This window comes from Prosopis cineraria, unplaced genomic scaffold (assembly GCF_029017545.1).
Source record: "Prosopis cineraria cultivar Desert tree isolate PC_DT_omini unplaced genomic scaffold, ASM2901754v1 PC12, whole genome shotgun sequence".
Classification (NCBI taxonomy): Eukaryota; Viridiplantae; Streptophyta; class Magnoliopsida; order Fabales; family Fabaceae; genus Prosopis; species Prosopis cineraria.
The window spans coordinates 2,771,997-2,823,027 of record NW_026555343.1 but is presented as its reverse complement, the minus strand read 5'-3'; the positions used below and the strand labels follow the sequence as shown (position 1 = coordinate 2,823,027).

At 28.9% G+C, this 51,031-nt stretch overlaps 3 protein-coding genes and 1 pseudogene across 3 annotated transcripts; all 4 read right to left on the bottom strand.

The window, feature by feature from the left end:
• Positions 1-3,219: 3,219 nt before the first annotated feature.
• On the bottom strand, positions 3,220-3,582 carry LOC129288282 (uncharacterized). The gene has a single exon (XM_054924787.1). The coding sequence runs from the start codon at positions 3,580-3,582 to the stop codon at positions 3,220-3,222; it is 363 nt and encodes a 120-aa protein (XP_054780762.1).
• Positions 3,583-14,757: 11,175 nt separating this feature from the next.
• LOC129289629 (zinc finger protein 10-like) lies at positions 14,758-16,347 on the bottom strand. The gene is made up of 2 exons (XM_054926430.1): positions 15,294-16,347; positions 14,758-15,094 (listed from the first exon to the last, which is right to left on the bottom strand). The coding sequence occupies exons 1-2, from the start codon at positions 16,140-16,142 to the stop codon at positions 14,930-14,932; spliced, it is 1,014 nt and encodes a 337-aa protein (XP_054782405.1). The 5' UTR covers positions 16,143-16,347; the 3' UTR covers positions 14,758-14,929.
• Positions 16,348-28,439: 12,092 nt separating this feature from the next.
• Positions 28,440-34,666, bottom strand: LOC129288599 (transcription factor LHW-like). The gene is made up of 11 exons (XM_054925247.1): positions 34,405-34,666; positions 33,527-33,950; positions 32,571-32,768; positions 32,012-32,105; positions 31,862-31,903; positions 31,585-31,644; positions 30,093-31,286; positions 29,900-30,001; positions 29,640-29,774; positions 29,140-29,265; positions 28,440-29,041 (listed from the first exon to the last, which is right to left on the bottom strand). The coding sequence occupies exons 2-11, from the start codon at positions 33,622-33,624 to the stop codon at positions 28,961-28,963; spliced, it is 2,130 nt and encodes a 709-aa protein (XP_054781222.1). The 5' UTR covers positions 33,625-33,950; positions 34,405-34,666; the 3' UTR covers positions 28,440-28,960.
• Positions 34,667-49,321: 14,655 nt separating this feature from the next.
• The window catches only part of LOC129288401 (delta-1-pyrroline-5-carboxylate synthase-like), an 8,277-nt pseudogene continuing 6,567 nt past the window's right edge, over positions 49,322-51,031 (bottom strand).

Sequence of the window (51,031 nt, the reverse complement as noted above, 5' to 3'; positions counted from 1 at the left end):
CAAAAATAATCACTATGTAAAGCCCTCTTTTAGTAGTGAGGCGAGTAAAACTAGAACAGAGGGTTGCTCATCTTTTGATTCTTTTAAATAAAATTCAGGTAATTTATTTAAATTTTAAATTGTTTTATTTTAATAATAATCTTGCTTTGATACAAAGGTTTCTAGTGATAAAAAAATTAATCAAATTAGGAACGAGATCCTAACATTGATATAAAAACTCTGTTAATAGGCTATTTGTAAATATAGCTTTATAATCGCTTTTTGAATCTGAATATATGTTCAGGCCCTAGAGTCATTGGGACTCAATCTGTCCCGGATGCTTCAAATTTCAGACAATAATGGCGTTATTATTTGATGAAGAAGATGAGAGCCGGTTGAAGCTTTTAATGATTCTCTACCAACCTCCTAGGACCTTCAGGCTTCAAACCATTCGTTTGTTCATATAGAGCTTGGCCCTAGTGATGATCATAATTAAGTTTGGAAAAAGAAAAGATGCACTTAATATTACTGAAAATTGAAAAAGCGTATTAATTCATTCATATATAATATTTCTAATTTATTTGATTTACAATTTTTCTATTGAACATAATTATTATAATATTTGGGAGCATTCCCCATGTTATTAAAAATAAGAACAATTTTAAGGGAAAATTTTCACAAATAATTGCCCCTCATTTGTAGGCACTAAACTCTTCATTTTCCTGTGTTGATTAACAAAGGAAAAAAAAATGAAAGATGCTAGAAAGAATGAGAGCAAAAGAGAGAACAAAAATGTATGTCACGGTCAGACAGCAATTACTTTTGATCGAGTTTTCTAATCCATGTGCATCAGTCGACTTATTATTCCTCATATTTGATAAGAGAGAATATGTACCTTTCGTTGTATTATATATGGTCCATCAGCTTTCAAGTATAATAATCACTTTCAGGTCTACACGGCGATTAAGCTAACGGATATGTAGTTTAAATCGTAACAAAGTGCAAATTTTTTTTTTTTGTAGAATACATTTATTTATGAAAAAATATAACTTTTAATTTCTGCACTTTGCTTATATTTTGTTATAAATTTTTACATTTTTTTTATATTTTGAGTCCTTATATTTTTATTTTTTAGTGTTTTAAGTCCCTCAAAGGTCTTTATATCTTGTTTATTCTGGGACTTAGAATATCAAAAAATAAAATTATAAGGACTCAGAATATAAAAAAAAGTGCAGGAACCTATAACAAAAAATAAGCAAAGTGTAAGGATTAAAAGTTTTGTTTTGTCTTTATTTATTACTCCCTCCACTAGATCATATAGAGACAGAGAGAAAAAAACGTAATAAATAGACTCTCTCTATCCCAATTTATAATACAATCTTAGCTAAGATTATGCACACTGCTCATTAATATACACATTCATAATCTTATTTTTTTGAAAATAAAAATATAAAATTTTAAAAATACTCCTCATTTAATAATCCCAAAGAGAGAGAATATAATGAAAAAAGGCTAATATTAAACAAGTTTATATATTAAATAAAATTTTATTTTTATCAAATTGTTTTATATTTTAGGATATATCAACCACCTCCAAAATCATTTTATATAGTGGGACTGTCCATCTTGTTCTACTCACCAGCCACTTTCAACGTTTTCACTTTAACAAAGAAAAATCTTAAAATTCATTGATGTTGTGTTTTGAAATTTAAAAAATTTTTAATTTTTTCTCTATTAAATATATAATATGTATTCTTTTTTCCAACTCTTAATGTTGATAAAAGGAGAAATTATAGTAAAAATTTAATTACATAATTTATAAATAGGATAAAAAATTATTTTTTTCTCTACCTTATGAATGGAATGGACGGAATACTCTATCAAAAGAGAAAAAAAAAGAATGATCGGAATATATATTTTCCATATTGAAAATTTATTATTATTATACTTTTAGCGGCATTAAATTAGAAGCGAATTTCATAAAGTATGTCATATTTTTATATCTTTATTATATATATTAATCTGTATGCAATTAATAATCTTGAATGTCAAATTATAATGGAATGGAGGAAAGATTATATTAATTTTACGAAAACTTCGGTTATATCATGATTTCCCTAGTAGTCAATGTACAAAATGTTTTTGTGACATTTTTTTTTTAATTGGATAGAGCATAAGTCATAGATACTTCCTCTGGTCCCATATTTTCATTTATAAATCACATTTTAGAATGTCTATTTGATCTCATTTATAAATCATAGTGTGACTTTTTAAATAATATTTAAAAAATTTTTAAAATTAATCTTCATGAAAGAAAAAAAGTAACGTAATATTACTTTTTAGATTTATTATATAGCGATACATTTGAAATTTACACACTTTTTTCTTTTACCTTTTTACATTAATATTAATGAGATTGATAGAATAACTGATAAAGAAGACAAGAAAAGTAACTACTTTCATACAAAACATCAAGACAATTATCAGAAATTAGCTAGCTAGCATCTTTTACTTCACAGCTCTAAGTATTTTTTTAGTAATTTTAAATCTTACAGTGTCATTTTAATTAATTACTGTTAAAAGTTAATAAAATGACTTATATTATGATCTAATAAGGAATCCTTTTGAAATATGATTTATAATAGAGAGCAGAGAGAATATATTTACAAGTTAACTAACTTCTATATATTCATAAGTACATCTAGTTTATTTGTTAATAATAGCTAGTAACTTAATAGCTTCCCTTATGCTTTTGCTCAAAATAACACAGACACAGACACAGACACACAGACACACAGACACAGACACACCACACACACACACACACACACACACACACACACAGAGAGAGAGGAAGCAACACACCACATACCCAATGTGCAAGAAAGTAAGGATTTTTCCACTCACTGATTCCTTAAGAAATTAAATATCATATATATATATATATATATAACTCCATCCGCAGTAATTCATGGTTCACACATGTATATAGTAGACATTATATGGTAGAAAGAGATGCACAAAAACCACCCCTATCTGCAATATAACCAGAAAAATACAAGCAATAGAAATTCATAAATATGATATCAGTTCATACATATAAAATAACCATTGAACTGAAATCTTCAAATATAGATCATATATGGATGACATTAAAAGAATCGTCTCAGAGTGGGAGTGGTCTGCTTTACGGGCTCACGACCTAAACGAAGCTCAAGGTCTAACTCCATCTTCTTCTCTTCAAAGCCGAACAAAAATAGGAAGCTGACAAATTTCTGAAGAAATACCAATGTTTACCTTTGCCTCTGGGAAAATTGATGGCATTTTGTGAATATTATAATCAGAGTTCTGGTGCTGATCGTGACAAAGATCATTACCGCCGTTCGTAGTGTCAAGAGACAGCCAAATATTCTCTTGACAATATTGTTGCCTCAGCCTCGCTCTGTCTCTTCTATGAATGTTCATGTGACCACCAAGAGCTTGTGCATTTGAAAATCCTTTCTGACAGAATCCACACGTATAGGATCTAACTTGTGTTGCTTCCTCTGAATATCCCCACCTTATTCTCTCAGACTTGTCCTTGTTTTCAAGGCTAAACTCCATATCTCGAGACAGATTTAAAGATCAGAATACGATGAAAAACAAAGCTTAGGTCAACACAGGTTGGCTAGCATCGAGACATTTATAATCACAAGCCAAGTGTACGGACTTACTATATGAAGTCTGCCCTAGAAGTAAATGTTGAATAAAATAATAGATGTAGGTTTTTTCCCTGTGATCGTTCAATGATTCTACTAGACATAATTCCTTTAGATTGCATGGAGAGGATGAGCAAGAATTAATATGATTTTCATGTTTGATCTTTTAGTTTTTATGAAGAGCTAACAAATGATTTCCCAGAGGTTGAAAAGTTAATTCTGGTTTTTAATTACCTATAAGATTAAACTTCAAGAGTTATTAATTCACGATATGGTTCACATCCAGCCATGACAATCTTATAGTACTTCTTTGTACCGCAAAGGATGTATTTTGCCGCAGTTGAGTTATGATCTCGATCAATTGATAGCGGCTATCATTGATAGTTTTTTATAATCAAAATTGATGTTTCCACGAAAGTACACAGTGTATTTTATTACATGACAAATGGTAAATCATATATATATATATATATATATTAATTTAGCTCTTTTGTGGCGGCATTAGACGTCCTCAATTGCAATTGCCATTAGATAATATATATATTTAGTGGTACTTAGAAGTTCTCATCAATTAAATACGTAATTATTAGTATCGAGTGTGCTTATAGTATTTCACTAAAAAATTGAAAATGAACTGGCCATTGAATTGATTAAGATATTAAATCACAGTTAAATTATAATTAAATTAATTATCAACAAAATATTTTATTAAATTGATAAAGACAATTGTTAGATAATTTATTGGATCAATTGGCCAAGTTGACATGGTTTTCAGCAAACATAAATGATATTGTTAGATTGTCCAAATATGAGTGGGTTTAAGTAGATGTAGGCAATCTCACATCGGATAAAGTTGGAATTAATAACTAATATAAAATAAAAAAGAATGACCCATAAACTTGAGTCTTAAAGTTTTGAATTAAGATGTGACATCCTTTCTTTACTTTTGCCTGTCTCTCATCTCCCCCCATTTTCAGGCAATCACCCCTCATTTTTAACAAATAATATCAGAGCTAAGTTTTACTCAAGACTTATAAGTCTTTCATTACTCACATTTAAAGCCTAAAATAGGATTGGCCTTGCTTTAGCAAGGACTAGTATGTGCTACACGGTTTGAAGCTTGAAAAATTGGGCTAGCCCTAAAAAAAAAAAGCAAACTAAGTGTTTGGAGCATTTTTGATATGGGGATCTTGTGGATAGACTTAAATAGATTTGGGAAACCACATCTGATAAAGTTGAGATTAATAACTAAAATAAAATAAAAAAAAGAACCCACAAATTTGAGTTTTGAAATTTTAGATTAAGATGTGGTATCCTTATGTTATTTTTGCTTGCCTCTCAACAGATATAACAAACGTTGAGTAGCAATTTTCTCTGTTCCCGTGATTTAGATTCCGTACAGCTGTGAGAATTGAACCGAAGCCGACGATGATGATATTAATTAGTTACTAGTGTATATAAGCTTCGGTGATAATGATGATACTATTAAAATATATACTTAGGGGAAATATAGAAACAAAAATCCTTGAAATTAATTAGTCATGGCGGGCTAATTAACAAGAGCCAAGAGGAGTCTGAAGCCGTACGCCACTCTCTGAAGCAATTTTTTTTAATCAGTTCATCAAATCCGTACGCCCTGTGCATCTTCTGATATCATGTTGGGGTTTAACAAATTATTTCAATTTGTGTAGTGCTAATGGACTCTAAAATGAATTGTTCCATTTCTTATAATTATTTTATATTATATTGATATTTGCGTCTTTAAGAATCATCACACGATTAAGTAATGTATAAGAATATAATTCAAGTATATGTACTCATAATCGTTAGTTATATACTCAACTCTTGTAAGATAACACTGTTTGGCTTAAAGGTGTGAGAGTGTGTGAGAGTATGTATTGTTAAATGATAATTTTATTTCATTTTTTTTTTGGTAATGAGTAAACTTTCTTTTGAAAATTTCTCTCTCTCTCTCTCTCTCTCTCTCTCTCTATATATATATATATATATACATATATAAAAGGGAGAATGACAAAGAGATTCCAAAAATATTAATTAATTTAAATTAGGTCTCAAGTGTTAAACTTTAAAAATTTATAACTCAATATCTCAATTTTACAATTGTGTTATGATGAATATGTAACTTATTTTTAAAATTTTATTATGATTGAAGAATAAAAAATTATTTTTTGTTGAAATTTAGAATATAAGTTGAAAATTTATCGCAATGAAATTATAAAATTAAGAAATTGAGTTGTAAATTTTTAGAGTTTGACACTTAAGACTTAAGTTAAATTAATTAATCTTTTTGAGACATCTTTGTATTCTCCCTATTACTCCCTCGAGATGTAAGACACTTTCAACATGTATAACACAATAAAAAAAACTTAATTTTTTAAATCTCATGAAAAATTGACTCACTTTTTAGTTTTGTATTTTTTTACAATTAACATTCAAAATTTTCCATGCATAATAAATATTCATTCCACCTTCTAATCAACGCAGAGTAAAAAGGAAAAGATATTTCTTAAAAATTTAAAAATGATGTACATTTTGATAACCAACAATAACTTATAAAAATGGCCTACGTACATCATATGGCTCAAAGGGAGTAGTATGTCTTAAAGAGTTAGGGCATATTTAATTGTTGAAAAGAAATAGAATGGAATGGAAAACATTAATAGAGGACAAAATAAACTAAACTAAGATTGTAGATTAATAGAAGTGGTGAGAATTATAGGTAGGGAATGGGGAATGATGATCATTTTATTCATGTCTATCTTCATTCCCACCTCTTCATCATCCCATAACTTTCCTTTCCTTTTTGTCGTCCTCGCTTCACTATAAACTCATTTTATTTAATTTCTTTTAAAAACCAAACAGGTCCTTAGTTTATCAAGTTGACAAAAGAAAATAATTAATTAAATTCACCAAGGTTTTATTCAGCGTTCATACCAACGTCCAGATTCCGTGGCAGCCTCAAAAGAATTAATTATATGTTCCTTACAATATAATTGTGTAGCTAGCAGTGACCCTTGTACCAAATAAATGTACATAAAGGATTTGGTCATGGGGAAGCAACAAATCTTAGAGGCTCAGAACTCATCCATGTATCAGCATTGCATAATCATTTAGGACACAGGCATTGAAAATTGACTCTTCACTACAAGAGGTTGGGACAAGTGTGAACCCTTAAGAATGGCGTGCAATTTTTTATATTTGCTACTTAGGTCTCTATTAGTTCTTACTTCTTCCATGATCTCACAAGTTGATGACTCGTCGTGGGTTGTTTTTTTTTTTTGGAAAATCATTTCAACTGGTTTGTTGGTTAATATATTGGAAGAAATTAAATTTGCAGGGGGGGTTCAATTGTAAATGAAAAAAAGGATATCTTGGAATAATCTAAGGTATACTAATATGTATCTTCGGCCTCTTAAACTGAATTTGTAAAAAAAAAATTATTTTATTTCATTCTTTTATTACATACCAGAATTCCAGAACAACGATTTAATATCTAATCTTAAGAGTGCATTTGGGAGTTTATGATTGGATAAAAAGGAATGATCATTAATAGAATGGAATGGAAAGGAGTGAAGTAGAGTGGAATAAAACAATTTTTTTTGTTTGAGAGTCTTATAATGGGAAAGGATGGTTTTACTTGACCATTATTTGGGAGTTATTATAAAATGAATGAAAAAATAGTTTAAAGAAAATAATAATGCCCATTAAATAGTTATAATATTTATGCAACAAAAAATAATAATAATAATTAAAATTAAAATTAAAATTAATGGTTAAATAAGATATTCAAGAATTAAGAATAAAAAGTAAAAGTAAGTAACAGAACTGTTTATGCAAACATTCCCGTTGCACAAGAGAAAAACACAATAGAGTCTTAGTGTTAAAAGGTGCAATCGAGAGAGATGGCAAGCGCGGGAGAGATATGGCAGGAGGAATAACAATACATTATGTCTGAATGCTGATCAGTCCAACCTTGCCTATAGCATTTGAACACATGGGTTATGCATCAATAGGGGTCAAACATTGTATTGCCCGAACCTGTGCACGTTTTTTTTTTAATTTTTTGTGACTAATATTTAATTTATGGCATTATTTTTTTTAAATTTATCATGAATTATATTATTTTTATGATATTTTAGACATTTTCTTATTATTACAATTTTTTAAATCTCTTTCAAAATTTAAAATTTATTTTTAACTTATTATTATGTAAAAATAATTGGGAATTGTTGTTCATTTTAACTTTTAAAAAATTACTTTTAATTCTAATATTAGTTTTATGAAGAATATATTTTAAATAATAATAATAATATTTTTTAAAGAAAATTTTTTATGTATCTTTTGAAAAAAAATACTTGTAGAAATATTTTTGGTTAATCGAGTTAATGTAGTGCCCAAATGCGCATAGGCCTGGGCATCAGGCTGGGGTGATGCTTAACCCAATCCTGCTCATATGAAACTCGAGCAAGAGGTAAGAGAGATGGCCGGAAAATAAAAATAACAGATGAATTTTATTAGGATAGGAGGTTAGGGGTAATTTTGTAAATGAAATAATTATACTGTACTATTTCATTCTTGACCCCTCAATTTGGAGAGATAAAAAATATTGAGTTATGGATAGCAAAAAAAGGTTTTAGAAACCCTTCCTTGCTCTTCCATCCTTCTTTAAAAAAAAAAAAACTCACAAATAATGACTTCTATCTTTTAACCATCCCACTCCACTCTTCTCCTCCCTAAACAAATCTCTTAAAAATAGTGTAATATTGTACAGAAAAATAATGAAAAGTCAAGTAATTATCTCATAATAAAATATATTCATGTTCCATCGTCAAGCTAACCGATTGAAAAGTCAAAGCCTTTTTGGGAAAATTAAAATTTGAAGATGGCCCTAAATATTTAAATAGAGGGTCCGAAAAATAATAATAATAAAAGGGAACTAGTTAATTAATCATCATTCATTAACAACCAATACTTGGAACGGTAGTTAATTTTGTGAGGGCTTAAGCCCATTCCCCATTGTTTGGTTCATCTGAACTTGGGCCTCTCCGAATGTGGCCCAATAGTCTTCCCTCCCTCGTATTCTCTCTCTACTCCTCTCGCTCGCCCACGCTGCAAATTGATTGGTTGGTTTAATTTGAGAGTCCAGATAGCCATTTCATTTATATTTATATGATTATTTTTTCACGAAAAATTTGAACAGCATATACTCTATTTTTACTACAGTCTACAGTGTAGTAGATTGGTCAAATAAAAAAAAGGAAAGAAGTCACGAAAAGCATGTACTTTATCAAGCTAAGTTTGTTATCTTTTGTTTCCACCTATAAAATTATTAAATAGAACGGCGTGTCATTTGAAATCAACATTGTAATTATAGTAGTGATTTTGTTTTACTCATATATGTGTGTGTGTGTATTTATGATTTTCTTAAATTTGTTCAACAGAGAAAATATGATACTCAATTTTTTTTTTTTTTTTGGTTTTAGTTCTAGCATTTCAAGTCTTTGACCAACACTATGATCAGTTAACTTGCAAGTACTTCTTTGGAGGGCAGGCAGACCTCTCATTGAGAATCTAATCACTTATGCACACATAAAATTAAAATTTAAGACCTTTAGTAAAGAGGGATCACCCTTTAATCAGTTGATACAAGCATCTGGTAACGTTACACCTAATTTATTGAGTGAGTAAATATCGTAGAAAATGGAAAGAAAAAATAACAATCATGGTAGATGAGAATGAGTATATGTATAGCTTAAAACAGAATCATTTTTAAACTTCTAATTGGAGGGTACGTAAGCTGTGAAGTAACATACTGGCCAGGAAAAAAAGTAGAGGGGTAATATCTCAATATTGCTAGAACAAATATATTACAATGATAAATTATTATTATGAATTACTGAAATAAGCTAGCGGATCCTGTTTCAACAGAAGTTAATGATTTATGACATTGTTATATATATATATATGTTTAATTATAGTAATTTCAATATATAATTTCCTCAATTTTAGTTCTCTCTTTCGTATCACTAATTTTATTCTCAACTTAGAATTTGCCTACATGCTAATGAAACTTTAATACTCAATCAGAAAGAGAAAAAAGTCGACAATGACATTTTATTTGCTTGGCAGGGAGGTAGAAGCCATGATTTGTCATAGGAAATATCAGTCCAATACATAGATTCACGTTGCTTTATTTTAAAATATTAGGAATTAGTGATCAAAATACACGCATTATATATGCATCCCTTGGAAACTTAAACAAACTAATCTAGAGCATAGGGTTAATGGGCTTTTGAGATTTAAGTGGAAAATATTGGTGGAGTTGTCCTCATCGGTATCTAGCAAATGCTCAAATTTGAAAGTATCGTATACTGAACACTGAATAATTGTCTTTAGAAATATATACTTGAATGATATTGCTAACAAAAAAAAAAAAAAGACTTGAGATGGTATTTAATTAAGGTTGAAACTTGTTCACCCAATAGATAGTATAATTTACCAAATGGGTGTAACACATATGGTAGCGGTCTGGCCTCTTAAGCTGCATTATTCCAGGGTTCAATTCCTGGAAGTGTACATGAAAAAGCAATCATTTGGAAAAGGATAGTCTCTTAAATAGCACTCAAATTTTTTAAGGTATTAGTCTTACAACTGTTGAGTATGAGTATACATTAAGTAACCAAAAAAAATATATGGTATAATTTCCTGTAATATGCATATGCCTGCAGCCTGCCCTCGTCATTGCTCAAGTTTGTGTCAATTAATTGTTGTTTTTTACTGATTGAATGAGTGTTAACCTATCAAAATTTAGGATTTTATCATCTTTTTTATGAACAAAATATTATTTCAAAAAATTGGTTGCTCAGATGATCTAAACAGTCTGGTAATCACAGTAATATGAATGAAAATAATTATCACTTTCTTTTACAACGATAACAATAAATAACAATTGAAATGGGCTACAATGATGTCAACTTTAGTACAATACTATATATACTCCCTCACTCTATAGTTTTTATTATAAGATGCCTTTTAGAAGGATTATTTGGTCCTTAACATAAGATATTTGATAAGATATTAATTAAATTTTTTTAAATATTACATATATTTAAACTTATTTAATATGAGAGAGAATGTAATATAAATTTTAAATTTTTTTATTTAAACAAAGATAAAATTGGAATTTTATTTTATTTTTAAACAAAATTAATAACTTAATTATCTCTTTTGATTCCAATGAAGTAGTTCACTATAAAAAAAAAAGTGAATCAGTGACAGAATAAATTTCTATCGCTAATCTGTCACTAAATCAGTGATGAAATGTTCCATTGCTAAAATTCTATCATTAATCCATTAGAAATAATTTAGCAAAAAAATTTACTCACTAACAATTTTGTCACTAATTTTCAGGATATCTTATTTCAATTTAGTGACGGAATGTGTAGTGAAAAATTCCATCACAAAGATTTTTGTTATAATTTCATCACAAATTATTTTAAAATTTATTTTATTATTTAAAATATATATTTATGTTTAATTTATTTAATAATTTATTATTATACTATAAATAGATAATTTAAAATGTTTTACTCTTTTAAATTATTTGTATAATTATAATAATAATTTAAATTGTATACTTAATTATTCTTATTTTAAAATAAAAATAAAAATAAAAATTATTAAATAAAAATTTAAAAAATTATATATTACATAGATACAAATTATAATATAATATATAATGATAATAAAATATTTTTAATTTAATATTAAATTTACTATCAAAAAATTTTTTAAAAATAAATTATAATATAAATAATTATTATAGATAAATTAATGTTACCATATTAATAAATAAATATAATGTTAAATAAGTAAGTAAATTTAAATAATATATTTATTAATATGTGTGTGTGTGGGGTTAAATATTATATATTTAATTTATCAATTAAGATTAAAGATTTTTTCAGCTCAATTGACAATAATATAGATGCAAATGCATTAAGTGTGTAAGGTTGTGAGTTTGAGTTTAGCTAAGACACAATTGAAGATAATAATATTTGACATGACAATGACAAGTGATGTGACAGTGAGGTGGCAATGATGTGCCTGTAAAGTGACACTGATCCATTGGGTGATAAGGTAGCATTAGTTCATTGGGTGATGTGACAATGATATTTTGGTCAACTTAAAAATTAGTGATGGAATAAATCTATTGAAAAATGTGTGACATATTAGTGACGGAATACATTCTGGCCAAAATCAGAATAGCTTATCCTTATTTAATAATATAAAATTGTTGTCACTATTATCTTGCTAGTTAGTGATGAAATGCAATTCATTTACTAATTCCGTCGCTAATTAGCAATAGGATTGCAAATTTCATCTCCAATAAGTTAGCAATGGTATTTTTATCAACAAAAATATTTTATTGTTAACTTGTTTAGTGACATAATTTTCACTTATTAGTGACGGAAGATTTTAGTGCTAATCAACTGCTTTTTGGTAGTGGTTAGAAATGGCTTATAATACTCCCTCTGTTTTTATTTATAAGATAAGCTACCACTTTTAGTTTGTTTTTTATATAAGCAAAATCACATTTTTCAATAGACATTTATTATAAACTTTTTAAATTATTCCTCACAATTTTATCATTCATAATCATAAGAAACAATTAATGAAGGCTTGATTAGCACAATTAATAAAGGACTTTTTAAATTATTTCTCATAATTTTATCATTTATAATTATAAGAAACAACTAATGAAGGCTTAATTAGCACAATTAATAAAGGATATTGTAGTCCAATCTTTTTTATTTTTAAACATAATTAATATAGTTAACTGATTTTTTTAACCATGTGATAGAATTTTGTTCTCCTACAAATAAAAAACGGAGGGAGTATAGACCAAAGAGAGCGCGCGCGCGCGTAGGAGTAAGTCCCAATGAGCAATAATACAATTGAGGAAAAATTAAAGAAATAAGAGATTGAGAATGATAGCATTAAAAGCTATTGTCTCAGTATTGGGGGTTTCAATGCAAATTCGAGATATTTCAGTTGGCCAAAATAAAATCTGAGAGAGAGAGAGAGAGAGAGAGAGAGAGGAATTATCAGAGAAATGGCTTAATTTATATGGAAGTTCAGTGAGCTCGTGAGCGAGGAACTTGTTCCCATGCAAATAATAATACTCTTGGTTGTCAACAATTACAATTATAAATCATATTATAATCATAACTAATATATAAAACCCAGTAGACAACCAACCCCAATACTCTGGAATTTCTCTTCAGCAATCTCTGATTCTCTACATATAATTACAATACTTCGAATTATTATCACGCTAAGAATTCTCACGCAAGTTCACGATGATGATCAGAAATAATATCCCTTTATCCCCTCCTCACTCTACAGTCTATATAATCAATGAGAATATAGTAAATGGTCCTATTCTATTCTACAACCTCTAAAATGAATCCAGAAACGACACTTTCAACCCATGTGCATCTGCAATACTTCACTGATACCTCTCTGTATATAACTGACCAACCCAACTCACAACCCTAAAACATGACAAAGCTCAGCCAATCACCTTTATATGCCTCTTACACAGATTTAGCATCTCCTTTCCTTTTTATATACCTTTCTTTTTCCTTCTTCCTTTCACTTTCACTTGTTGCGAAAAACATTATTAGAAATTACAAAATAGAAATGAGACCCCCTCAAATCATTAAAGCCACCTTCATTCTTTGGCCCATGTAAGGGAATTTAGTTGTATGTTAAGAGCCAAGACTTAAATTCTTGGATGTGAAAGCTCTGCTTCAGTGAGCACAAATCCTATTTAAAGTCAAAGGGTGTCCAACCATATTGCCATCCAAGGAATTTATCGGAAGGAAGTAACCAGAATGATCGCCTCCTGTCCTGCAGCAATTTAAGCAGCAGCAATTGACTACCTAAGGCTAGGGTTTTATAGGAGGGGAATCAGAGCTCACGCTTCAATATTATTCTTTGTAATTAATGATTTTAACTTGAAGGTATATGTATAGTTGTTCACATTAACCAACGTACGTAAACTTTTCCTTTTAGAATATTTAATTGTCTCTAAAGAAACAAACTGAAGTTACTAAAAAGTGGTATCTCTTTTGCCAAGAGAGAATTATCCTTTTAGATTAATTTAGTGTTTTGTTACTAAGCAATTAGTTTGTACTTTGTGTAGTGTATACCTAATGCATTCAAATATATACAGAAGAAAAAACAAAAGCTGCGGAGATAACGCCTGAGTCATGATGGGATAATATTCTCTTTGGTGATTATAAAAATATGAAATTATGATAATGAATTTTTAATTGGGGTTGATTCCGGAGTAGGTGGCAACTTTTGGAGCGATTTAGAAGGGAGAGGAAAAAGGTGTGAGAGAGAAGGGAAGCTTATGGATTTATGTGGGAGGTAAAGATATAAAAGCTAACTGCAACAGATCTGATGATAATAATACAAAGGAAAAGGGAATCAATGTTGGGATGTATCTGACTTTATGTGACTTTGAGAAGCTAAATCTGAGGGTTTTATGGGATAGTTTAGTAGTAATGTTTGATGAGAATGTCAGTGAGGTTCTGAATAGGAAAAAGTGCTCACCATATTCCATGCATTTTAATTAGTCAGTTTAATTCACCCCTTAATTAAACCTCACACATGCTCTAATCTCAATATTAAACCAACAATATTACTCACATGGACTCTCTCTCTCTCTCTCTCTCTCTCTCTCTCTCATGAGTAAAATAATTTATTTACTGATCCTCAAAACAACCTCATCAATATCAGACGAATAATTTCTTTGAAGACGAAATGCGTTTAATGAATAATCTTACTTTTACTATGTCTAAAAGGACAATCAATCATTAAAATGATAGCCAACAAAATATTCGGAAGAACAAATTAAATTGATATCTCACTTCATTCTCAAACTTAAAAACACTTGAAGTTGAGACTTCGAATACAGCATCTAGTTGCCTGCATGTTTTTATTATATATATATATATATATATATGTCCTCTTGAGTTAATTTAGAAAGCCTTGTTTTGATAATGATAAAAACACAAAAGAAAATTATATTAGAAACCCTAAACTGATCAGATGTATGTGGCAATATCATTTAAAAATTTCATACTTTCAGGAGGAGACAAGCTGGATTAATATGCTGTGAATCAAAAGTGAACGTTATTGGATTCATAGTCTCTCACTTACATGATATTTCTAGGAAGAATCGATATTATTGGAACCATCAAGTACAATGTCAAGTATAATCTGTTAGTCGAAACAAGCCGAGAGATCATTAATTGGGCCACTCTATTTATGAAGTTTAGAAGCTTGTCTATATATAACTGCAATATTGATATGATCACAACCTGCAGACATATATCTAAGGTCTTCATCAGGACTGATCCAATCACACTTGAAGAAAATGAAAGCTTCACTTTCAGGAATGAAAAGAAGCAAATCAAACAACCAACAAGAATGCACATAAAAGAGATGAAACAGCAAAAAAAAAAAAAGTATATTATCAGGAGGGAGAGACTTTAATTGTGTATATATATGCTACTATACCTTGTGCTTGCTTTGACCCAGCCTTAGCTCCAGATCTAGCTCTTCTTCTTTGGAGCTAGGGCTAAATTCAACTGAAGAATTTAAATTTGGGAAGAGAGGAAGAATCGACGAAGATTCCGAAGTTCTCCTCTTCTTGCAACCAATAGCTTCTTCCTTTGTCTCAATACCTCTACACACGACCAAATTTAAACTAAAAGCCAAATCAGTCTTTCCATTATCCTCACACCTCCAATCCAATACCTCTGTGATCTTCTCAGCTTCAGCTTCAGCGAAGTTTGAACAGTTCGATTTTGAAGAAGAATAGAGAGGAGAATAATTCGAAGCAGCAGCTTCATGTGCTTGCTGGGGAATAACAGAAGAAGAATTATAAGCCGGGACCATCATGGTTCCCTCAATGATTGACGATGGTGGTAAAGCCTTATCAGTAGAAGGTGAAGCAACAAGAACAGAATTAGGTTGATAAGAATTAGGGTTAGTAGCAGAACTATTATGACACGGGTACAGGAAACCCATAAAGGAAGAAGGATTTGGAATTTGAAGTTCACTGTTTTGGGGGCTTGAAGGTTGCTTGAGTCTCGCTCTATCCCTTCTATGAACATTCATGTGGCCTCCTAGAGCTTGTGCTGATCTGAACTCTCTTCTGCAGAAGCTGCAAGTGTATGATCTGGGTGGCCATATGCATCCACCAAGAGGGCCAGAAGCATCTTCTGCGAAAGCTTGCTCTTCCCATGAAGAATCATCATAAGAAGAATAAGAGGGTTTCGTGGTTGGTGAAGAAGTGACGATGAGATTAGAAGAGCTCACAGAGTACTTCCTCTTGGTCCACATCCAGAATTGACCTTGCTCCATTATTCCTCCAGAGACGAGAAGGATAATAATCAAAGGAAGTAGAATAATATTGATGATGGAATTTTCCTACATCAAAGTCAGGAATTTAAAGCTATATACGAATGCATAGTCTAAGATATAGATATATAGATGGCTTAGGAGGAATTTTTTGTATGGGGAAGGTGAAGTGGTGGGTACTCTAACTTGTCTGTCGCATCAGAGTATAGCTGACTATTTTGGGGCTTTCTGGTTGGCTTGAGAACACACAGTTTCAATTAATACTCTAACATATAGTGGCTGCTTTCTCCATTTTCCCTGCAAATTTTCCTTCGTGAGAGAGAAGCAAAAGTAACTCAAGAAAAGACAAAAAAATTAAGAATATTTTTCTCCTTGGTTCATTTAACTTTGATTGAGGTTAAAACTTGAATCTTTTCCGGCATGGGAACGGAATATTCATTTTTATAGCTCGATGGAACTTATATATATATATATATATATTTCACATATCATGACAAGTATCTAAGCAAGTGCAATTTTAGTAAAGTGGTGTCTGATAAAAATGGTTTAGAAAATTAGTGACGGATGAGACTTAAAATGTGACATGGCCACATCGTACAGACTTACCAGTGAACAAATCCGACTGATTTCTCCAGAGAGAGATCCAGCACAGAGGGGTCGTTTTGGTTTTAATTGTCCAGAAACAGATGGATCGACCAGTCTTTCAAATTATATTACAACAACCAATATTTTTAAATTTTCCCCGGACAGATAAGCATTTTTTTTAAAAAAAAAATTCTGGGATTCAATTTCGCATATTTTAAATGTTCTTCATGAATCTAAGTGGGATATTGGAACTTATTGGTAAATTATTATTACAAGAATTCCCAAACACACCTACACATAGAGACGTAGTTAATTATTTCTATTAAAAAAATATGATTAATTATTACTTCTTCGGAATCACAACACAATACATTGATAATTATTTTGCGATTTTACAAAAAGTGGGGTGAAACCTTAATTTCTTTAAAAAATTTATATCCTTTCAATTATGCCCTTAAATTTATATCCTTTCAATTTCTTTAAATAATAATAATTAAAATTCTACGCATAATTTTTCAAGAAGAATAATAGATGAATTAGAGGTATAAAAACGATCTAATATTTTATATTTTTGATCAAGCAAAGTTTTTATATGTCATATAATGTGGTACCAATGGAGTATGGAACTTGAGGATATATACAATTATGGGCTAAGCATCCATTAATAAGTGCATTTGTATTTGTGAAATGCTTTAATTTTTCTTCATATGATAATTTCAATATCCTTTATTTTGTCATGAGCGGGGTTTTAAAATATACATGATCAGACCTTGTTTTTAATTAACCTCGTCTTGACATTTTTTAGGTCTTGGTAGTACCAATGTTTAATAGATATAAATAAACACACACATTAATATTTCATTCAGCCGTAGTGGATAAATGTATGTATTCAACGGGGAAAAATGACCTTATTCGATCTTCTACGATCTTCTTAATTTAATTAGTCCTCATCACAACCACATTTTCTGGCTTGTTACATAAAAAATTATTAAAGCGAGAACTATAAAAATGAGTTTATAAAATCATTTGCGTGCGTGCGTGTGTAATCTAACGTTTATACTGCGGCTGATCTATTATCCATCACAATAAGCTAAACACGCTTTCTCGGCGAGTTTATAGTTTTCACACTCGTACAAAAAGTAAAAATTGTATCTTAACCCCCAAAAAACTTTTGTTTATAATGTTCAGGCCAGAAAACTTCTGTTTGTAAAGCCAGAAAGAGGTGCGTGTGTAAGTAGAAGTACATGCTTTATTAAAAATATTAATATTAATATTAATTAGTTCATAATTTTTGTAAATTACTTATGGGAATTGGTTTTTCCCGTAAATTAGATAATCAAGGAATTGAACTAACTTATAACCTGATTCACCACTTCAATGAATTCATCATGTAATCCAACTCAGATTCGGACAACTACAATTTGCGCCTGTTTATGCATGGGAGATAATATTACTAGTTATCTCCTGAAAAATTCATATGAAACTATAAAAATATTTATATTATATATGATTACTCAAAGCTATCAATAAGTTTCATTTTGGAAGCTACTTAATTTTTTCTATTTGTTGTATTGTTAGGGAGAAATATTCGATGCATGCATCTCTCTCAATCATTTTGGATTAATTAGCCATATATATAGTCTGTCAAAATAATTGTTTGATAGCAAATAATAATAATAATACATGAGAGTACAGTGGCACATATTGTAAAGAAAAAATAAATTAATTAAAAAAACAAGACTAACAAGGCTGGATATTATATTTTTCCTTTTTTAAAAAAAGTAAGAGTTAGGGTGTGAAAATGTACCCCTGACTTTTGAAAAAAGTACAAGTAAGATAGATAAATTTTGTCACTTTAGATTTTCTATTTTTTATATTTTATATATCTAGAATAAATAAAAATATTTAAATTTAAAAACTAATTAGATAAGTAATATTCTGGTGATCAAGAAAAGATATAAAAAGTATATTTATATAAAAGACAATTTCAACTAATTCAATATAATTCTGACAAAAAAACCAATTCAATATATTTTTTTAAAAATAAAGCATTTATATTTTCGTTTTATATTATATATGTACATACATACTCCCTCCGTTTAAAATATAAAATATTTTTAATCAAATTTTATCACTTAATAAAGTAGTTATTTACTTTTCAACTAACCCTATCTTTTCATATTTACCTCTATTAAATACCCTACAATAAATATAAAGTCATTATCATTAGGGGCACTTTTAAAAAAAAGACAATAATTATATCTCGAAAGACTATAAATATTTTATATTTTTAAATATACAACTCCTCAAAAAATGTTTTACATTTTTAAATAGAGGAAGCATATATATTGCTTGTATCTTGAACTGGGATATTAAAATTGGACTGTCTAATCTAGTTTATCTTATTTTAGTACTTTATAATGATTTTATTAGAATGTAAATAAAACTTTTTAAATAATTTTCTAACTATTATTTTTTTAAAAAAATAAAATTTAACTTGAAAATAAAAAATAAAAAACAAATCTAGCCCATATATAACTAAATTTGGACTGTTCATATTTCAGTTCATTAATGAGCATAATGTATTCGTCTTTGAGACGATGACCACACAATGCCCACAGATAATTAATATCTATATAATTTTTACAACACTTTGCTATAATATTTTTCATTTAATGATATTATAACTGTATGGAGGAACTTCTATTCAAAGATCAATTATATGTTATATGCTTCAATTAAAAAAATAACAAATGATTAAAATTTTACGAAGTGAAGTGAACTGGAATTTTGTGTCCCTCGTTTTTCTTGATTGCCACAAAAAAAAATGTTAGCCAAAAAAATGAGGATCAAATATTTCCCTTCCCTGTCAAATGTATATATAATACAAGTGTTAAAATGCATAAAACAGTTCTAAACTCTGAAGCAGTTGCATATAATTTTTCTTAATTTTTAATTTTATTTTTCAAAGCCCTCTAATGTCATTTAATTAAAAAATATTATTAAACAAAGTATTATATAATAAAACCATGACTAATCAATTTTTTATATTTTTTTGAATAGTTCAAATATTGATAGCCAAACAAAAATGTTATTATCACCATATAAAATTTTAAATATTTACTTTTGTATTAGTTTTATTCATTTTTTTATTATTAATGGTGCAACGTTTTCTTATATTAAAGGATAAATTAATCGCATCTATTGCTGGTAAAAAAAAAGATAAATTAATCTAGCCTAGTAATATTTAAAATTTTAAATATTTTAATCATGTGCATTACATTAATATAATCTAAAAATATATATAAAAATTTATCCTTTAAAACAATTAAAGTATGCATCATTGATAACAAAAAAGCATGAATAAAACTAATGCAAATGTAAATATTTAAAATTTTATATAATGATAACAATATTATTTTGGCTATTAATGCTTCAACTATTCAGAAAATATAAAAATTGATTATAAATAGTAATATTTTTATTTAATAATATTTTTTAGTTAAATGGCATTTTAACCCTTATAAAAAAATTAATTATAGGTGGGAGATATATACAACCACCTCAAAGTTTAGAAAAAATTTATGCATTTTAACTTAATACGAAAAGCTTCTTTACCTAGCAATAAAGTTACCTTCTAACCATTTTTTTTTCAACTTTTCATCGAGATGATGCATACTAATTAACGGCTTTTCATTTTCTGGGAGAATGACAATAAAGGATCAAAAAATTAAATTAAATTTAAATAAACACCAAAAGATTTGAAAATTTAAAATAAGGACCACAAATGTCCTTTTGTAAATTGGTCTAAAATTTTTCTACGATCTCATTGATTTAATTTCTTGATATAAATTGATTTAATTTCTTGATATAAAACCATAAAAATAAGAAATTTGCAAATGAAATTTAATTTGCTAAAAAGGAAAACCTTGTCAAACATATCACCACCAGGCTACTTCCAGTGATTTGGTATTCATGTACCCTTATTTTCAACTTCGACAAGATTTTGCAAATAAGATTCGCTACGTTTATGAATCAAAACAATTTCTAAGTAATGATAAGTTTTTTCTTTATAAATTAGTGTATTTAATTTCCTTGCAAATTTTTGTTTTGCGGGTTACAAATCATGAAATGCGAGTGACAAAATTTTATACCATATACCAATTCAGTAAAGGACCTTGGATTCTTATTTAAAATTTTCAAATATTTTTATCCTTATTTAAATTTAATTCAATCTTTTGATCTTTCATAGTCATTCATTCCCCCTTTCTTTTAATTTGCCCCCATTTTTTCAACTTGAGAAAGAAACTCTTGAAAATTCTAATTGGACTCAAGTTTTTGTATTCCATATGCCGTCCAACAAGAGGCAAGAAGTGAAGTTTCTGAGACTTTGAATTGAAATGATATCTGCATCAACAAGAACAATTGGAAGATGAAGAATATATGGGGCCACATAGTCTTGGGTCGGTCATAATCAAATTGCGTGGTTCATAATTTTAATTTATTTAACTCGCTTAATTTCCCCCTTTCAATTGAACATTTATATTCTTGTACTATATCAAACTTAGCTTTTTGCTTATAAAATTTCATCAAATTGACCGATTATATCCTCATTATTTTAAGGGTAATATTGTGTATATGAATATATAAAGCTGCACTGTGTATAATGAAAAATTATAGATTATTTGTTCACACTAGCAATCCATGAGACCTTTATCTATTTAATTTAAAAAGATTATGTGTTTAATAACATATATGACACAATAATAATACTAAACAACAAGAATATACTCCCTCTGCTATTATTTATAAGTCATTTCTATCAACCTCATTAATACCAATATAGCAAAAGTACAAAGAAAAAAGTAAGTGAAATTTTAAATATAACTCTCAAATAAAAAATAAAAAGCAAACAAATAATATAATATTGTTTTTTCTGTTTTTCACTCTCTTTTACTTTTTAAGGGTAATTTAAAATTTTTAATTTGAAATAAAATAACTTTATCAACTAATAACTTATAAAGTAGATTAAATTATATATTTAAAAAATAATTAATATACATGACCAGAGGAGAATAATATATGAAAGTATAAAACATTGACCAAAAAAATCTAACGAAACTTCGCAATAATTCAAGGTCACGGATGTCAAATCAATGGTAGTTGAGGCAAAATGGTATTAAACCTCCTCCATTCCATACGTAAAAAAGTCATAATTAAAATAAAATTAACTGATTACTAGATAAGTATAAATTAATTAAAGGAGTGAAAGAAAACATCCTTCTCAATCACTTCTTGTAGGTGAACATCCCTCGTGAGGTGGTAAACATTACCAAATGCTAGGTCCTGTTGACCGACACATGGTCCCGACGAAGAGAAACCAACAAGAAGTACCTATTGAATTAAAAATATATAATAATTAATAACGATAACAGTAATTACTAGTACAATAATAATATGGAATATTTGCACTGAATATCTAAATTAACTATTTTTATTTTTACTATTACCTTGCTTACTCTGTTTTGAAAGTGTCAAGTAGTGTCCAACAATTAAATATTTACAAATCACAGGGCTTTTGTCATCTGCAAACACATTAAATTTCTTTGTTTAATGTGTGATTATTTTTTTGCGTAAAAATTATGACTAGTACTATGTACTCTCGGAAGTTCAGAATAATTGAATCATTTGCTACTTGCTTTAGTTTTTTTTTTTTTTGGGTGAATGCTACTTGCTTTAGTTAATGATTGAGGTGTATATCTATTGTTATAATTTTTTTTTTAAAGGAGAATATTAGACAAATGATCAAAGACACATATACCTGCTTCTTACTGCAGAATATAATTATACTCTACGACAGAGCTCTTTTATTGTATTGTATTATATTATTCTGATAATTTCACTTAATTCGATTGTCCTCTTCTTAGAAGTCCGAGATGTTGCTTCAAATGTCTTCATTCTCTCTACTTGTATTTTCTTTTCATTAAGTTCCTTTTAATTTAAGACTCTTCTTTCTTGTTCCACACAAAATCTCTCTCTCTCTCTCTCTCTCTCTCTCCCTCACAGACTCTCTCTCTCACAGAGTAAGAAAGATTAAAATAAAGAATAATATTACCGAGAGATTGAGAGAGGAATAATTGGGTGTTTGGGTATGATATGACACTTGATGATGACCAATAAATAGTAAGATTTGGCCCCCTTTTCTGCACGTAATTTCACTTATAGAATATATATATATGTGTGTGTGTGTGTGTATATGTTTTAATTATTCAAAGATTTCTTTTAAAAAATTTGGTGTTGTAACAGTTTATCATCAAAACAACCATCATTTGTGTGATAAGATTCTCATATGTTGAAATCTTTTCATTGATTCATATACTGTATAGTCTTAACGTATACAAGAAAATAAAAGATATCTTCGTGGAAATGCTGTCGGCAAGGTCATCATCTTAATTACTGCTTAGTAATAATGACAAATAAAAAATAATATTGAAAACAGTGTAAGACAAAGAAAGCATGCAGCAACTAGTAATTTATTTTAATTTAATGCAACCCATTTGTTCACTTGCAAGACATGCGCCTCTGATAGTGCTGTAAATGTAATCAGTAAGTTAACAGAAAATTAAATGATCTCATGCATTAAGATGATGACATAATTTATTAGTATGAATTTAATCGTAGCAATCTTCTCTGCGATATTCTATCTGAATTCTGAAGACATCTTATTATTATAGTTATTTTAATTATACTAGGTAATCATTAGGTGAGTATCCCATCCTCTGCTAAATAAAACTTTAAGGAAATAGTATATAAATTCATGAATTATAAGTAAATGATTGTGAACCGTGTAACTTGTTATATAAATTTATGTTTGATATTGCATTGCAAGAAGACAGTAATTTTGGCTTAGTCATTTTGAATTTCTTCTCTCCCTTGTTTTACATGTTTTTCTGGCAAAAAAAAAATTATGTGAGGAAATTTTTTTTTAATGGTGGCAGATTTATTTTTTATTATTTCTTTCGGATGATGCATGATATGATTAAAAAAAATATAAGATTAAAAACAAATGCTTGCACTTGCACATGACAACTTGTTATATTTTAAATATACATCACATCATTTATGCTCTATTCAATAAAATTCAATAAAAACATACTATGTCAGATGACTATAAATATAAATTGATTCTGTCATTATAATAGAGAGAGAGAGAGAATATAAGAAATTAAATATACACTCTATTTAAAAAATAAAATCATTAAAAATAACGATACATAAAATTTTATTTGATTGAACTGGTATAATTTTATTGAATCAATTAAACATGAATGGCATGGTGCATTGAAAGAATTTCTCTTAAGAGTTTACTAAAATGCCTTCTATCCAATTTTTTTAGTTTTTAAGGAAATTTTAATTAAAAAAATTGTATTGAACTATAGTATAAGTAAATCTTTTGTTCATAAAAAATATTTGTATATGTAATCAAGAAATAATGGTTAGCAATGAGCAGACACAAGTTTCCTAGCTACTTTCTTATGTAACAATATGACTGGGTTTCAAACCATTTGACCAATCATTCACGACTGAGAATTTGTTTAGATCGCATCGCATGGCACTATCAATTTGTTTATATTTTAAAAAACGATGGAGAAGAAGAATATTGACAATAATGAACATATAATAAAATACATGGAATATACATTTTTATACTAATATAGACATTAGAGAGAGGACCGTTTTGTTGTTTGGAAGCATGTTAGTGTGATATAGATGGATTGAATTAAATTTTGCAGTAACTCATCAATTTCTACCAAGCACGGAATTCACAAGGAAATGATCCAACATAATTCTTCCCTTTTCTTTCTCACGTCCTATTTGCCAAACTTAGTTCATACGCAATGCAATTCTTTCGTAATAAAATCTATTCCCTTCAACTTCAGAGACTTTGTATGCTAATTAGTTTTAATTAATCTTTTATTTAGACGAATAAGAATTTAATTAATCCCTGGCTTAAAGATAAGATCTGTCCGAATCTAATTAAATATGTTTATAACATATTTTTGTACTTTATGTTAGTTTAGGGACTTGCTAGCTAGTAGCTAGTAGCTAGACCCAGAGAATTCATGCCATTAAATATAGATTCATTATATTAATTAAGAAATTGATCCATTGACATAGGTATAGCTGGTAATCCTCCTTGATAGATAGCGATGATTTATTTGCCTATGATGTTGACAAGATATATTATTCAAGATATAATTGTATATATCTTGGATAAGGAAAACACAATCATTGTTTCCTACAGGACGCGTTTGGTTATTAGAAAAAAATAAAATTGAACAGATTAAAAAAATAAAAATAAAAATAAAAATAAAATGACAAAAATGAATAGTAAACTACATTTATAAAGGAATGGGGTAATTTAATTCATGGAGTTGAAAATTATAATTCATAAAATTTTTTAAAGGTGTGATATTTTCATATTTATAGTGTACGTTAATGAGTTTATTATGTTTAGCATGAAGAGAAAGGATAATTTAATTCATTTTTGTGTTAATTTTTTTAATCTATTTTTTTATAATAACCAAACGTGATCATAGTTTTATCAAGTTTTGCTTTTAGTTTTTGTAATTCTTTTTCAATAATTTCAGTCCTTATATAAGAATTGAAAATACTAAAACTATAGGACCTAAATAATAAATGTCACTCAATCTTGTTAAAATTATAAAGATTAAAGACACTAAAAAATTATAGAGATTAAAAACAAAACCCGATAAAAATTACAGTGAATGATAATTGTGTTTTTCCCTTTGGATATAATAGATAGCTTTTAATTAACGATTTAGATAACTAGTCTTTCAAAAATAGATGAATCTTAATGACCATTGAGATGAATTCTGCCATATATATAATTGTTCAAGAATTATACACTTCATGAATGAAATATTTGAAACCTAATAATTTTTTTCTAAATAGGCAAGTTACCCATTTAACTTATTTATTATGTAAATTATTCTTTTAATTTTTTAAAAATGGTTCAATTTGATTCCTACTATTAATAAGAGTTAAATTTAATTATTAGTTGACTAGAAAATAATAAAAAAAGTACCTTAAAAGTTACAGTAAAGGACAAGAAAAATTACCACAAAAAAGATCAAAAATTTTTGGTCATTTTTTAATTATTTTTAAAGTCCTTTTCCATCATTTTTTAATAGTTAATAATCAAAATTAACTTTTATTAATGACAGTGTTTATATTCACCTTATTCAAAAGTTAAAAGAATAATTTATACAATAAGCAAATTTAAAATCTATGATGCTATTAGATCTAAAATTTGAGAGTAATTTGTTTATTTACTTTAAATTTTTCCATGCTTATTGCAAGTGAATATGTCCTTCAATTCATTTTTCATTTTTTTTTATCTCCCACCGAAAATCATATATGCTATTGTTGAATGTTGTGTGTTCTATATATATATATATATATATATATGTTTGTTTACGAAAAAAGAATTGCTAGTTAATCGAGTAGCAATAAAACATTCCACAACAGTATATATTAAATGAGATGTACACTTTAAATTGATCATAATAAAGGATTAACTCTTGTATTTGTTATATCCATCATGATAATATGTAAACATAAAATTCTCGGAGAGTCTCAAAACGGTCTAATTTTTAACTTGGTCAATGGGCTTGATACCGTAAATTACTCCAACCAAGTTCCGTTTGGTGTTTTTGTGGGAAGTCATTCTGAACAATCGGTTATTCTAGAATTCCATCAAGCCACTTAACTAATTAATGAATAATTAGTTTATCTTTCAAGGAAGATTATAAATAAAGCACTTAATTAAACACGCTTCAACGCAATAGGATCGGACCAACAAGAGTTAAGAGGCATCATTGCCTTCACTGATCAGTTAGGCTTCAACAATTCTCTCTTGTTTTATATTCCCTTCCATCTTACTTGAAAGAACTCTTCCCATGATCCTTGATACAATTTTTTAAAAATACTCATAAATTTTTCACTGTAAACCTTTTCATTTTTTAAACTTGCAATTAAGAGTAATTTTAAATAATATCCTTAATTGGGCTAATGAAATTTTTAATTCCTTAAATTTGCTTCAATTATTGATTTAGTTCTTCAAGTTTAATTTTTATTAATTCAGTTCTTTACCTTTTTTTTTAATTATCATATTAGACCCTTAATTTTAAAACACAAATTGACTCTTAAATTAATCTCATATGTAAAGTATGTTAATAACTTAATATGTATATGTAGCTAAATGAGAGTAAATTGGCTCTTAAATCAATTTAATTCTAATTAGTATAATCCTTTTATATTGGGTTTTCTTGTTTTATTTTTTAAAATTTCAGAACTTATTTTTGTTTACTTAAATAATTATACTTTTTTATATTAATCTACATGGTTGCCATCAATATTCTATTATCTATGTTAGCAGATTTTAACAATGCTACCTCCTCTTTTAATAATAAGGTCTGGATTGATAACCGAGGTAAACTTAAAGAATCTAATTAATAAAAATTAAACTTAAAGGATTAAGTAAATAATTGAAACAAATTTAAGAGACTAAGGTTTTTATTATCGCTTCTTAATTTATGTATAGTTAGAAATACAAATTGGATTTGTTGGGCTGATTATTGGCTCGTTTTTAAAAGCAAGTCAACACAAGCTAGCCCACTTTTTTATTTTTATTTTTCAAATTATCATTAAAATTATATTATTTTGCTATTTCTTTTTTAGATGAGGTGCTAAAGAAATAATGAGGTGGCTAGCGATGATGAACTGCAGCAAAACTCAAAAACTCAACACTAGGCAGGAAAAAAAAAAGGAAAAATAGGGATGCTGCGCCCAAATTTAACTACAGGTGGGAAGGAATGACTGTAAGCGTTGGTTTTGCCAAAATATGCTTTAAGATGGGATTTTGATAATATAATAGCAGCTTTATATAGTAGCCACTCTCTCCATTTAAAATTATAAAATATTTTTAATTGAATCTCACATCCCAATAAAGTAGTTACTTACTTTCAAACTAATTTTATCTGTGTATATTTTTCTCAATTAAATACTTTATAATAAATATAAAATCATTTATCAATAGGGATATTTTTGGAATAAAGATAATAATTACACTTCAAAAGACTAAAAATAAAATATCTTATATTTTTTAATATTTTATTATTTAAAAAATATCTTACATTTTTAAATGAAAAAAGTATCTATTTTTAATTTTGCGCAGCCAAATAAATAATAACTCATATTTTTAAACGAATACAAATTTATTGAGCTGGCCCTAGCACTCCACGCTTTTTGAAGCAAGCTAGCCCACCTCATCCCTTTTTGGTTCACTATGTCTGTATATAGCTTGTATGAAACAGGTTGGCTTGCATTCTCAACTTCAATTGAAAAATAATTATATGTCCAGGATATAGCTTTATTTAACTCCTTGAAACAGGCATGGCAAGAAAGGGTAAAGATCATGTGAACGGGATATGTTCCTTTTAGAATAATAATTAAGATCATATTACAAGTTTTAAGGCCACTTTGACCTAATAAATCAACTTTTTTGAGGTAACTTGATGGCGCAAGTCACATGAGATGGAATTACAAGTACGTTAGGCACTTTTAAGTCGATAATCAACTCATTTATTTTTGACATGGTTTGATGGCTCAAGTCATGCAGCTTTGTGAAAATACAATAAAGATTACGGTCACTGTTATTGATATCCAACGATAATAAACAAACTGCAACATTATTTGAGTTAATAATACACTTTCAAAACACGAGGAAAGTCGATCCGCGATATCAATAATAAACCTGTTTTGCAAATTTAACGCTTGATGGAAAAAAGGCCACAGCATTTTCCTCCACCACAAAATCCAAAGTTCCTCTTCATTTCATAAAAGCACACCTATCTCAAATCAGAATCTCCAGACAGAATAGTAGTGATTAAGCAAAGAATTCTCCTTCCTTCCCTATGTCATCAACACTGTAAATGTGCAAAATTGCCATTTCCTCACAGCTTCAAAAGACACAAGCACTTTAAGCCAATGAACCACCTTCTTGCACTTCGGTTTCTCTCCATCTTCAGCAACTAGATTATCATTAGGTAGAGGCTCTAAATTAACCATCGTCGTCTTCATATCTAGAAAAACCTGCTACAAGACACAGGCTGTATATCGTCCCTGATTTGATGGATGGAAGTGTCGAGATTCTAATTGGACTTGTTCTTCCTTAGCTGCAAAATATGCAATAGAGGGCACATAATATCCATTCTGTAAAAACCTCTGGGAACCTGTGGATGCCACAGAAAATATATCTCAGAATTCAAATGAAAGTTTCACCCGCCAAAGAAAAAAACCGTACTAATCAAATCAGGCAATGCTTCTATACCTCAACAATGAAACAAGCCCACATGCTCTCAGAACGGCTTTCTAAAACACCTTTCAAGATGGTAAGCTCCATCCGTCGGATCACATTAGCAAGTTCCAAGAAAAGGCCGTACTCACTGCATATCACCTGCAGACAAAACATGACAAGCAGTTCGGTCAATGAATCCTTGAATACTATTATCAGAGGCCTCTTTAAAATAGTTGAAGTTTTTCAATAGAAATTATCAAAGACTTCGCATCCAATTCTCTATAACCAAGAGGAACGGGTTTAATCCTGGTGGCCTTCATTCTCGTCTAAATTTAAGTTCCAGCATAAAAATATAATGGGTTCTCAATTTATTCACACCTAAAGTCCAATGGATTTTTGAGACATAACGTGTTAGACATTACAATCAATCTATTTATAAGCCTAATGATGAAAAGTTCCTTGACAAGTGATAACCAGTTAACTATCAAATCTGACATGGCTTGGACCATTCGTCAACGAAAAAATATGCAGACCTCTATAAGCACGTTCCCTGAGCATCCAAGTTCTTCAATGATAATGGGGCATACTTGGCGTTCACTTTCAAAGTCAAATGCATAGCTCCTTCCTGCATGGTTGCCATTGATTTTCCGTTTACTGGACTCAGGAACCTATAGTAAGATGTAACCATTCAGTATCTTTTTTGACAATATAGTATTAATGTCCTATGTAACACTAGCACTTTTGTGGATTAAAGATTAGGGTTATCATCATAATAAATGTTGTTTATACTAACCTCCTGAAGCAAGCATCGTTCGAGTTTTTCAGCCTGGTCTGTCATATTTTGCAAGTACAGCATGTGCTTTATTGTCCGTTCCAAGAGGTTGTCAATGCTACACTGTGAATCATAACACCAAAGAAAAACATGTTATAAAGTGCAAAAGGAACTCCAAACTTTTTAGCTTTGGTACTGGAATATATCAACTTACCCTGGCACCATCTGGGACAAGGTCCCTCAATTCCTTCATCCTGTCCATGATCAACTGTCTATCCCTAGGTCTTGGCCTTTTGGTGTTCCCAACTCTGGCTCTCTTCTTGCCAGTGCTGGAAAGCTTCGGTCCACTTTTAGGCTGCACAAGACCATAACCCTTATCCTGCACTGTCTCATCAATCAAAACGCTTGAATTGCCATCAAAAGATCTTGATGTAACAAGGTTACTAAAATCATCCGTGCACTTAGCCATAAAGTCAGGCGCAATACAATTCTCATGATCTGAATGATTCACTATCAAAGTGCTTTCTTCTGGATGACTTTGTGGAGGAATGGAAGTGGTACATTCTCTTGGCAAGGTTATAGGAGGCTTAACATCATTGGCTACACTCAATGAAGAATCATCCAAGGCATTCTCTAAATTGCCCACAACAGCATCCAAAAGATACAGAGAGTCACCTTCATTGAGAAACTGTAAATCTTTAACAGAATCTTGCCCTTTCCCATCGAACATCAGAGTTGAGCTACTGCATGTATCCTCAACAGAGAAATATTTCCACAGAGATTCAGCTGTCTGTCCAATAGCAGTGGGTCCAAGTGCTTTATATAAGTCACAATGCAAGGAAGCATCAGATAAACCACGCACATCATGACAATTTTTATGATCGGTATTGGTGCCTCCAAAATATTGCGTCATATCTTTATCAGAGTAAGAGCATGTTCCATTTGAAATCTCATCAAATAATCCCGCATTGTTGACCCACTGAGAAAAAGCCAGTAATTTTTCTCCCGTTTGGCTCAAATTCATGTCCACCTGACCTATGGGTCTTGGATCTTTCAAAACTCCTATGTCCAGGGAACTGATATCATTTTTGTCTTCGTTTTTGACAGTATCAAATTGATCTTCCCCAAACATGCAGCACTCCTCGTGAAGAAATAATGGCACTGTTGGATATAATATCGTTGAACCATCTATACTGAGTGATGTGCTACCAAAAGGTTCATCTTTCAGTTTATTGTTTGAAATAGGAGATACTTCATCCAAGTCACTCATAAGGCAATCTTTTAGGGATGAGAATAACGGTGCTTTAATATCAATATCTGAGCTAAAAAATGTAGTATTTGACACCTCATAACACACAGGATTGAATTTCTCCTTGACATTGCCAACAAATATTGGGTCTTCAGCAACCTAAAAAGGAAATGACAGATCAAAGTAAGCTGAAAAAGAATAACACAACATTTGCCATATAGACAACATGCTTGCACCAACTAACACACTCATGCATGTGAAAATAACATAAGCATCCCACCATCCCAGCTCTTGGCAGACAAGCATACTCATAGAGGGATATCAAATGGATTGTAACATCAACCTCAAATTTGCACCGAAGAATTCTTAGGTTTTTCATTTATCACGATCTCACACAGTGATAGTTAAATCCAAAGTTTGTCTAGTTGGAAGACCAAAATATAAAACAAATACACACCGCTTCAAATGAACCAAATTGCAAAACTCCATGTGGAAGAACTGGTACAAGCACAATAGTCTGCAAAAACGAAAAGGATTAGAACTCCAAACCTGTTTGAAAGTGGCCCTTTAAACAGTAAGCCAACAAGATTTAGCAAGGCATGCGTATTGTAGTTAGGTTGAGTTGACCAGGGCAATCAGTAGTACAAATGCCCAATGCTTTGTAACTCATCACCAGAAGCAAAAACATCACTTTAATCATGGCATCAATAAGTCATATATTGAGAGATTTTTACCTTTATGCCAGATGCAAATTGAAGAAGCCATTCGTAGGGACACTGCAGGGATGAAAATACATTAGGTATCCATATCAAACAACAAAATATATAGAAGAATAAAACGCAGAAGTAATAGTGGTTCGTAAAATCTTGTGATTAGAATCTCACCTCAGAGATCATGTTAATGTTGAAATTACTTGTGAAGACATCCTCACAGAAAACCCAACAATGAACCCCTTTAAGAGCTATTTCTCCAACAATCCTGACAAAATAAATATGACCTAAAGTCAAGTTTGAAAGTGCTTTGTACATGAATAAAATTCCTCTATAATACATATTAGCACAATAACCAATATAATTCATTGATACCATTTATGTGTCTAGATGGGAGCTACTTCATTTTATATTACACAAAGAAGCAATACTCAGAACCGCCTGTATGTATCAATCAAAATCTGCCCAACAACAATTTCAGATTTGGTGGTTCAATGAAAAAAAGAAAGAGAATGCCCTGAGGATCCAGCCTTCAATGTTATGCTCACAGTTTCTCATCCTAGAAATATTCATTCAGTATTTCTCAATTTTCAACCAAATAAGATAGATGATCTTCATATTTTCCGAGGTCAGTCTCTGAGCGCGCATGTCCATTTCCATGAGTAAATTGCCAAATAAAGAAAAAAAAAACTCATAACCACAAGCATTTGTACATAAAGAAATAAGGTTTTACCCCTCTCCCAAAATGTACTTCAGATTAGACATTTGAGTCATGAGTGGTTGAACTAAATAAGCTCCAGAATCACCAGTAATTTCATTACTTGTAGAGAAGACAGAATCTGAGGCTTCAAAATTAACTTCACTGCAGATGCTTTCCACAGCCTCGTTTGCTTTTTGGCAACCATAGTATCCATCTTCCCAAGTCAACATCCTAAATCAATTAAGTAAACTTGTGTCATACTCACTACATCTAAGTTTTAACTGTATCTATCATTTAACATAGAAAAACTACAAGCACGACTGCTTTCTCAATCAGATTGATAATTACAAAATATACAAATTATGATGCTAGACATTAATCTCATCAACTTAAATAAAAAATAATCTCATGTGTATATATAATATGCTCAAATGACTTCTGATATGGTTAGTCCAGGACGTGGCCAAAAGGATATCTTGAACATGAGATGCTAAAATGTGTCCTGCAAATGGATCTGCAATTTGATATAGGACATGGGGCCATAAATGCATAAACTGCACTCTCAATTGCATTCTCTATCAGGAGGTGTTTCTTTGATACAATAAGATAATAAAACATATGCAGAACATAAAATAGCTAAAAATCCACACAATAGCTTCCCGCCATGAAGAAGTATAATGTGAATCTATAGTCATCTAAGGTCACTGATTCGCAGCTAAAAATCCACACAATTAAAGCAAAGCAGCACAAAGCAATTTGCAATCAAGACAGATCAGTTAGAGTTATCTTATATCCTCCTACGCTATTATTGATAATATAATCCTTAATACCCAGCTAAACCTCAGAAAATTACAACTAAACTAGATACTTATTATTATGATGGAAAATTACATCAACTATTGTATAACAGAGGCAACAAGCCTCGTTAATCAACCAAAAAAAAACAGAGTAAAAGCAAGAGGAAGCAGCTCTGAAGTCGAGGAACTCACATTGGAGGATAGTGATTAAGCTTCCAAAACACAGCATAGTTCCAATGAGTATAATCACAAAGGCGTTTCAACAAATGCTTTGTAGAAGTGGTTTCCATTCAATTTTCGGGAAATTTGCTTAGTGAACTAGAATCAGAACTAATAACAGCTTCTGCATCACCCCCTAGCTACCCCGGTATGAACCTCGTCCTGCTTGTTTAATCCATAAACCAGCTCTCCTTTTAATTGGTGGCTCCGTTGTACACAGGAGCAAAAGTACCACCATAGCTTGGCCCCAACGAAGAATTATGAGAAAATAAACGTAAACAGCCGTCTTGTAAGTAAGCCTTAACTGTCACGAATCACCGGGTATTTCACTTTCCCAACCAATCCACAAAATTCAAAGCAAAACTCTCAGAAATCTCTTGGTCACTCACAACGGCCCCTGCGAGAATCAAAGCAGTAGAGGGTCAAACATATCACTTCGTTATAGTTATGATTTAGTTAAATATAAGAATACTTTTTCAGTGTAGGAAATAACCTCAACATCAATTATTTCACTCAGATTTTTTTTTTTAGGTGACTTTAGTGCTCAAAAAATTGTTCTCATTACATTAATTGCAGCATTTCACAGATAGTGAAAAAGATAACTTACAACCCAAGGAGGAAAAAGAATTCGATAGGTCAATCATAATTAAGCCTTCCAATGGTAAAATAATTACGGAAAAAAGAGGTAAGCGCCTGAAGAAGAATCAAAATGGGCACGCTTATACATATACACACGGACAGACACACAAAAAGACGAGCTGATTCAGCTGTTAACAACCAAGAAATCAAAATTTGTTTCTGCTTCATTTTCTCATCGACCGAACAAGACAATGAATGACGAAACCGCTTACCGATGCCACTGAAGATGGAATCAAGAAATTTCTCCAATCGAAAAATAATTGGACTCCATTAGAGCAGTATCTAGGTGAATCCTCCACCTCAGATAAGGGATTATCAAAATTCAAAGAAACTGAAGAAAAAAGTGAAAAGCATTTTATCTCTTCCACAGAAGAGTCTAAAACCCAACTCCCCAAGAATCTTCAACTTCAACGAAAACAGGGCACCATTTATTATTATATAATGTAGTGGCCACCGGCCCGCCAATGATCACTGCTCAGTGCCCAGTGCGCACCCTCCGTTGGATTGTTCATCTTCCCGGATTCCAAAACTTTATTAAACAGATTTTGTAAACGTGTTGGAGAGAAAGTGGAGTTCGGGTCCCACAAACAGTGAAAGAAGTTTGATCATGAACTTGCAGTACTCGAGCGCGTGGAAAAAGGAGTGTTTGCCATTGGTCAATCTTCCCCTCGTGATGCTCTCGAATTTCCATTTTCTCTGATGACCAAGGAGAATCATCGTTGGCATCTCTCCCCCATCTAAAAATATAATATATTTTTAATTAAAATTTATTTTTAATAAAATAATTATTTATTTTTAAATTAATTCTACCTTTTTATATTTATTTTTATTAAATATTTTATAATAAATATAAAATTATTCATCAATAAAAATATTTTTTAAAAAAATAATAATTACAACTTAAAAAATTAAAAATATTTTATATTTTTAAAATATATTTTATATTTTTTAAAAGAGATTGTAAAATAAATTTTATAATTAATTATGTTTAAAAATAAAATAAATTTTTAATTTTACTTTTATTAAGATAAAAAATTTTAAATTTATAATATATTCTCTCATATATTTAATAAATTTAAATAAAAAATGTTAGTAAAAAAACATAAATAATAGCGCTCCTTCAAAAGTCTTATGCTAAATATCATCAATCCTTTTTAAATAGTGTCAAATAAATTATTTTTTTATTAAAAAATACTCTATAATATGCTTTTAATTTTTTTAACATGTAGTTAATGCATTTTTTTTAAAATAACGTTAATAAATAAATCACTTGGTGAGATACCCTGTTAAATAAGAATTAATACTCCTTTTATTTAAAAATATAAAGTATTTTTAACTAAATTTTACCCTCCAATAAAATAGTTATATACTTTTCAACTAATCCTATTTTTTTTATATTTACTCTTATTAAATACCCTACAATAAATATAATAGTCATTATTAATAAGGACACTTTTAAAAAAGGTAATGATTGCACTTTAAAAGACTAAAAATGCTTTATATTTTTAAATATCCAACTCTTTAAAAAGTGTCTTATATTTTTGAATGAAAGAAGTAGGCGCTAGCAAAAAAATAATAAGAACAAATAGGAAAAGATTATATCAATTTAATATAATTAATTAACTTATTAAGAATGTAATTTAATTAAAAATAATTTATATTTTTTTAACAAAGACAATATCATAAAGATTAGAGGGAGTAAGTTATAACTTTTAATCTTAGCACCTTAGTTACTCAAATTCAAAAGTTTTCAAGATTATAAATCATGGGCTATTATTCCTAACTGTAGTGATGCTTCATAACAATTATCACATTCGGTTTTGAAGAATTTTTTTGAAAAAATGATAATTAAGAATCTCATAAAGACATTAATAATAATTGTAAATCTTAAATTATTAAAATCATAATATAACATACTATAGTCCTTACTTGCAATTAAAAAATATGAATAATCAGTTAAAAAATCTACTAAATATATTTAGAATTATTTTTAACATCAATTGAGAATTGGTAAAATTCAGTTGTAAATCCTAATTTTTGCTATTAATATATAAATAAACTACTTAGAAAATCAAATGAATATACTTGAAATTATTTGTATCATTGCTTGAAAATTTAATTATGAATTGTAAGTGCTTATAATTTTTTTGCTGCCAATATATAAATAAATTGCTTTGAAAATATGCTAAATATATTTGAAATTATTTGTAATACCATCAATCAGTTGAAATCTTACAAGAATTAGTTTTGAATTACAAACTAATTACTTTTGATTTTTTGCTGTGGCTTAAGAAATCAACAAAAGTTAGTTGATAATTTTTGAAGTGTTAGTTAAGAATTTACTAAAATTTATTGTAAATCCCAAGCCAATCAACTAAATATAATTTATTATAAGTAAGGATCATAATCAGTTATTAAAATGTTAATGATTCAAGATTTAGAATTATCATTAATATTTTTATAGTGTCTCTAATTGTGATTTTTAAAAAAAAAATTGACAACTTCACTTTGTCGTTCCATAAATAAGATATTTTTTTTAAATAAAATGGTTTTTTTTTACCAGGAAAAAAAATCGTTTATAACTAATCTACTGTTTTCAAATAGTTTCAGAGTAATTTACTACTACCCGTTAATATTATATCTGAAATTGGTACTTGAATTTAAAACTGAAATGTAGTATGATCTCTTGAATGACTTACTACGATGGTTTATTAGCAGACTTCCGATTTTGCACAATTTTTAAAAAGAGTTGACTTTAATCATACGTGTAAATTATCCTGTTTAATGGGTACGACGACATTTCGCCCCCCGCATCTAAGGTGTTCTTGTATTTTGACTTTGGTAAATTATATTAAAAAATATAAAATATTTTTAATTATATTTCATCCTTCAATAAAGTTGTTACCTGCTTTTAAACTAATCTTATCTTTTTATATTTACCTTTATTAAATACCCTATAATAAATATACAGTCATTATTAATAGGGATATTTTAATAAAAAAAGTCAATGATTACATCTTAAAAAACTGAAAATGTCTTTCATTTTTTAACATTTAATTTCTTAAAAAATATTTTATATTTTTAAATAAAGGGAGTAATAGAAAGTGAGAGAGTCCCTGTTACAAAGAAAAATGACAGATTGTAATAAAATTGTTAAAAAGTTTTTATTTAGCTAGTGATGAACTTTTAACTATTTGCTTCCTGTGTCCATGGTATTCCTCTGTTCCTAAATATATTAAGACCTGATTAGCTAATTCACTGAGATTAAGAGAACTGATTAAATTGGCTATTTATTATTATTATTATTGTATAAAAAAATGTGTTTCATTATCAGCTGACTCTTGTCTCCGTAGTTTATTGCTCGACACCGAACCATTTGGACAGGTTCAAATGTTGGTAGACCCGAAAAAAAAAAAAAAAGTGATTCATTTCTATGTAATGGTGGAAAGTGAAACTACTACAACAATAAAAATAAATCTTATGTTACTAGGCAGCATTGACTCTATGGACTAAACGATATTATTGTACTTACTCAATAATCAAGTATTTGGATATATCATTAATCAAAACGTTTCATTCAACAACTTTATTGAATATTTTCATTGGCCTTCGTCCTCCTGTTCATAGTATTTGATATTACCTATGTCAACCTCGTTATTGCGCCTCTCGTGATCTTGTTTTAGACATGTCCAACCAACAGGAAAGTGGAATCCAATGCATCAACAGTAAATTAGCTCCCCGACGTTAATTTTGACTTTAATTATCGTATCAAAAGAGTTTTGACTTTAAATGTTAAGAGGATGACTAGTATTTATTGAGTAATTAAGTTGTCCGGTTCCATAGTTCCATTTATGGTGCGAGTTTATATAACAAAGGTCAACGTTTTGCTAAGTTCAGCAAGCAAAAACATTTGACTCTGCATCTCTAATATCGGATTCACTGGTAAAAGTTAGAAGGTTATAGTTGATTAATAAAACTTAGCCATCACAGGTTTCTTATGCAGAAAATTTGTATAAGAAACCTGTGGTGGCTAGATAAAGTCATGCCTAGTTTATAATCAGAAGTCCACCATATAATTAAATAAAGAGATTTATATAGTTAGCTAGATATTTTGTTTTTCATATACTACACTAAATTTAATAAATAAATTTCCCAATTCATGTTTTATAAATAATATTATATACTTTATTATAAATTTTATTAAATTTTTATTTTCTTACCATTTTATTATTATATTTGGTTAATACTCCATATTGAACCATGCATTGATGATCCAAGACAAATATAAATGACCGGTTTTATATAATGGCCCTATTATGTGCCAGGGAATTGGTGCTTCAATCTTTCTCAATTCAATTATTTAAAATTCTGTTTAATTTAAAACAACTAGTTTGTAGGTTTTTTAAGGGGACAATTTGAACACATATTCTCTTTTAAGGGACCAAACAAGAGGTTTACTCTTATCCAAGTAAAATTTGTAACATTCCTCTTAAAAAAGAACGCATGTCCCATTGGGCCAATTGGAATAGTGAAAAATGTATTTTTAAAAATTTGTTATTAAAGAGTTTTGTAGTTAGTCGAAAAGATATTAAATCATTAATTACACTTTAAACTACTCTACTTTACACGAAAGAATGACTAGCCAAGTTTTTAGAATTTAATGTTTGATCTCCCTCATAATAAACTCTGCTGAGTAAAATATGGTGTCATTTTTTTTTAATAAAAATGCAATTGTTACGTGACAAAACCAAAAAACAAAAAGGCCTTAAATATTATAAAGCTCAATAATTGTTGTTATTGTAAAGGGAAAATCACAATCAAGAACTACTAGACATAATTAATTGCTTTGTAGGATTGAAACACTTAAATATAATTAAAATTTATTATGAAAAGACAAGACTATTGTTTATACATTTGTTGTAAGGGGGCATTAATTATTGTTAAAATGAAAATAAGAATTGTGCTTTCTTGAATAGAAACTTATTTATTAGATTATAATAATTTCTCTCCACCAAATTAATATTTTAAAGTCGTTAATAAATAAATTAATTATTATTAAAATAAAAAAAATTTTTTAAATGGAGACTTGTTCATGAAAGCATAATGATTATTCCTCTTCAATATTAAGTTAATTTTTTAAAATTATTAATAAAAAATAATTATTTTTAAAATAAAAATAATTTTTTTTTTGAGTGAGGACTTGTTTATTAAATTACAACACTTTAACACTTGTTTCTTTTTACTATCAAGTTAATTTTTTAAAATTGTTAATAAAAAAATTAATTATTATTAAATTGAAAATGGAATTTATTTTTTATGAATAAGACTTCTTGTGAAACGAGCACATATATATACATAATAATTTTACTTTTTTACAATAAATTTTAATTAAATTTAGGTTCTTTTAATTCTTCAAAACAATTTTAAAATTATTTTATCCTGTAAATCAATTAATTATGTCAACTGTTCCATGGTTGTATTTTACCTATTATAGATGTCAGAAACTTTCTTTATGCGCTGTACAGAAATTAAAAAAATAACAAAGCGCCCTCTTCATGCTTTTCAAAAGCACTGATATGATTTATTATATTATAAATGTTATTGACATGATGTATAACATAAAAATATTATATAAAGTACATGATTCATCGTTGAAGGCAATACAAAATATTTATTTATTGTTATTATTGAAAACAGAAAATGTTAAATAGTTGACCGATGGTGTTGATGATCGTCCTCTTGGACATATAAAAAGCCATGAAGTTGCGTCAATAGTACATGTGTCAGTGTCAGTGACAACACATGACGAGCTTCGAGAGCGATAACCCAATGATCTCGTATATTTAAATAAGAATGCAGTTTATTTCATGATTGATTAGAGATTTTATTAATCATTTGTCTAACTAATATTAGTTTTTCTAAAATACTCTCTCCTCTTTTATGTATAAAATATTTTTAATTAAATTATACACATTATTAAAATTAATTATTTAATTAAAAATATAATGATATTTTATTTTTATTTTTAATTATTAAAAATAAAAAATAATTTTTAAAGTAAATTTATGAGAATTTCTTTAATTTAATAAAAATATAATAATTTAATTATTAAAAAATTTTATATATAAAGATGGGGAAGTAATGCAATAGAAAAAAAATACTTAAATAATTATATTTTAGTTGTAATAATTGCATTATGGTTGAGAACTCGAGGGACTGTGAGTATCGTAATTTTTTTTTTTTTTTTAGAAGAGAGGCCAATTATGGAGAGCACAATACCGCCGACAAAGCAGTATAAATTGATACAATTTATTTTTTTATAATAAAAAATTTAAATAAATTATTTATATATAAGCCAGATCTTTGCCAACTAAATTAACATTTAATAGCTTCTACAATTTATTTTCATAAAAGTATACTTATGATATTTTAATTTTAATTTTTTAATTTTATAAAATATCTTTTCAATTTTCTAATTTTAATATGTTAATTTAATGAATAAAAATATTGATATACAACTTTTAAATATTAAAAAAAATCTAAATATGAATATATTAAATTTAATTTTTTAAAAATGATAATAATGAATACAAAAGCATTATTTGAATATAATAGTTTTTGAATTAAAATACTGAAAATATATTTTATAAAATTAAGGGGAATGTTAATTGAAATTAGATGATCAAATAGCGTTTACATTTATTTCTAGGCAATTATTATATATTTAATTAATTATAAGCAATAATGGAGCATAACATTTTATGTTTAGTTTTTTAAGAAAAAAAAGTCAGTGCATACGAGTTTACTTTAAATCTTGGTCTAGATAAGAAGAAAATTAGAAAAAATAATAAAATAAAAAATCCTAAAAAAAGAAATGTTTTTGTTACATTTGATTTTTTTATTCTTCTCTTCTTTATTTTTCTCCCCCCCTTTTTTTTCCTATCCGAACCAAACATAAAAGAAAAAGAAACAACAACAACTTCTGTTCTCCGCGTAGCGGCCACCGTGGCGAGGTGGCGTGATGCCAACTAAAAAAATAATAATAATAATAATAAATAAATAAATAAATAAAATGTTGAGGCGGGAGAAAGCAGAGTAAATTACAATGCACAGACCATTGCAGCATCTGACAGGACCAGGGTGTCTCCAAATTTTTTCTCCTCCCTTTTCCTTTACTTCTCCCATCCTCACCATTCAAATTTTTTATTAAATAATTTTTTTAAATAATAAAATTAATAAATAGTGAGGATGAAAAAAGTGAAGAGAAATGGAAAGAAAAAAAAATGATTACAGACCAGAGGTGTCTTCATTTTTTTTCCTCCCTTTCCCTCCTCTTTCCCTATCCTTACCATTCAAATTTTTTTATTAAATTATTTTTTAAATAATAAAATTAATGAATGGTGGGGATGGGAGAAGTGGAGGGAAATAGAGAAAAAAAAAATTTACGAACTAGAGGTGTCTCCATTTTTTTTCCTCCCTTTCCCTCTGCTTCTCAAATGACTAAATTAGACTCCAACATATTTGCCAAAAAAATAAAAAAACAGAGAGAGAGAGAGAGAGAGAGAGAGAGAGAGAGAGAGAGAGAGAGAGAGAGAGAGAGAGAGAGAGAGAGAGAGAGAGAGAGATTCCAATATAGTTATCATTAATCTTCTTGGCGCGTCTTGGCTCATTGGGAACCGGATTTTTCAAAGAACCATTTTATATCAATAATTAAAAAATCAAACCGAATTGGTCCGATCGTCAACCAATTTGAATTTCAACTTGATCAACATGTAAAAACTGTTTTAAAGGTTAAACCATTTTAGATGTTTGGTCAACCAGACCGAGAATCGGATCCAATTTTCAAAAATTGAATTATCAAAAAAATTCTTTTTTAATTTTTTTATCAATTTTTTTAAAAATAACTAATTTTTTTAATCATTTGATGTTATGTTGTATCATGTGTCTTGTTAAGTCATGGTAAACTTAAAATATATGATTTAATTTTTAAGTTAAGTAGCAATTTTATATTTATTTCTTATATTTAAATTATTATATACATATATAATTTTTTAATTTAATTATCATGTCACCAGTTTAACCATTGGTCTGACCTAATTGAACTATTGAACTGTAAATCGCTGATCTTCTCGATTTAATATTCAATCCAGTTATAAGAACATTGATTTATATTCGCACATATTCAAGCATTCAATATTTCTTAGAAGTTTCGTCCCTCATCATCAATAGAATTTTTCAGACTCACCTTCTCTGTGGATCACCAACAAAATTAGAGATTTTGCAATGAAAGAGTAAATGATTAAATTCGTCTAATGTATAAATCTCCTTGCTCATAAAGTATTAAGAGACAACTTGATATTGTGATGTGCAGTGATCCTCCATTAGGATATTAAAACTTTATGGTTTTTTATGTGATTTGATTTGCTTGTATACCTTACACGATTTATCCATGGCTTTATATTAAAAAAATATTTTAATTCAATATCTGTAATTTTTAAATTTAAAATATATGTGAGAGAAATAAATTAAAATAATAAATTTGATTTCTGCGATGTTAACATCAATCAAATAATATATAAATTTAAAAAAATGTGTAAGTAAAACTCACGTTCTCTTTCTCTTTCTATTCTTTTTTTAACATCTTTTACTTAAAAAGCAACTTAAATTTTTTTTTTAAAAGGAAGAAGAGGAAGGTAGAGTTCATGCATAGTATTTTTGTTCACAAAAAAAATCATATATATTCTCACTCTTAATATTATTCTATCTTTCTCTTCAAAACCACTTCTTTAATTTTTTTTTTAAAACAAGAAACTGAAAAATGGGACAGTCAAAAGAATATAAAAATATGTAATGGTACATGCAATTATTTTGAGTGCGTTGGCCTAAAGAACCCATCCTTGAGAAGCCACATTACACAAATATGTTGACCACAGTAACAAAAACTTCCCATGCCTTTTTACTTTATCAATCATACAAGTCACAATTGAAAATCTAGTTTCCTCGTTCTGTGACTTTTTTTCATCAACTGTGATGGTCCCAAACTCCTCGTATCATCCTTCTGCTACAAAGCTTATAATGCAATCTAGGTGTCTTGAGTTGCAACGTTAATAATTGATTTGCATATATATAGATATTAACACACGATTACAAAAAAGTCATGCTGGACAGTTATTTTTGTTTATATTGAATAGTTATGTGTTTTTTTATTTATATGAACCGTCCAATATACTCCCATCATATATTGAGAAATACAAATATTAAACGGCCATTACAATCATTTAATATTACATTATTAGATGGTTCAATGACTTATATAATATGTTGTGATATTGATAGTAAAAAAAAAAATTATTGGATGGTTATTAACCACAGCCGTCCAACATATTAAACTATATTTCTAGCATCACAATACATGTGACGGCATGGTCGTTTAAACCAACACTAATTAAACAACAATAAATCACCAGAACATACACTCTATAATTTTTGAAAAGGAAGTCTTTTCCTCCAAATTTACTTGATAAAGGGATCTACCATTTCTAAAGATAAAATCAATAGTCTTATGGATAAAGCCCTTTTCATGTGTTCCATATATATCACATTCATATACAAAAGCAACTTAATTGGTGACTTGTAATTTTCAATGCTCCCGCTTGCGCATTTTTCACACCTGGTGTATTCTAATAGTTTATATGCCAATATTTTAGTTCATTAGAAAATGAATTTGTCAATTTACTAAGAAAGCATTTGGATAGGTGATTTTGAAATTGAAAAAATTATCCAGAGAGAAAGACATTATTATTTAATGACTCACCTTGAGATTGATATTATATAATTTAAAGTTAGATTGTGTCATTCCATTTTATAATTGTGTTTGCAGACCCTTGACCTTAGATTTTTCAGGTTTTTTTTATTTGCTTTTACTGTTACTTACTCATGGTTTTCAATATTTATCAAAACTATTTTGGAAAAATGATTTAATTAAAATTTTTAAAAAATCAACAATGAAAGGAAAAATGAGAAAAAGAACTTAAATTTGTATGACAAAATCAATAATGATTGAAATCCTATCAAATTTTTACTTGGATGAATCATTTCTATACTTTTTTCCCCAAATACGTAAAGTTTTCAAACCCCGCCCCCCCCAACCCAATTTATCAGATAAAATAATAAGAGTTACATGGTAAGACAAAATGAGATGTGAATCTCATAATCTTATCACAACTATATATAATTCTTTAATGTTATTGCAAGTCTGAATGGGATTGTAGATGGGTAACGAAGAGCTTTGTTTCGTTGTACTTGACTCCATGTTAAATCACGGTCAGTTACTACGTGAAATTATGTCCTTTAAGAATGCAAGTACTCCAGCTTTGCTTCCGGCCTCCGGGTGCACAAGATGCACAAGAAATTGCATTAAGAATTACTTTGTTTGTATGCAGTGGCAGAGTCAAGATTTTAGATTGGAAGCAACAGTGAAGCTAGGATCCAGGACACAAGAAAAGTTTTTCTATCTCTTTTAAATTTACTATTTTTCTTTCCTTCTTTTTTCCCCTACATTTCTTAATTCCACCTTCAATTGCCAATTTGCAAGTGCAACAAAAGCCACTCAACATGTTTATTCTTGAGTCTTCATTTTTCATCGCCTTTTTCTTTTTCTTTTTTCCTAGTGTTTGGGATGAGAAGAATGTGAGTTTGGTTTAGGCAAATTAATTTTTTTTCTATTTTTCAAATGATTAATAAATAATATTAATATTTAGACATAGTAATATTATGGGCTAATATTCATTGGGTTTTAAATTAAAAAAAATTAAATTTTAAATATGAGCTAAAAAATAATATTAAAATGAATTTAAAGTGTAAAATATTAAAATAACGGGTGCAAATTACAAAATATGAAGAATCATACCCTATACGTGTCATTTTTTAAATTATTAGTTTAAACCGTAAGGTGGCCACGTGACATCACGATGCCAGAAAGTTAATGTTAGATTAATATAATGAAAATATTTAGTATTATATATCTATGCAAGTGAATGGTTGACCTTACAACTGATAATACTACGATTTCATTATGAGCTTTGTAGCGGTTGAAGTACATGGGATTTCTGAAGCTATCACATCTTGTAAAAGGAAGTAAAAGAATGAGAAAAGTGGATTTTCATTTTTAAATCATAAAGTTGATATGAGTGGGCAAGTCTTTCTTGGAAGAACGGAACATGGGAGCTTATTGTGACGAAGATAGAAGGCCGGCACGGTTTAAGGTAAGGGAGTTCCAAGGCCGTGACATTATGCCATCATAATCTTGTCAACAGTATACATGTCCAATGTTGCGACTCCTGTCGTATAGGATTTTTGGGCAAACAAAACTAGAAGAAGCATGTAATTATTACATTTTTTTATGTTATCTCATTTTTCTAATGTTATATTAGTTGAGAAATTAAATGTCACACACACACACACACATAAAATTTAAGAATGTCCCTACTAGTGTGATACGGGACGGTCTTTTACGAGAAATACCACTGTTTTGGAACTAGAGCCAACAGCTCGTCTCATGTCTCATATGACAAGCAACTCAGCAACAACGAAGTAACTGCCCATATGAATCTTTCATACATAAATGCAATCAAATCACTTATCAATCCTAAAATATAACCGTGACAAATATGATTCCTATTATAATAATGATTAAATGGTAATTAATTTTACATTCTTAAGGAGTGATATCAAATCCTAATTTCGCTCAGGACTTCTGCTTATAATTACGTGCTTTTACGTTGTCTGTCTTCAACGAAAATTCTACATGTAATAATTATATTTTAGGATGCATTTGAATTCAATGCTCATCAAGTGATGAGCACCATGGTACTCATGACTTGATGAGCACATGGACAATCCAAATTTTTAGGTTTTTATTTTATATTGATTATTAAAAATTGTAAAATTTTAATAAATTTATTTTGTTATTAATTTGGGACAATATAGATTTAACCTATATGGTCCAACTTAATATAATTTTTTTACAATATTTGTAAATTGACTATCCATATGTAGTCTGTTCAGTTTAAATTTAATATTAAATTTTTTATAATTTTCATAATTTTTTATTTTAGTAAATATAATATTAAATAATAAAAATAAAGATAATCTTCAAATTATCTCTTTAAAAATTTAAGAAAAAGTTATAAATTAAAAATTTTAAATATAAATTGCACAGAGTACATCTAGATAATCAATTTAAAAAAATTATAAAAATATTAATATTAAATTAGACTATTCAAATTAAATTTATATTGTCCAAATTAATAATAGGATAAATTTATTAAAATTTATAATTTTTATTTTAATAAATATAAAATAAAATAAATAAATCTAATCGTCCAAATTGGAAATTGCTTATCGCCCATGAAAACCGGACTTATTTTAGGATTGATAAGCTGTTGGTTTCCAGTTATGCATGAAACATTCACGTAGGCAACTTACTTTACTGTCGTGGAGTAGCTATAGGCATATGAGACAATAGATGAGCTATTAGCTCCAACTCGAAAACAGTTATATTCCACGTGAAGAACGTTGTATCACACCAGTAAGTTACTAAAAAATGAGATAACATAAAAAATTGTAGTAATTACATTTTGTTGACCCAAAAATCCTATCGAGTAGGAGCTACAACATCGGACATGTATATTGTTGAATAAGACTAAGGTGACATAAACTCCTATGCTCTTCCAAGAAAGATTTGTCCCCTCCTGACAGTCTCATAATTTAAAAATGAAAATCCAGTTTGCTCATTATTTTGACATCCTTTTATGGGATGTGATGACCTCAAAAACTTCAACCGCTACAATACAACCATAGTATTATCAGCTGTAATTTTAAGTATTGACTTGTATAGATATATAACATTAATACCGTCACCATATTTTAACATCAACTTTTTGAAAGAAAAAATAGAGGAAGACAGAGAAATGGTAAGAGAAGAACAAAGTGTAGAGAAAGAAGCTCAAATTCTTTTTTTTTTTATAAAAAATTTTTTTGGAAGGGGGCTAAGCTCGTCCACAATCTAAACACAGGGCGAAATCTTCATTCTTTTTAGGTGATACTAATGTTGGGCAGGGTGAGCCGTCAATTATTTTTAAGTATTTACCTAAGCACCTTGTAGCCCTCCATAATGTGAGAAAACTCGACCTTAAATATATAATGGTTAAAAATTACAATATAGTTGACCTTTGATTATATAACACCTGACTATATAATAGCAAAAATAATTATTATATAATTTTTTTTAAGTAGTGAGATAAATTGGGAGAGTATTGGGACCCACTCTCAGGATTTGGATAACCTATTTATCATCTCTCCACTCTTCTCCTTATTCCATGCATATATCCTTGAATTAAACTGTTGATATTTAATATTTGAGAAAAATATTATTATAAATCTTGAATAAATATATAAATACATATAAGTGTAAATTTGTTCCTCAATGTCTTTTATAGGTGCGGTGGGGCCAAGGGACCTTCGAAGTTCGAATAAAGGGTAGAAAAAGTTTAGATTGCTTATTAGGCAGTCAGAAGCTTCCAAAAATCACCCACTCCCAAAATGAATGGATTGTAGCAGAAGGAATTGGAGAGTAGAGTCGGTAATTCGGACGGGTCGAGTTTATTTATGTCGGGCTCAATTCAGGTTGGCTTATTCAAATCGAGCTTAAAGAATCCTACTCTTTTTAGAAAGCCCATATGACCAAGCCCGACCCTAATACCTTCGGGCTTCGGGCTTATTCGGGCCGGCCCGAATACCCAAAACTTTTTTAAAAATATTTTTAAATTTTTAAATAATTTTATTAAACATAACATATTATTTTAACTTGAAAAGAATAAAAAATAATAACTTATTAACTTTATAGTTAAGTATTTAGGTAGCTCTGCTACTGTTTTGTTATATTATGTGCAATTTATTCATGAATGTTTCATTTACTTGTAAATTAATGTCTTATTTATTTAAATATTGCCCTTATCATGGTTATATAAAAATATTTATATATTTTAATAGAATCATATTATTTTAATTATGATCAAGTTAATCTCGATTTAACTACGGTTAGACCACTAATTTAAAATTATTATCCTAGTTAGTTCAAATTTTTTAATAATTATTAGATAAACTTTACTTTTTATTTTTAAGAATATGATAAAAATAGTCATCATTATGTTATATAAAACAAAATTATTTAATTATAGGTAAAATACTACTTTTTGAATTTTTTTCTTTAACCTTTTATATTGTTTAAGTCCTATATATAAAGGGTATTTACTTTAATTTATTCTTAATTTTAACCAAGTTTGATGTGGATGATAATCAAATAATTATCTAAAAATATTATTTTATTTATTATATTTGTTTAGTAGTAGAGTCGGGAATTCGTACATGTCCAAATTTTATTTTTAAAATTATTTTTAATTTAAAATTAATTATTTTATTTTATAAAAAATATATAATATAATTTTTTGGACAAGAAAATGGTGTATATGACTCAATTTTTTTTAAAAAAATTGAGTCTTAAAATATAAAAATGGAAAAATATAAATATTTTTATTTTTTAAATAACTATAATAATACACTCAAATATATGGTATTTTAAAATAAAATGATATAAAACTTAAAAAATAATTAATATTTATTATATTATATATTTTTTAAAAAATTTATTTTTTTTCTATTCGGGTATTCAGGCCAAGCCCGAACCCGATCGGGCTTGGCCCGAATTTTCTTGGGCCTATTCGGGCGGCTTGAATAGATTCGGGCTTGGCCCGAATTTTCTTAGGCCTATTCGGGCGGCTTGAATAGGCCTGAACAATAAAAAATATTATTTTTTTGGGCTCGGGCCTAAATTTTTCAGGCAAGTTCGGGCTGGCTCATCGAGCTTGGCCCAGATTACCGGCTCTATTGGGGAGGCACTTATTAAAATAAATAGATAAATTCAATTAAATCTCAACCATTGAATTCTTGATCCAAAAATGAGGAAGGGACGGAGAGAAGAAGAAAATAAAAAAAAAATGATAAGAATTATTCCATCACATATTGAAAGTTTTTTTCTGTTTGACCGAAAAAGTGCACATATTGAAAGTATTGACCACTTTGAAAACTCTTGTACTTTGATCTATGCATTCGTTTCCAGTGAATAATATTTACAAGCCACCAGCGAAGATTTTTGGTTTCCTAATTAAAGCCATGAGGATCATTGCTGTACTGAGCCACTTGCCGATAATGGGTGCCTTGTCGGTAAAAGTGAAGTAGCATTATCAGACTCAAGAGTTGAACCAGTCAATATAGACCATCATCCTGTGGTGGCCGGTGCTAAATACGACATGGGAGAATATTTTGATTGGCCGGACGGTGGTTTCGGTCGCAGATCACGGATGTTGTCATCACGCCTTGCAAAAAACAAAGGCATCGTCTCTCTACGAATGAGTCCGTGGAGATTTCATCATCAAGCATGTCAAAATGTTCTGACTTCTGAATCATCAAACTGGTTTTTTAAACAAAGGGGTGAAGATTTTTAAGGCAATATTATTCCCTTCATTCAATATTTTAAAATATTTTTAATCAAATTATACCCCTAATAAGTTAGGTAATTAAAAAAATTTGATTAATTATACCCTTAATTAAAGGTATTTTATAAAAATGTTTATTTATTATACTTTAAAAGATATGAAATGCCTTATTTTTTTTAACAAAACACTTTAAAAAAATGCTTTATAATATATTGAACTTAGAGAGTATACGCTAAGATAAATCACCTCTAATTTGTCTGTCTCTTTCTCCTATGGCGAGTTGATAATTGGCCTCTCATGATCATATCACACTTGGGTTTGTCATATTAGACCTTGCTACCAGACACTAGCATTGCATTATCATATTTAAGGATATAAAACACTAGCATTAATGTAGTGCAGGAATAATTTGATTGTAGAGTTATTATATCAAAGGGACAATAATTTAATATGATTTCTTCATGGTAAAAATTAAGAAATGCACAATCTGTCATGGAAAAATTCACCAAATCAGTAGTTGCTTAAACTATTCCCTTCCCCTAAGATGCTGCAGATAAGAAAAAAATTCTGGAAGAGGAGCAAATTAATTATACTTAATAGTTATAATATGCAAACTAATTCAGCATTGTATCTTAAAATTTAAGGGAAGAAAACTGCTAATATCTTGATCTAATTCCAGTTGTAATATCCTATAACCTTATGCATTTAGAGGCAGCTCCTTGTGCGTATAAATTATTCCTCGATCACCATTTGCCACATGCCCACTCCTCTTAATACCCTGCAACATTATATTTTATGAGATTTTAATACTTCTAAACATACAGGAGCAAGATAAATTTTATCAGGTTCTTTAATGAAAAAAGATACACATGGTGAGAGAGTCAATACCATCTATTTGTTAACAAACCCTCGAATCCAACTGAACCTCGGGCATGGATTCGACTTGTGCTAATTCCAACCTGTTTAACGATATATGAAACAAAATCAAATCAGAAAATAAAACTAACCATGCTTGTCAATGTATAGGATGAAACTTCTGGGACATGCATTACCTCTGCACCAAGGCCAAAGCGTGCTCCATCACAAAATCGACTACTTGCATTATGAAATACAGCAGCACTATATGTGCATGTAACAATAAGACACGATCCAAAAACAGTGACATAAGTTAGAAACAAATCTAAGATATATAAGCAAGTAAGGAAACTGCTTAAACTATATCAAGATATGTTAGCAAGCATGGACACTGCTTAAACCATATCAACTGAGTTAGTGAAAACATAAA

Bases quoted from the DNA above. Each gene is read 5' to 3' on its own strand.
- LOC129288282 (XM_054924787.1), bottom strand. From the start codon at position 3,582: ATGGAGTTTAGCCTTGAAAACAAGGACAAGTCTGAGAGAATAAGGTGG.
- LOC129289629 (XM_054926430.1), bottom strand. From the start codon at position 16,142: ATGGAGCAAGGTCAATTCTGGATGTGGACCAAGAGGAAGTACTCTGTG. The intron at 15,095-15,293 runs GTATAGTAGCAT...ATATGTCTGCAG, and splicing joins TGGGTCAAAGCAAGCACAAG to GTTGTGATCATATCAATATT.
- LOC129288599 (XM_054925247.1), bottom strand. From the start codon at position 33,624: ATGGAAACCACTTCTACAAAGCATTTGTTGAAACGCCTTTGTGATTAT. The intron at 32,769-33,526 runs GTGAGTTCCTCG...TAATTGATTTAG, and splicing joins CTTAATCACTATCCTCCAAT to GATGTTGACTTGGGAAGATG. The intron at 29,775-29,899 runs GTTAGTATAAAC...ATCTTACTATAG, and splicing joins AACGATGCTTGCTTCAGGAG to GTTCCTGAGTCCAGTAAACG.